Genomic DNA, 72,089 nt, shown 5'->3' with positions numbered 1-72,089 from the left:
AACGTTTGTGCCTTTAAATCCAAGCAAAATCTCTCAAATATCAACCAAAAACCTATGTATCAACATCTAGAAGACATTATATTGTGTGGTAGGAAAAAGTACTGGAAATCATGGGAGGAGAGAGGCAAAGGGAGATGAGACGTCCTCTCCTCTGAAGCGTCACATGAATACGTCAGCTGTTTGGGCGGAGTTAGCAACTCTTTCAGCTGCACAGCTTCAAGGAAAGCTGCTCTCTGTATCCTCGCCTATAGCTCATCGATGCTCGCTCCTCAATGCTCGCTCCTCGGGGCAGAAATAAGAGCTTTGGCCTTCACCGAGGAGGGATGGAACAACTTCCGCTTTGACCAAGGACATAGAAGTCGAGGAGCTATCAAATAAGAGCCATGAGATGCACCTCCTGTTGAGTGAGAACACAATAATAAACCCTGATTGGTTGGGTCCATTCACAGTGTTTCCTGTTTTAGGAAGGTGAAGTTAATGTCCACCTTCAGACAAACAACCAAATCAGACAAAATTACACTGCAAGACCAAAACTTGTATCTTCTGTTTGACACATTAAAAGGAAAGGGAAACAAACTACCATCATCTTTAATTTGGTTCATTATTACGTTTTCAGAGTTTTGAAAAAACGAAGTATTTGTTAATAAAGTATTTTCTTCAAAAGTGTGTTTTAATCATTTATATTCCTGCGTGTTTTTCAGAGAAAATCTGGAACACTTCCGGACTTTAATTTTGAAGCTCAGCAACTAATCTACACCGGAAGGTGTAGTCTTTAACTTCACACTTTGAACAAGATGGCATCTAGCAGAAACGTGTGTTAGCAGAGTGTCTTTGTTGTGTTGAGAAAGAGGTAAAATGCTGAGAGCGTTGGTGAAGCAGCGACTAATTGCGGCAGCTGAAGAGGTATTTGGGCTTTTTTATATGGTGAGTGGATTGTGTCATTCACTATGGCGAGTGGATTGTGTCATTCAAAGGATAACTGGGAGAAGGATAAGGAGCAGGCTACCCGTCGTCGCCAAACCGTGTGGAATTTTGAATTGATTTAATAGGGAGTGCAGACGAGAGACCAGCGGCGACTAGGCGATGAGTGCATGTAGAAACACTTTCCGGTGGCGACTGCGTATGTTTAGAATTCCCATCAAATTTACGCCCACTAAAGACGTCTAAACTAAATACGTCGCCTTACAAACGTGTGAAACACACGCCTTCACTATCTAAAGACATCTGAACTATGTAGCTACATCGTCATTGTGACTTTTCCCCTAATATTGATAACTAGAGTACAGTATATTGTCATTGTTTAGATTCACATTTTGTTAGTGTTCTTTTGCTTACTTTCTGGTGCTTATGTGTTACACATAATGTGTTGCTAATATTATAATATCATTATAAAATAAGTATTAAACTGCTGAATGAACACTCGGAATGTCTCCATGGCAACAAGAGACAGATGCTGCCAGCATTAGCTACCTTAGCTGAGCCATCTGAACAACAATCATTAAATAAAATAGCAATTTGGCATATTTAACCGAAAGCAACAACAATCATCAACTGTCTTACGCCTTAGGACCTTAACGAAGTTATCGTCACAAGATATATGATCAAAATCATAAAAATAACAGCTTATATAGCTGGGGAGCTTGCTAGCCTTAGTGATAGTTGCGTCCACTTGTTACCCAAAATGAACGTCAATTCACTCAAAAAACTACAAACAAATCAACTATTAAGGGTATTCTCTTAACGTTAAAACAAATATGAAGGTGCTTGAGTGACATTTACCCATTACAGAATAAATAAGTCAGTGATTTGGCTGGACTTCATAGCTTTGCTGGGGTTATTGCCAACTAGCTAAAGAACAGAGCGCCAGCCCACACAGTGAGATCGTGGTGCCCTTGACTCAGATCTGATTTTTTTTAATTGGGGGTATCTGCAAAGATACTTAATAAATAATGAACTTATATTTAGGATTTTTATCAGAAACTGCTCTATTGGCCAAGTAAGTGTAAACACAAGGGAATTTGAATCCGGCTTTGTGTTGCTTTCAACACAGAAACAGACATAGCATTACAGCTAAAAACAGATGAACAAGGTAACGTTTCACTGCTATCTACAGATAGATATAAGTTGTATATAATAAAGTGTATACATGCATATACAGTACACATACGTACATAAAGTTACATGTAAACAGATCTATGAAGCTTCTAAACAGTAAGGTAATTAGTGCAAATGATCCAGTAGATGGCGCCAATCTTCAATCAATGTTAGAGTATCAATGTATTCTTCCAACAGTGCCGGTCACATAAGCTGATGATGTACTATAATTTCATTTATAATTTTTTTTTTTTTATACTGTCAGTACTTTTAGAACTGTTATAATGGATAAAGGTCCTGGAACATGTATATGTTGAATGAATTGAAAGACATCTTAACCTATAGGCTATAACATAGGCCTTACTGTATATTGATTGACTTGAATTCACTCAGTACACCGAGAGGAAGTTTACAGAAACGCATTAGAATCCACACAGGAAAAAAACCTTTCAGCTGCTCAATTTGTAAGAAATCTTTTACACAGAGAGAAAGTTTAGGGTCACACATGACAGTCCACACAGGAGAGAAAAGATTGAGCTGCAGCGTTTGTAACAAAAGATTTGCCTGGCGTTCTGATGTCAAAACACATAAATGTGTTGGTCCGATGGAAACAGAAGCTGATGGAGAGGACTGTGGAGGACCAGAACCAGCCAGGAACTCACATCCACATCCACTTTTACAACCAGAGACTGAAGACCAGTCTGGAGACTCTCCTGAACCTGAGACTGGTGACATGGAATAATGTTTGTGCATTTAAGTCCGAGCAAAACTTCTCAATTATCAAACAATAATCTTTATGTATCAACATCTAGATAGAAGACATTATATTGTGTGGTAGGAAAAAAGTACACTCTTATTTTAAATATTTTATTAGATATTGTTTTGTAATGTCTGTCATATAATCAATTATAATCAAGAAATCAGACAAATGTAACCATCCGATATTTTATAGGGTCAAACATATATTCACTTCTTTCTAAGTAACGTATGTTTAGCAAGATTCACTATTAATCATGTATCAAAATGGGAGTTTATTCAATACACATTGTGTTCATGTTTTAATTTTGTGTATCATGTTTAAGCACAATTTAGGCCCAGCAGTCTCTGAGAGGAGACTTTTCTCTCTGTGTCAGGGAGACAGGAAGTGCAGGTTGAAAGCTATCTTTAGTTTAAACAAGGGAGATGTGAAGGAGGTAGCATAGGGAAGTTAGCCTAGCAAGGTGTTTCCTGTCAGGGAGCGGAGGAGTTTTCTCTTTGAAGCAACGCTGAAATGGACATATTATGATCTGTATAAAACTATAAAAACTCACTTGTGCATTGCTATGGTCCAAAGTAATATGATCAGTGAGACCAACATGATTAAGGTCTTTTGACATGTATAGTGTCTCCTATGCCACTAATTAGGCCATGGTAAAGGTAATAAAGTAAAGAAATATAATGGTTTGATATGACTGGTGTGGTACACCAGGACATGCTGAGTACCCACCAGGATGAAATAATTTGAAGTAAACCATCTGTTGACTAGCATGTACATTAGTTGTTATTGTCTGGGTTACAACGACCTAGGTGTACTTCCGAAAAGGACTGTCCTTTTGTCTTTCAAAGCGACAGTAGAACTTATTCAGGTCATTGGCTAGGCGTCGGTCGTTGAAGGAGGAGTGGGGGGCTTTGGGCTTGTAGCTGGTGATCTGTTTGAGCCCTCTCCAGACAGACACAGAGTCGCTGTTGATGTAGAAACAGATTCCTCCACCTTTAGTTTTGCTGGAGAGATCCGTGTCTCTGTCTGCTCTGTAGAGTTGGAAGCCTGCCAGCTGCAGTGCAGAGTCCGGTATTTATCCACAGAGCCGCAACAATCCCTGTTTCTCGCCAACAGCAGTTGTAACTCCTCCAGTTTGTTGGGCAGTGAACGCACGTTAGAGAGAAATATTCCTGTTAATGGTGTGCGTAATCCTCGCTGGCGGAGACGTACAAGTGCATCAGCCCCTTTCCCTCACCTCCGGCGTCTCACTACGTGAGCAAAGGTGAGCGCACCTTTGATCAGAATGTCCTAAATTTCCAGTGAAGGGAGAAGAAAAGTGGGAAATAAGTCCGCTGGTGTTGTTCCCCTGATGTTCACAAGCTCTTCACTGGTGAATGAGATCCGGGAACCGTCACAAAAACAGAGTTAAAACACAAAACAAAACAATGCACAAATCCAATTTTTTTACTCCATCATTTCCTTAATGGAAATAATGTGTTCATGTATTTGTTCTGTTACTGATATTTTAACTAGATATCTGATTCTAGCAGCGTTACCGCTGTAACATTATTTATTTAAATGTTTAAGTGTAAGGTATTTTAATGTGTTACCTCTCAGTTGAAGGTTAACCCTTGTGTTGTCCTCCTTCTGTTTTGTCTGTAAAGTATAAATGATCACCCCACTCTGTGTTACATCTTCTTAGACAACTTCATTCCAACCTATTACCACTAGTGTTACACTTATTTCTGGAATCCATGGTCAATAAACCTCATTAATATTAACTCATACCTACTTTCTGAGTTTAAAAAAAAGCACAAATTATGAATTATTTTGACTAACAATTAAAATCAGAGAATGTGGAGTGGATCACAGACTGATATATATATATATATATATATATATATATATATATATATATATATATATATATATATATATATAAATATATTGTTTGTTTGTTTACTCGTCTGTTCATTTCGTGTTTTGTTTGTGGAAGTAAAAGCAACAATGTTTTGTTTTGTATGTTGCTTGTTATCAGTGCATTGACTGTTGTGAGTTACAGATGGCTGAAAAAATAAACAATAAATACATAAATAAATGAATAAATAATTCACCTTCAGACAACCAACAAAATACGGTAAAATGAAATTACAATGCAAGACCAAAACTTGTATCTTCTGTTTGGCACATCAAAAGGAAAGGGAAACAAACTACCATCATCTTTAATTTGGGTTCATTATTTTCTCAGAGCTCTGAAAATGTAATAAAGTATTTGTCTTTCTTCAAAAGTGTGTTTTAATCATTTATATTACTGCATGTTTTTCAGAGGAAATCAGGAATACTTCCGGACTTTTATTTTGAAGCTCAGCAACTGGCCTACACCGGAAGCTATAGTATTTACTAACTAAGTTAGCGGCTAACTGTCAACTAACAAGATGGCGTCTAGCAGAAACGTGTGTTAGCAGAAAGAGGTAAAATGTGTAAAATCCAGATGCTGAGAGCGTTGGTGGAGCAGCGACTAACTGCGGCTGCTGAAGAGATATTTGGGCTGTTTGAAAGAACGATAGCAGAGTACGAGGAGGAACTTTGTCGTTCAAAAGAGGAGAACGAGCGACAACGGGAGCTACTGGACGCTGTTTACAACCCTCAGCTTCGGCTACACAGAGCAGGTTTGGTCATTAAACCTTCAGTTGATCTTTCTCTCCTTCCTGGGATCTCTTCTCTCAGCGACGATATGACGATAGGACGTATGGAAATAATCATTTGTTCATAAGATCTATTGTAATCTAAGCTCTTTAACAGGTCTAAGCCAAACCCACCAGACTCCATGTAAATAATCAGGACTTTTATCATCGTAAAACACACTGCATTCAAAGTGGACAGAAACTAAATAAAACTACCAAAATCCGTCTTGGTTCATCTTTCCACTGTTCCAACAATCACCACTCTGGTTTGGTTGAAATAAACCCTTACCCAGCTAACAATTTATTTAAAATGTGTTATTGGCCATATAAACACATACTGTACAATAGAGACAACAATATACATATAGGCACATATCAACGCACTATACAAAAAATACAACTATACAAATAAGACCTAATATCAATAAAAGTACACATGGAGTGGGATGTAGAGTGCAAAGTAATAGTGCAAATGTATTGTGCCAGATGCATATTGGAATGATAAAGTATGTAATGTGTAGGTGAATGGCCAAAGTGGGGATGACCCCACTTATCAGCAGTTCAGGTTGATGTTGGACTCCCACTTCAGGTCCTGGGAAATGATGGAGCCCAGAAACTTGAATGAGTCCACCTTTGACACTGGGCTGTTGGATATTGTGGGGGGGGGGCAGCACTGTGGGGTCCTCCACGTCGACAGCAGTCAGCGCGGGGAAGTTTTTCTGGGATGCCACTAGAGTAGAAGTCAAAATGAAGCAAAGTTACAAATCAAATTAAAACCTCTTATCAGCCAAGCTAAGCATAATACTGATGAGAACAATAAAAGAACACCTGCCTCTCATTTCCGTCTCCATGGCCTCTGGGTGATGAGTTCTGCTGTTTACAACAACAAAAAAGTTAAAGGTATTGTGGATGATTTTCTTTTTCCTGGTGGATCATCAAGACTATTGGTCCTCCTAGCTGTCAATCATTCTGGTGCTATGTTTACGTAAGGCAGTTTTTCAGGTCAGGTAGTTTTCGCTTTCTGCGCATTAATACTTTCAGGTGTATATGTGTGGTGAGCTACGAGTGTCTACGAAAGATACGACAAGAAGAGAAAGGCCTCTGAAGAAAGAAACAAGACCGGAGTGTTTTTGGGAGAATGTTTCACACGCTGGCGTGCGCTAAAAGCACAGGTTGGGCTCTCCACTGATGCCTCAGTCGCCAAGTTTCTACTCGACAGGTAAAGTTTGGCGTGCTATTTGGAGAAATCCATTTAAAATCACTGCTAGTGAAAGTTGATGTAAGCTATGATTAGCGATGCTAGCCCTGGCACAGGTCACGCACCGCGCACACACGGTAAACATCTCAATTTGTGAAAAAGTGCAAATCTCCTTTCTGAAAGTAGCTCGTATGAGCCATGCCGACAGCAACTTGTAAACAGTGCACTCTCGTGCACACGTTTAATAGGCGTTCCCTCTCGGGAGCAGGTAGAGTGTTGCGCATGTGCATTTTTTTCAAAAAGTGGAGAGGGAAAATCGGGAAAATCCTCCACAATACCTTTTTAAGTTACTCTCAAGTTCCTTGTCGTGAAATTGTATTGAATTGGAAATGGAAAAATCAAAGCCACTGTACCTTCAACCGGGTCCCAAGATGAAGTGGCAGGCCGAGCTTGCGTTACAACAGACCCATCCAGCTCTGGGCGACCGGCTGGTTTCCTGTGTGGTGTTGACTCATCTAAAAAGAAAGTAGATATGAATATGGGTCAGTTCATTTATGGAAGGTTTCTTGCATTATTAAATAGGTATGCCCTTAGGACTGTATAGGTGCTTGTTACATAGTAGAGATGTTCACCTTGGAACACAACAGCACAGTATTGTAACCACTGAGGGGTGTGTGTCTCTTTGTGTGTGTGTGTGTGTGTGTGTGTGTGTGTGTGTGTGTGTGTGTGTGTGTGTGTGTGTGTGTGTGTGTGTGCGATCAAGTGTAGCTGAGTTGAGAAACATATCAGAACATCTGCACCCAAATTTGTCCTTGCATCGCCGTTAACGCCGCAATTTCAATGTCCCCTTTTTATCACGCTCCATATACATTCATACATATTATGTAAATGACAAGAAATAAGGTGTAGGTAAATACTTTTTATTTATTTATTTGAAGCACAATTATACTTTATATATATATATATATATATATATATATATATATATATATATATATATATATTTAATTAAATAAAAAAAAAAAAAAAAATTAAATACAATTATTTATTTATTTTTTAAAGTGCTTCACTGAGCTGCCAAACAAAAATCGTATCGCTGTATTTTTTGGCTGAATACACAATATATTCTGTGTTTTTTTACAAAGTGGGCTAAATGTTCAGTTTTAAGTCAAAGTACACTTTTCACAGTGGAGCTGCTCAGTGGCCAGCAGATCAGACTGTGGTTGTACTGGGCAGCTTCCAGGTATGAATGTGGAACTGTGCGAATGTGACAGGTCGTCGTTGCAAATGACAAATTATTCTCAATCGACTTACCTGGATAAATAATTTATATATATATATATATATATATATATATATATATATATATATATATATATTTTTTTTTTTTTTTTTTTATTCTAACAAATTGAATAGGTATTCACTTAGGACTGTATAGGTGATGGTTACATACAGTATAAGGATGTACTGCTTGGGGAAAGAAATAACACTGTCCATTAAGTTGCAAAAACTGACATCCACGACATCCATGTCATGTACATAGGAGAATGTCAACATTGTCCAACTACAACAGTCTTACTAGAAATATAAAGGTACAGCTAAACTATAATTAGGAAGCCATATGGTGATTAGATTAGCTCTGTATCAACAAAAGTCTCACCAAATCACAGTGAAAGACTCAAATAATGTCCAGATCAGACAAAATGTACTATTTAAAAAAAAAAAAAAAAAAGTGATTCTGACAAGTCTCTTGTTATGCGTCTTAATGTGGCTACATGTAACTTTCAGTTTGTGTTGATTCTAGTTGCCACTTTGGACACAAGTGGTAGTGTTTTTACCACATCTGCTGTCGTAAAGGTCTTTTCTTCACGGGGCTTTATTGCCCACTGTATTACTGAGTTAGCGTTACCAGGAGGTCGTATAGTTGTGATGAATGTTTTGCCCAGAGAGAAAATCATATTCATTTACAATAAGAGAATACGTTACAGATGCATTGTTGCATTTCAAGTGTTACTTACGGTAACTTAGCCTACTTACCTGAGGGCCTATTTGGGGTAGGTTTGGAATCCTATACAATCCTGTAATTGTCTCCATCTGTTGAAAGCCCCACTGAAGTTGACTTGCGTTTTCGCCTGTCGTCACGTTCCCTTTTATTAGGGCCCGAGCATCGACTGCAGCGAAGGCCCTATTGAAACTGAAGGTGTTATTCCTTCTTTCTTTCTTTCTTTCTTTCTTTCTTCCGGGAAATTACAGTTTTTCACGATCGCTATGACAATTTTTTCAATACTTTTAACAACTTTCCTAAACTCTTAACGCACCAACACACCTACAACACACGATTGGCAAAACAGTTAATTTCATGCTCAAAATCACACTTTGTAAACTAAACTCCAACACTGATTTTCAAAATACAATAATTCACTAACACAATACACTATGTTTACCAAAACAATACAATCATGTCTCAAAATCAAATACTTCTTCCACAACACTAACACATGTTCTCTCCCAACAGGAACATTTAGTCAATCATAGCACAATGTCATACAAAACACTAACATCAGATGGAATTACAGAAACTGCATTATTTTATGTGTCAGTCAGGTCTGCCCTTATACAACAGACACAAGTGATTGTATTGATCATATATTGTGTTTTGCACTGCAGTTTCTGTTGAAGCCTCTCTACATTTTTGTTTTGTTGGGTTTAGTACTTTTTTTTTGAAGATTATTTTTTGGGCTTTTCCGCCTTTTATTTGACAGGACTGCTAGTTGAGAAAGGGGAGAGAGAGAGACGGAAGACATGCAGGAAATCGTCACAAGTCAGATTTGAACTCTGGACCTCTGCGTCGAGGCACAAACCTCCAAGTATATGTGCGCCTGCTCTACCCGCTCACCAATTTGTTTCTTTTGCTGCAGAGATTCAATACAAAAAATGATTGACTCATCTCAGAGTAGCTTTATAGAATGTACGGTTTATGAAAAAAAGGAGACAGAGGCAGAATTGTCCTGGTACTCCTCTTCCTCTCCCTTGTGAAGGCATTTTTCTTATTTTCTGTGTTCATCTACAGTATATTGTTCAAATAGGTCCTCATTACTGTACTACCATATGATCATGCGATTGAAAGAACCTCAACACCTGATTGTGTTTCCTGGGAATCAGCTGTGATTGATCTATAACTTCAATTAGCTGTTTCTCAATAAATGCATGTATAAAATGCAGGGGATATATTTGTGTTTCAATTTACAATATGATCAGCTGTTCACTTTGACTTTAGCCTATAAGTTAGGTTTAGAACATGATGTTATCTGTTCTGACATACAGTGTGAAAGCATTTGGAAATTTGGCAGTAAAGATCCATTGTTTTGGTTTTGGTGGAGCTTGTGTGTAAAAGAAATTTAAGCATTTTAAATTAGTGTTAACTGTATGCATTTTGTGTCAAAGCAACACGAAATGTGTTAATTGTATAGCCTACACAGACGGATGTTGTGCTAACTGTGTTAAGAGTTTAGGAAAGTTGTTAAAAGTATTGAAAAAAGTGTCATAGCGATCGTAAAAAAACGTAATTGCCTTTTGAGGTGCTTAACATACTCAAAAACTCACCAAAAATAGCAGTTGCATCTATCCGCTGAAGATGAAAATTTATTAAAAGAAAAACTTTTTGTCATAGGCTGTGGCGGGGCGGCCATTTTGTGCGTTTCGCCATCGAAACAGGAAGTGGGTGTAACTTTATTGTACATTGACCAACTGGCTCGAAACTTTTCAGGATTCATAAGAGTCCGACCCTGAGGACAAATAAAGGCCGATATTTACTTAAAGTCATAGCGCCCCCCTAGTGGCAACAGGAAGTAGGCCTAAGAGTCAAGGTGCTATACTTTAACGAACTCCTCCTGGAGATTTCATCCGATGGACTTCAAACTTGGTCTGGACCATCCCAACACCTTAACGATGAAAAGTTATTAAAAGAAAAACTTTTCATCCAACGGTGTGGGCATGGCGGCCATTCTCAACATTTATCGATGAATAAAGAAATTGTTGTAACTTTAGTGGACATTGTCCAATTTGGCCGAAATTTCTCACGATGGACAAGGGTCCAGGCCGGAGGACACCTGCAGGCCAGAATTTACTTTTGGTGATAGCGCCCCCCGCTGGCAACAGGAAATCTGCCTTATATGACAAACATCATCCGATTTACACGAAACTTAGAATGTGTGGTCTACATGTGATACTGAGCCACCCTCTATACTTTAACCACGCCCACGTACTCAGGCCACGCCCACTTTCATAACATTTTAACCATTTAAGGTGGAGTCTTGTGTGAGGTGTCATTGAACTCAGCAGAGAGTTCCTTCTTCATTGTTGATGGTTTGGCCAGTCCCCTATGCTTAAGCCACGCCCATTCATAACATTTGACCTGTTTTATAGACCCTTGTGTGAGGTATCATTGAACTCAGCAGAGAGTTTCTTTTTGAGTGGTGATGGTTTGACCCGCCCCCTCTGCTGTAGCCCCGCCCCCTTTCATAACTGGTGACCCGTTTAAGGTATATGCTGTGTTCATGCCACCTGGGAATATCTTACCCTAACCATAACCAATCCCACTCCTCTTGCCTAAACATAACCAATCCAACCAGAGCAGGCAGCGAGTACTAGCCATTCAGAGGGAGAGTATGGTAGGTTCTTCCCCTACCACCCTGCAAAAAAATATTTTGCGAAGTCGGGATCGGATGCATGTTCTTCTTCTGTTATATTGGCGTTTGGCATAACAACTTGTTGCGTGACTGCCACCAACTGTTGGGCGTAGCCTAGAGCATCAGGCTGCAATAACAAAGATTTGCTGCCATTTTCTTATTCGAGCATAGAAACAGCACATGGACAGGCATTTGTGTTATCTACAGGACAACGACCTGAAAGGAAAAGGATAAGGTGTTTTTTTTATACATAGGCCTATTTATGAATAATTTGAAACATGTTATGTCTGTGTATGTTTCTTGGCAGAGGTGTTTGTCCACAATACACAGTTTATGGTCATTGAAATATTTTCAGTGAACCAAAGTCGCTTACATCAAACGTCAGTTGTCAACAACGCGTCACCAACTGGGAAACTGTTAGCAAAATCTAGCCCGAGTTTCCCACCTCTGATTCCCACAAGAAGTGACGTGAATGATGACGTTTTCACTGGGAAAATATTTGAGGTCTTATGTGAGGTATCAGTGAACTCAGCAGAGACTTCCTTTTTTATCGGTAAAGGTTTGCCCTGACCCCTATGCTTTGGCCACGCCCCATTTCACAGCTAACGAACTGTATGACGTAGAGTCTTGTGTGAGGTATCATTGAACTCAGCAGTGAGTTCCCTTTTCATTGGTGAAGTACAGTGCCGGGCAGATGCACCGTCGCAAGGAGCGGCGTCCGCCAGTAACCCCCGACGCTCGTAGAGGCGCGAGGGCCCGTCCAACGCTGCTTGCAGCTTTAATCTTTTAGTTGTTCTTCACTTAATCACCTTCTTTTCTGTGATGGTCTTGCCCCAGTATCAGCCATAACTACAGCAGATAACTTCTGAATAGTGCTGTCAAACGATTAAAATATTTAATCGCGATTAATCGCATTAATGTCATAGTTAACTGGCAATTAATCGCAAATTTTTATCTATTTTAAATGTCCCTTGATTTCTTTTTGTCCCATTATTTTTTTTTCTCATTTTAATGCTCTTATCAACATGATACGATACTTTTAAAACGGTGCCTGAACATGAAAGATGTGTATGTGTGTGTGTGTGTGTGTGTGTGTGTGTGTATATATATATATATATATATATATATATATATATAGTAGCACCTTGTTCAATTGTATTTGTCTGTTCTGTATGTTCAAAAATATAAAACAATAAAAAGTTGATCTAAAAAAGGACAACCCCTGGATGGGAAAAGGGTATTTTACAATTACAGTGAATGCACCACGAGGCTGGCGAAGTGAGTAACATAACATCATGACTGTGTTTTTCAGACAACGGCAGCTACAGTCCGGTGTTGGAGTCCTCTCCAGTGAAATACAGACACACTTTACACCGTTTAGCTGTAAACATTTTAACCGTGTTTAATCCAGCTGCTAGCTAACGGTAGGCTAACGTTACCTGCTGCTAAGTGTAGTGTTGACTGGCCTCCTGTGCGGCAATGTTTCAGTTCCCTCTAACGTCCGTTTTTGGAGCATCAGAGAGAAGCGCAGGCATTTCAGTGGCACCTAAATAAGGCACCGAAATCCGCGTTGCTGTTCAGTCCGGTAGATAACGGTCGTTAAGGCACCGGTGCCGTATTAGCACTGGGTCTCGGACCCCATTCAAAACAGCAATTTTCGTCGAAAAGCGACTAGTTTGCAGGTATGTACTACTCTTTAGCTGGCTCGCAAACAAGTGTGTGCAGCGTGCATGTTGTTTTGTTTCTGGTCTAGCTAGATCCGGTGTGGTGTTGTAGTTTTTCTAACGTTACTAGTTGTTGCAACAGCATGTGAAAAAAAACTACAAAGTTTGGTGGGCCAAAAAGAATTATCTCGCGATAAACAAATTGACGCCGTTAAAATGGGTTTGCGTTAATAACGCGTTTAACTGACAGCACTACTTCTGAAATAACATGAAAATACAACTACGCCTAGCCTATAAAAATAAATCTTCTGCTACCTTTCACCTGGCTGGATACGCTAACACAGGCTTTTCCGTGACCCTTCAGAATGTATTACTGTTGCCCCGTCTACCTGCCATAAATCATTCTATGACTACGATGGAAAAATCAAACCCGAGCAACGGCACTAATAAAAACTACCTAAAAATAGCGTTGTTTTCACGGTTAGTCTCGTTTGCTGTTACAGCTCATTTAAGATTATAATAGGAAAAATGACAGTTACGGAAACACTAAAAGTTGCATGTAGTCACTATAATTACCGACTGCGCCACTTTGTGCTCAACAGCGCAGTTGAATTATTTCACTACAATAGGGCCCTAATATGTCAGTCAACAGCCTTTCCAACAGTTTTCGCAGGCTGAAATGGAAGACTAGTAGTGTAGATGTAACCTAAGTAACTGACTGAACAACCAGTATATCTTTTATAACAATTACATTCCAGGTGATAAAATACAGTTCTACAACATTTCCCTGTATGTGTTTCCTGCAGATGTTGAGCAGCTGTCGGTGGTTAAAGGAAAGGTTCCCCCTGAGCAGCAGGAGTGTAGCTCCAGTGTGGACCAGCAGGAGCCAGAGCCCCCCCCACACATTAAAGACAAACAGGAGGAACTGTGGTGCAGCCGGGAGGGAGATCAGCTTCAAGGGCTGGAGGAGGCTGATATCACCAAGTTCCCATTCACTCCTGTCCCTGTGAAGAGTGAAGATGATGAAGAGGAAGCTCAGTCCTCACAGCTTCATCAGAGACAAACTCAACACATGGAAACAGAAGCTGATGGAGAGGACTGTGGAGGACCAGAACCAGCCAGGAACTCACATCCACTTCTACAACCAGAGACTGAAGACCAGACTGGAGACTCATCTGAACCTGAGAATGATGACAGTGCTGATTGGAAGGAGACCAGAGAACCTCAGTCAGCTTTAAACTCTCTGAAACATGATTCAAGATGTAAGAAAACATTCAGCTGCTCTGAGTGTGGTAAAGCTTTTACTGAAGGGGGACACCTGAAGAGACACATGATAACTCACACAGGAGAGAAGCCTTTTAGCTTCTCAGATTTTACTAAATATTTTAGACCGAGAGGAAGTTTACAAAAACACATGAAAATCTACACAGGAGAAAAACCTTTTATCTGCTCAGTTTGTAAAAAAATGTTTATACACAGTGGAGCTTTATGGTCACACATGAGAATCCACACAGGAGAGAAACCTGTCAGCTGCTCAGTCTGTAAAAAATCTTTTATGCACAATGGAGCTTTACGGTCACACCTGAGAATCCACATAGGAGAGAAACGATTCAGCTGCAGTGTTTGTAACAAAAGATTTGCCCAGAGTTCTGATGTCAGCACACATAAATGTGTTGGTCCGATGGAAACAGAAGCTGATGGAGAGGACTGTGGAGGACCAGAACCAGCCAGGAACTCACATCCACTTTAACAACCAGAGACTGAAGACCAGACTGGAGGCTCTTCTGAACCTGAGACTGGTGAAATGGAATAACGTTTGTGCCTTTTAAGTAGGGTTGGGTGTATATATATATATATATATATATATATATATATATATATATATATATATATATATATATAGTGCCACTTCATCGTGTTTATTTATCTTGATTATTATATTTTACTATTTAACCCTTGTGTTGTCTTCCCGTCGCCCATGCAACTTGTCCTCCCAGGTAAAAACGTATTACCACTAGTTTTACACTTTTTTTTGGAATTGCTAATCAATAAACCTGAATTATATGCAATGATACCTAATTTTTGAGTTTAAAAAAGCTGAAATCATGAATTATTTTGACAAATACTGTTTTGAAACCATTACATTTTTTTCCAAATGCTATAAAAGATTTTAATATAACAACCAAATTCCTGATCCTTAACTTTACTTGCAAAAGCGTCTGTGTCATATTTGGGCAATTTTCTTGAAAGAAACCCAATTTTCTGATGTAGAAACTTTGACTTTCAAATTTGACCCAAGGACAACATGAGGGTTACATTTTATATTTCTGTTTGTCTGTGATGTAACTGTCATTATTGAGAGCTGCTAAACTGTGTTTCGTTGTTGAAAACAATGACAATAAAGATCTATTCTATTACGAACCTGTGTTCACGTTCACTATTATGAGCGATCCTTTCACCCCCGTAGTCATCAAAGTAAATATCGGAGCCGTTCTTCAACAAGCCACATGTCTCCAGAACATTCTGACACTAAAATAAATTATTAAAATATATTTTCATCCATCTGCACGATGTTCACTACACGTTCGAACGAGGCCACGCCCCTTTAGGAGACAGGAAGTGTGTACAGTTTCATACCGTTGGCACTGCTTGAAATTCACTATACTACTATATTTAGAGGATCTTTGCTTTTACATCTTTAATTACAATTATCAAAATGTTGTCAATCTGTCGTTTCTCAATATGCAACCTTACAACCCTACAGCAGAAAACACTGTCAAAATCAATCAATGGATCAAGTTACTATTCCATCATTTCCTTAATGAAATAATGTGTTCATGTATTCATTCTGTTACTGATATTTTAACTAGATATCTGATTCTAGCAGCGTTACAGCTGTAACATTATTTATTTAAATGTTTAAGTGTAAGGTATTGCAATAGGTCAATAAACCTCATTAATATTAACTTATACCTACTTTCTGAGGTTAAAAAAGCACAAATTATGAATTACTTTGACTAACAATTGAAATCAGAGCATGTGGAGTGGATCACAGACTGGTATATTGACATTTATTTATTGAAGAGGAATAACCCCTTGAGATGAACCATCTCGTTTTCGAGGGGGTCCTCGAGTCCGGGTACAGAAATTGACTTTGACCTTACAGCGGCAGTCAAACAGAGAAAAAAAAAACAACAATAAAAAACAACAACTTACTTTACGATAATGGTAAGTGCCTCAACAAAGTAAACACATGAAATATATATGTACCGAAACACACATCTAGACACCAGTAAACACGTATGCACACATAAATGTAAGGGATAAATGTACCATGTTTAAAATAGGTTTCAATTAGTCCCGTTTAAGGGTATCAACTCTATCAGTGGTAACCACTGTAAAGCAGTAATGAAGTAGTGGCCACCAATAACGCTCCAGCATATGTCAACGTTTGGTCAGGAAACTGTTTTGAAACCATTTTAATTTATTTTCAAATGCTATAAAGTTGAATAAAATCCCTACAATTCAATGAATAATGATAAATCCTTAATGTTATTTGCAAAAAGCATTGTATGGAATCATCCATGAATCATCCAGAAACTTTGAAAACGGGTAAAATTTGACCCGAGGACAACAGGAGGGTTAAGAGGAAATTACAATAAACCGTAGAGCTTTTATTGTGAAAAGCGGAAGTGGATAAAGTGTAGTATTGCCTGTGTTGTGGTTGAATAAAGTGAGTGTTAGTACCGGCTTTGGACGCCCGTGTTTCTTTATTTTAGTCAAACCTGAGTCTAGGCAACAGAAGAAACCCTCGGTTAGTAAACAAACATATGACCGGAAGTTGTTGGTACGACCCGTAATACCGTCCGTCCCCGGAACTAACGTTAACCGTTTGTGTGACACATCGTGGTGAGGACGGCGGAGCAAAAGGCGTCAGTGTTTAGTTTCTTAAGAAGAAAGAAAGGTCCCAAACTGCTGGATGTGGTTTTAAAAGCTGAAACGAAGCTACACCGAGCGGGTTTGTTTTCTTTTTTAATGTCGCAGGGAGTCGGTGCTAAAGCTAAGGTTAGCCGCTAGCAGCTAGCTCCTGCTAAGCTAACGTGTTGTTGTATTTCCTGAAACAGGTCGGGGAGAAGAGGAGCAGAGCCGCGAGGAACTTTAACATGAAGTCTGAGAGGAAGCTGTCAGCGGACCAGGGGACAGGTGGGACACATTTACATCTGAAATATATATACAAGCTATGTGTCTATACATGGATATAGAAGCTATGTGTGTATACATGGATATAGAAGCTATGTGTGTACATGTATATAGAAGCTATGTGTGTACATGTATATGGAAGCTATGTGTGTACATGTATATAGAAGCTATGTGTGTACATGTATATAGAAGCTATGTGTGTATACATGTATATAGAAGCTGTTTCCATTGCTGGTAAAAGTGAATATTCCACTGATGCAATGTATGTCTTTTGCAACAAAAATGTGTGTGCGTGCGTGCGCAGGGCACCAGACTAACTGTTTTTTACTAGGAGCGTTGTAGCCCCTAACTAAAATTTTTAGGGGCACAGGCAGAAAATGTGGCAGTGTTTCCCATACATTGATATATTTGTGGTGGCCCGCCACACAATCAATGTTGGCCGCCACACATACTGTCGTATATGCTCTCACTCACTCACTCACTCACTTGCTCACATAGACACACACACACACACACACACACAAAAACACAACAGACCCTACTCCTCCTTGCAGATTAATTAATGCCACTGATTATTCTACACACTCCAATACAGTAATGTAGGTGGTGGTATGAGCCTTAAAGGTCCCATGGCATAAAAATGTCACTTTATGAGTTTTTTTAACATTAATATGAGTTCCCCCAGCCTGCCTATGGTCCCCCAGTGGCTAGAAATGGTGATAGGTGTAAACTGAGCCCTGGGTATCCTGCTCTGCCTTAGAGAAAATGAAAGCTCAGATGAGCCGTTTTGGAATCTGCTTGTTATGAGGTCATAACAAGCAAGGTTACCTCCCCTTTCTCTGCTTTGCCCGCCCAGAGAATTTGGCCCACCCATGAGAGAGAGGCATCATGGCTTTCAAACGAGCAAAGTGGCAGTTGGTCAAGGCCACACCCCCACCCTCCACCTTGCCACTCTCACTCTCCTCCTCAATAGCTTCAGACACAGAAATGGCACATACTAAGCTCATTGTAGGACTGGCTCTAGTGGCTGTAGTTCTGCACCAAAGCTGAATTTCGGGAAAGAGACTTCAGATACAGTATTAGGGGACCACTAAGGTCTATATAAAAGAGACTTCAGATACAGTATTAGGGGACCACTAAGGCCTATATAAAAGAGACTTCAGATACAGTATTAGGGGACCACTAAGGCCTATATAAAAGAGACTTCAGATACAGTATTAGGGGACCACTAAGGTCTATATAAAAGAGACTCCAGATACAGTATTAGAGGACCACTAAGGCCTATATAAAAGAGACTCCAGATACAGTATTAGGGGACCACTAAGGCCTATATAAAAGAGACTTCAGATACAGTATTAGGGGACCACTAAGGCCTATATAAAAGAGACTTCAGATACAGTATTAGGGGACCACTAAGGCCTATATAAAAGCATCCAAAGAGCACCATGTCATGGGACCTTTAAACTTGGTTTGCGATCCACTAATTAACACACAGAAGATGTTGCTTTTTCCGACATCAATCTTTTCCCCTGCAGAGAAGACGGCCAGAGTTTAATGGTTAGTATTATGAAGTTATTACCGGTATTTATTCAGGGTGTATCCTGCATAGAGAAAGATTAGGCGGCCCCTAAAGAGGTTTTAGCCAGAGCCAGAGGAATATTACAGGTGCCAAAACGTCTGATTTTTCAGCTACCAGCGTTTGCAGAGTCAGACTGTATCGGACTCTCCAGGTGACCATGCTGCTCTGGGGACCGGTGACCGGCCGGCGCTCCGGCTGCTGTCGCACCTGCGCGGCCGCGCTGCCGTCTATCAGTATTTAATTGACTAATTGAAATTCACCTGTAAAAAATAAAAACGTCTCATATGTCACGTTAAATACTTTTCCCCGTCTTTTGGTACAGTTCATTTTAACACCTGATGCGAGCCATCTGAGAGTAGCCTACACATGAAACTCAAAGTTTTGCGTGCATAGTGGCATTGCCCTGACATCCTGAATATGTAGAAACGTCGTCTCGCTCCGCCTCTCTGCTGAGGCCTGGTCACGTAACAGCAGCAGTTAAACTGTATTTCACACTATGATGGTTACATTTGCAACAATCTGCGGTTCATGCCTGCCGAACTGAAGGGGCAGTCTGTTACTTTACATCAACGACAATTTATTTATCAAATTTTCAAAGTACAAAACATTACACTTCATAATGTTTTTGTATTCATAACACTATTGTATTTTTGTACAAATAAGCTACAACAGTAATAACACCTTACGTAAGTCAATCCTAAATCCTCCTAAATCTTTCAACTGAGGAGCAAAACGTGCTCCTTGGGAAAAAGATACGGTTGTGCCCTGTTCATATTAATCAAATGAACCTGACTTTGTTGTTAAGTGTAGTCAGATGCAAAAGCCCCCTTCCCTTACTGCATTATACCATTCCATTTAAAATTTTGAATTGTTACCTGCAGAATTTTGTATAAAAATATTTGCAGTACAATTAATATAAGAAGTCTGCACCTCTTTCCACATGTGCACCCCCCACCCCGGGTCAGCTACCACCACAAATACAATCTAATTCTGTGGGAAACACTGTTTAGGGGCAACTTATATCAACCTGCAAAGCAATTTTTCACATTTCCCCCATTTTAATGACAAATGCTTTGGTAATAAATACAGAAACTACAATGTGCTGTTTTATTTTAGTTCACAGTCACATTTTAATTGAATGGTGCTTAACAAATGCACATTCAGAAATGTAAACAAAGTATTATTATTGTCAGTGTACTGTATTATTGCCTCATACAGGCTCTCCCTTTCTCCTATGTCTCTTTTCTGAATCATCATCCGACTGTGACACTGTCGACTCTGGCACTAGCACACCAGCCGCAGGTCGGAAGAACGAGTCAATAGTTTGCTTGTTCATTGTTCACTGGTTGCACATGTGCGACTGGATTTAAAATTCAGTCACACTCTCTCGAATTTTGGTCGCAAAATGTCTGGAACCCTGGTGTGTGTCTGTGTGTCTGTGTGTGAGACACTGTTTCTGCCGCTGTGTACGTGAACTATCACGCGGCACGTGTGTGCCAAAGACAAAGAGTGGACGTCTGTCCCGTGCGTCGGTTCCCTGGATGTAGAATAATAACGGTCTGATCATTGTCCAGATGCCCTCCCATTGTTTTTACGTTCATATGCGTAGGCGTTGCGCAAAAACAGTTGGGCGCTGCGCCTAAGCAATGAATTAAATTTGAGGAACCGTATTCTTAAAATTGTTGCTGAATAATTTTCAGTGTTGGATTTTGCCACGTTTAATGGAATTGTAGATATTAGTGTACAAATATTCACACTGTCTGTGTTTCAGCTTTACCTCCAGATGTTCTGGAAGTGATTGTTGGTGAAGAGGAGCAGCAGGAGTGTAGCTCCAGTGTGGACCAGCAGGAGCCAGAGTCCCCCCCACACATTAAAGAGGAACAGGAGGAACTGTGGAGCAGTCAGGAGGGAGAGCAGCTTCAAGGGCTGGAGGAGGCTGATATCACCAAGTTCCCATTCATTCCTGTCCCTGTGAAGAGTGAAGATGATGAAGAGGAAGCTCAGTCCTCACAGCTTCATCAGAGACAAACTCAACACATGGAAACAGAAGCTGATGGAGAGGACTGTGGAGGACCAGAACCAGCCAGGAACTCACATCTGCATCCACTTTTACAACCAGAGACTGAAGACAAGTCTGGAATCTTCTCTGAACCTGAGACTGATGACAGTGCTGATTGGAAGGAGACCAGAGAACCTCAGTCAGCTTTAAACTCTCTGAAACATGATTCAAGACATAAGAAAACATTCAGCTGCTCGGAGTGTGGGAGGAGATTTGGCCAAACTGGAAATCTGAAGAGACACATGAGAACTCATACAGGTGAAAAACCTTTTAGCTGCTTATTCTGTAAGAAATATTTTACACAGAGTGGACATTTACAAAAACACATGAGAATCCACACAGGAGAGAAGCCTTTTAGCTGCTCTGAGTGTGGTAAAGCTTTCAATGATAGTGGAACCCTGAAGAACCACATGAGAACTCACACAGGAGAAAAACCTTTCAGCTGCTCGGTCTGTAAGAAATCTTTTACACAGAGAGAAAGTTTACGGTCACACATGACAGCCCACACAGGAGAGAAAAGATTCAGCTGCAGTGTTTGTAACAAAAGATTTGCCTGGCGTTCTGATGTCAAAACACATAAATGTGTTGGTCCAATGGAAACAGAAGCTGATGGAGAGGACCGTGGAGGACCAGAACCAGCCAGGAACTCACATCCACTTTTACAACCAGAAACTGAAGACCAGACTGGAGACTCTTCTGAACCTGAGACTGGTGACATGGAATAATGTTTGTGCCGTTAAATTTTTTGTTATAAAAGAACGTTGAAAACAGTGACAAAAACGTAGGGAAAAGCTCGAAAAAAGTTGGGGAAAGCGACAAAAGAGTGTTCAACAATTAGGGTTGCCCGATGGCCCGGGACAAGCAAAACGTCACATTGGGCAAGTAACTACAGTGCCTTGCGAAAGTATTCGGCCCCCTTGAACTTTTCGACCTTTTGCCACATTTCAGGCCTCAAACATAAAGATATAAAACTGTAATTTTTTGTGAAGAATCAACAACAAGTGGGACACAATCATGAAGTGGAACAAAATTTATTGGATATTTCAAACCTTTTAAACAAATAAAAAACTGAAATATTGGGCGGCAAAATTATTCAGCCCCCTTAAGTTAATACTTTGTAGCGCCACCTTTTGCTGCGATTACAGCTGTAAGTCGCTTGGGGTATGTCTCTATCAGTTTTCACATCGAGAGACTGACATCTTTGCCCATTCCTCCTTGCAAAACAGCTCGAGCTCAGTGAGGTTGGATGGAGAGCGTTTGTGAACAGCAGTTTTCAGTTCTTTCCACAGATTCTCGATTGGATTCAGGTCTGGACTTTGACTTGGCCATTCTAACACCTGGATATGTTTATTTGTGAACCATTCCATTGTAGATTTTGCTTTATGTTTTGGATCATTGTCTTGTTGGAAGACAAATCTCCGTCCCAGTCTCAGGTCTTTTGCAGACTCCATCAGGTTTTCTTCCAGAATGGTCCTGTATTTGGCTCCATCCATCTTCCCATCAATTTTAACCATCTTCCCTGTCCCTGCTGAAGAAAAGCAGGCCCAAACCATGATGCTGCCACCACCATGTTTGACAGTGAGGATGGTGTGTTCAGGGTGATGAGCTGTGTTGCTTTTACGCCAAACATAACGTTTTGCATTGTTGCCAAAAAGTTCGATTTTGGTTTCATCTGACCACAGCACCTTCTTCCACATGTTTGGTGTGTCTCCCAGGTGGCTTTTGGCAAACTTTAAACGACACTTTTTATGGATATCTTTAAGAAATGGCTTTCTTCTTGCCACTCTTCCATAAAGGCCAGATTTGTGTGTGTATACTTTTAACTGATTGTTGTCCTATGGACAGAGTCTCCCACCTCAGCTGTAGATCTCTGCAGTTCATCCAGAGTGATCATGGGCCTCTTGGCTGCATCTCTGATCAGTCTTCTCATTGTATGAGCTGAAAGTTTAGAGGGACGGCCGGGTCTTCGTAGATTTGTAGTGGTCTGATACTCCTTCCATTTCAATATTATCGCTTGCACAGTGCTCCTTGGGATGTTTAAAGCTTGGGAAATCTTTTTGTATCCAAATCCGGCTTTAAACTTCTCCCACAACAGTATCTCGGACCTGCCTGGTGTGTTCCTTGTTCTTCATGATGCTCTCTGCGCTTACACGGACCTCTGAGAGCATCACAGAGCAGGTGCATTTATACGGAGACTTGATTACACACAGCTGGATTCTATTTATCATCATTAGTCATTTAGGTCAACATTGGATCATTCAGAGATCCTCACTGAACTTCTGGAGAGAGTTTGCTGCACTGAAAGTAAAGGGGCTGAATAATTTTGCACGCCCACTTTTTCAGTTTTTTATTTGTTAAAAAAGTTTGAAATAGCCAATGAATTTCGTTCCACTTCATAATTGGGACCCACTTGTTGTTGATTCTTCACAAAAAATTACAGTTTTATATCTTTATGTTTGAGGCCTGAAATGTGGCAAAAGGTCGAAAAGTTCAAGGGGGCCGAATACTTTTGCAAGGCACTGTATAGCAACATGCTTGCCCGTTCGGGCATCATCGTATTGTAACTAACGTTATCGTTGTCTTGCTACCGTCGGAGAATGCTTGTTGATGATTTGATTTGAATGTGCTTTTGTCAAATAAAAAATGTAGTTGGAGCTTGATGCTTTTTAAGATTTGTACACTTTTAATGCTTTCAATGTTTGACTTTTTTTTAGAATTTATTTTGACATTTTGATTTTTTATGTTTTTTTGCTGGTTTTTTCTTTCCGAAGTTTAACATTTTTGACGATTTTTCCAATGCTTTTTTTGGACAGTTGTTTCCCCTTGGAAAAAAAAATTGTATAGGGGCCAGTAAACATGTACGTAGGGTAAGTAGAATATTTTTTTACTTGCCCAACCGGACAAGTGTAAAAAAATGAAAATATTGAGAAAAATGTCTAAAAATGTTTTAAAAAGCGGAAAACTGTCAAAGTTCTAATTTTAATTTTATGACCCAGAGAAATGAAAAGTTGAGGGTTCTAACCTGGTGGAGTGGGCGCCCATGTATAGTGAGGCATGGGACGGTATGGATTTCTTTCTACCGTGGTTGAAAAGCAAGAAATTCCCGCAGTAGCGCGTATATTGCAACCCCCTTACAAGAGTAGCATAAGTTAGAGTGAGATTGGCAGGGTGCCTTAAGTGTAGGGCTGCTCCCTCTTAGTCGATTAGTCGACTAATCGGCCATTTTGGTGTTAGTCAACTTAGATCTCTTTACTCCATTAGTCATGTCTGATGCTGTTTTCATGCTGAATGACTTATTTCCAAGAAAGGTACGAGCACATCTCTGGTAAACACAAGAATTAAAGTGGTGCTTTTGCACGACTCTTTGTGGAGAAACTCAGATTTACAGATCTGTCGATTAAATCAACTAATCAATTAGTCGAAACAATTGAATGAGTGTTAGTCGACTAAGAATTTCTTCAATGGAGCACAGCCCTACTTAAGTGAGTGACGTCAGGAGAGCGAGTGGTAACGGAGAGTAGCGTATGAATGTCGCTGTGAGGAAAAGAGAAAGGAAAAAGATGATGTAAAGTGAGTTAAGTGAACTATAAAACAAAAAGCTACAAGACACGGTGGCTTTATCTATTACTATTATTACTAATATCTAATGCTGCCGGTAAAGTGACGACCCCCTGATGAAACATCGGCTTAAACCTTACAACAGATGTTGCAAAAACACTTTTATTTTACATTTTTATTTTTATTATTTACCAGTATGAAATAGGCAAACTAATCTGGACCGGAGGTGATAGGAGGGATCATTGTTCTAAAATTGGGCTACTTTCCTCTGGGATCAATAAATGATCAGTTCTGCAAGAATCCAGGTGTTTTTAAACTCCTGCACTTCATCGTACATGGAGTTTGAGGCATTTTTCAGGCAACAGAGGCCCTTTCTACGAATCACGATCAACATGCCCTGGATTTCTTTCAGTTACCCGGCTTCACTAACCCTAACAACCGGGGTCCCGCGTTAGCTGTGTCACGACGGTGGTTATCAACTAGTTCAGTCAACCCAGGGTTTCCCAATCCAGAGGCGCGTGCCTTCACATAAAAGAGGCGGTGTTTGCGCAGCATGACCGATCGCAAACATCTACCAGAGAAGATCAAACTCTAATTCTACATAAATATGAAGAACACAAACACGGTTTACAGGCAAAATGCAGGAAAGAAAGCTGGCAAAAAAAAGCTGACGCTGTTCTGCGTAAATCACAACGCTTAGCCTATCAATATCACTTCCAGTGGTGTAGTCTACGTGATAGTAAGCTCCAGGATTTCCATATACCCACTTAAAAATGCCCATTGACACGTAACAACATACTTTCCATTATATTTTTGATAGATTTTGAATTGTTAACTGTGCTTTTTTTCTTCACAAAAAAAATAATAAGGTAGCCTATTTTCACTGTAAATTGGTGCATAAAAGTCGATGTTTAAATCTTGCCTGGGGGAGGGCACCCAGACCCCCCACTATGATATGCCCCCCTCCTCCCCCAAAGGGAGATCCTGACCAATATACAGTGTAGTACATCCACTACAATACATTAGACTACACTGGTCACTTCCCCATCAGTCAGGCACAAGATCTGACCATAATTACACTTTTGCTTTCCATAAACTGTTGTTGCTTTAGCCTATTATTTCAGTTGCAAACCTGGCAGTGGTACGCGATCGTGATGAAAATAAAAATATATATAAAACCATAATTCAAACCGATGTGCACATTGGCAACACACGGCTCAAGAAGCCGACAAATAACCGATACGTAATTCCCTCCGCTGAAAATCCTATATCTTTCATAAAGATACCCATCAGAGAAACTGATTAATTGTTGTCCAGACCAGGTTAGCAGTTCAGTATAAGTGACCACGGCGATTGAACCCAGTAAAAAGTGATCCACCATCGTGATATCGTAGTACAGGCCTCAGGAAACACAAACAGGATGTGCTGCTTCTGAGAGGAAATTAACGTGCTTATCCGAATTATTGAATATATGATGTTTATTCATTTATTTTAAGTGGTTGCGGTAGTTTGTTTATCTGGTGATAAGTTGACGTTTTGATGGATTGGTCAGATTTTTTTGTCTTTCTTAAAATGTGTATTTTAATCATTTATATTCCTCTGTGTTTTCACAAAGAAGCCTAAAACACTTCCGGGCTTTTATTTTGAAGCTCAGCAACTGATCCCTACTGCTGTAGTTTATCTGGTGAGAAGTTAAAGTTTTGACAGATTAGTATGATTTCATATGACAATAAACTGTCAAATATAAACATGAACATTAACTTCACCTTCAGACAAACAACAAAAACAGAACAACACACAGAGAACAAAACTTCTCTGTCAAGTAGACCCAAATCCATTGGTAAATTGGGTCCAGATAAAAATAAATAAATAAATGAAATTAGCCTAACCTTTAGAACTAGAGTTCTGAAACGTTATAGAGGTCTTGTTTACAAGGTGAGGAAGGTATATGTTGCGTTCTGCTTAGGAGATAGTATGTTTTAGGTATTTATATAAGGTATATTATATACCTTTTTTTTAGACGGGACCAAGATAACTATTTTGAACCATGTTTGAACTACTGCAATGTATGTTGTGTTTTAATCACATGCTAATTAAGCACATTTTCATGAACTTGAAGAATTTAGGTTTCAAATGAAGCCTCATATATGCATTTTGGCCTTGCAGTTCTTCTGTTATAAGCTTTTCCCTTTAGGAAAGGGAAATAGATGAAAATCAAGCAAAAGAGGTGTATTTGAACAGGTTAAAGGAAAGGGAAATAATCTACCATCATCTTTAATAGTTTTTCAGAGCTCTGAAAAATGCAATAAAATATTTATATTATATAGTCATTCTTCAGACGTGTATTTTAATCATTTATCTTGCTGTGTTTTTCTAAAGACGCCTAAAACACTTCCGGAATTTTATTTTGAAGCTCAGCAACTAATCTCCACCGGAAGCTGTAGTATTTACTGCGGCTAACTTCACACTTTGAACAAGATGGCGTATTGCAGAAAGGTGTGTTTAGCAGGGTGTCTTTCTTGAGTTGAGAAAGAGGTAACATGTGTAAAGTCCAGATGCTGAGAGCGTTGGTGGAGCAGCGACTAACTGCGGCTGCTGAAGAGATATTTGGGCTGTTTGAAAGAACGATAGCAGAGTACGAGGAGGAACTTTGTCGTTCAAAAGAGGAGAACGAGCGACAACGGGAGCTACTGGACGCTGTTTACAACCCTCAGCTTCGGCTACACAGAGCAGGTTTGGTCATTAAACCTTCAGTTGGTCTTTCTCTCCTTCCTGGGATCTCTTCTCTCAGCAACGATGTGACGATAGGACGTATGGAAATAAGCATTTGTTCATAAGATCTATTGTAATCTTCGCTCTTTAACAGGCCTTCGCCAAACCCACCAGACTCCATGTAAATAATCAGGACTTTTATCATCGTAAAACACACTTCATTCAAAGTGGACAGAAACGCAATAAAACTATCAAAAGCCGTCTTGGTTCATCTTTCCACTGTTCCAACAATCACCACTCCTGTGTGTGTGTGTGTGTGTGTGTGTGTGTGTGTGTGTGTGTGTGTGTGTGTGTGTGTGTGTGTGTGTGTGTGTGTGTGTGTGTGTGTATAACAAGAAAAAATACAAGATACAAAAACAATGACAATTCAAGTCATCTTAACCGGTAGTAAGACATAGTCATAGTTTAAAATCTCCAGTTAGCTTGTAGCACTTACTTCATGTAGGGCCCTATGGAGTCTTATAGCATTTCCTTCTTTTTACATCCAATATCCAACTTAAAAAAAATGCGATTTAGGTTTTTGGTGTCATCCCTCCACGCCCTACTTTTTCCTTGCAGGTGTTGCATATTGCAAACTTGTCATCTTCTGCACACATGCTGAAAAATTTCCAAACAGTTGACATGTTGCAGGTTAATTCACGAGGTTCCTTACGTGTGCGAGAATAGCGGTCCGAAATTACCATTCACCAGTCGCCAAATGCGGTTACATTTTCCGTTTGGTGAGCATATCTTAGAGGGCTATCGCCACATGGTGAGTAAAGGTTTGTACCAAAATCGTTCTGTTGTTCAGCATTCATTTTGGTAAAGCTGCAGCTAATTTTCTTCTGTTCCTCTGTTGTCTACACATCCGAGCTTGAGTTTTAGGCAAAGGCTCTACCGCCTTAACTTAAGCATCCTTAGGAAGCAGCACAATCGCCAAAAGTTAAAGGGGTGATAGAATGCAAAACCGATTTTACCTGGTCATAGCTGAATAATGACAGTTTGGAGGTTAAATAGGACATACAGTACAGGCCGAAAGTTTGGACACACCTTCTCATTCAATGCGTTTCCTTTTATTTTTTTATGACTGTTTACATTGTAGATTCTCACTGAAGGCATCAAAACTATGAATGAACACATATGGAATTATGTACTTAACAAAAAGGTGTGAAATAACTGAAAACATGTCTTATATTTTAGATTCTTCAAAGTAGCCACCCTTTGCTTTTTATTAATAAGGGAAATAATTCCACTAATGAACCCTGACAAAGCACACCTGTGAAGGTAAAACCATTTCAGGTGACTACCTCATGAAGCTCATTGAGAGAACACCAAGGGGTTTTGCAGAGTTATCAAAAAAAGCAAAGGGTGGCTACTTTGAGGAATCTTAAATATAAGACATGTTTTCAGTTATTTCACACTTTTTTGTTAAGTACATAATTCCATATGTGTTCATTCATAGTTTTGATGCCTTCAGTGAGAATCTACAATGTAAATAGTCATGAAAATAAAGAAACTCATTGAATGAGAAGGTGTGTCCAAACTTTTGGCCTGTACTGTACATAGAACTTCAAAATCCCATTGACACCCCTATCCTCTGCAAATCTCAAAATTTGAAACTGCTACTGAAAATGGGCAAATCTCAACGAACCTCACTGGCTCTAGTCTGTAGTCTTTGTCATGCCCCAACATGTACATAGGCTACACCGCTGACCTGAGGTCAGCTTAGTCTTCTGATTTGTCCGACTGTGTGTCGGAATTCAGCGGCCGGTGCAACCACCTTCACAGACACCGGCCGGCTGTGAGCTAGATGGATCTCCATCACAGCCGGCAGCCCGCGGCGCTGCATACCCGCGCAAAGTCGCCGTTTCTGGATTACTGGACTACCCAAATGCCGAGGCCCTGACGGAGCTCCAGTGCCTGCAGCTCGCTGCTCTCCCTCCCCTCTCCTGCTAAATGGCCGGTGTGTGTGTGTGTGTGTTTGTGAGTGAGAGCAGTTTCCAGTTTATCTTATAATGTGTGTAATTATAATGTGTTGAGTTATTTAAACAAACGATCGGGGAAATAAACGCCTCTTGTCCGCGAGTGAGCTGGAAGCATGGAGCTCTATCAATGAGAGCTAGCTACCCTCCTCCTAACGGGACCTCCTGAAATTGACAAAAATGCATTAAATTGAAATCGGAGCTAAGCTTTGTAAGACCTTAGGGTAGCTGCGATATACATGCCATGACGAAATTCAAACTGTAAATATACTATAGTTATGCCGGCAGCCGGCCAGCTCCGTGGAGCCCCGGTTGTCCTGTAATCCAGAAACAGTGACTTTGCCCTGGGTATGGAGTGCAGCGGACTGCCACTGTCTCGTCAGACTGTGTGGAGCTCCTGAAGTCCGACACATACTTAATAAATTTGCATTTAGCCATACATTTTCCTAAAACGACCCATATTTGAGCATAAAGTCTCAGAAGTGAATTTAGTAATGAAATAACAGACTAACAATGTATAACATTGCAGTGAATATGACTGCTGTCTCTTCTCCAATGTATGTGTATGTGGTTCGTTCAACCAATCAGCGCGCAGCTCATCTAAATATTCATGAGCATGCCATATTTAGAAGAAAAGCTTTTGTTCGAAATAGGGTCACGCCGTAACACGGGCTAAGTGTATTCACATCGTAGCAGAACACTTATTGAAATATGAATAAACGTAGTTAAGGTTTACACAGATAACAAGGCAGTAAAAGCCAAGACAGTTTAGCAAGTTACAGAATAGTTTTAACTTAAGTTATGGGCTATGTACATAACTTCAACAAGTCCGAAAACGGGAAATGGAGTGATGAAGAAAAAAAGTTTGTTGTCCAGCTGCTACGTTCTGTCCCCTTCGTGTGTGTGTGTGTGTGTGTGTGTGTGTGTGTGTGTGTGTGTGTGTGTGTGTGTGTGTGTGTGTGTGTGTGTGTGTGTGTGTGTGTGTGTGTGTGTGTGTGTGTGTGTGTGTGTGTGTGTGTGTGTGTGTGTGTGTGTGTGTGGAGTCGTCCCCCGTACACTTGCTAACGTGCACTAACCACTTACTGCCGTAGCGCCCACTTCGACACTTATGTTAAAGCGCCCATATTCTGCTCATTTTCAGGTTCATAACTGTATTTTAAGGTTGTACCAGAATAGGTTTACATGGTTTAATTTTCAAAAAACACCATATTTTTGTTGTACTGCACAGCTCTCTCTCACTGCTGCAGATCCTCTTTTCACCTGGTTTCTGTTTTAGCTACAGAGTGAGTAGCTAAAACTCACTTCTGTACTATCTTTGATTGCACTTGCACATGCTCAGTAGCTCAGATGTAGAGCATGTCAGCTAGCTAACTCTAGAGACAGTAAAAGAAAGCCTGTTTCTCCAACTTTGGTCAGTTACAAGGCAGGATTAGCTGGGAGACTTCTAAATGAGGGCGCACATGGAAGTAGTTCTTTTGTAGATTATGGTGAACTTGTGTGTGTTGTAGCAGTGCTTTGCTATTGAGAACGAGGTACCATGCTAGTGTTAGCATTAGCGTTAGCATGCTAATGCTAACGCTACGAGCTAACGGTTGCGGTTAGCCAGCTCATTTCGGACTGTGACGTCACAGTCCGAGCCGATTTTGAACAGCTCACCAGGAGACTGAAGGCAGGACACATTCAGAAACCAGATCTCACTCAAAACAGCATGGATGGATGTTTTTCAAAGTTTGTATGTGTGTGGAAGCACCAGAGACACAAAAGAACACCCCATATACCAGAAAAAGTGTTTTTTTTTTCATAATATGGGCACTTTAAAACACTTACTGGAAATGACGAGGGGGATGAGCGTGACGAACGCAGCACATGGCAGTTGATTGGACGAACGCGTCACGTGGGTCTTGCTGCTCCCGAATTTCAAAACGGTCTCTAATGGCGTCTCGTTCTGAATACGATCTCGTATTGTTTCTGAAAACATTTTAAGCGAGAAATAGGCCATACAGTTACAGTCTGTTTGATCGGTTTAACAGTTTAAAAGATTTTCGTCAGATAAGTGGGAGATATGAGGAAGGCTGCTCGGAGCTGGAGGATGCGCCAGAGTCGTATATAGTCTGGTGTGTGGGAACATTTGGTATTTCATGTTACCTATGATGACAGTGGAAATAAAACAATAAATGGAACTGCCACTGTGTGCAATGTATTGTGCAACATGCATTCAATATGCTAATTTCAGCTATATATCATATGCTGAAGTATATTTCGTGAGTGTTAAAGATTAAAAGAAAAAACAACAAGAACCGTACAGAACCGAAAACCGTGATATGAACCGAACCGTGGGTTTTGTGAACCGTACCACCCCTATTAACTACCCATGGAAAAGCATGTGCATCGCTGTGTTGGCGACAGCTGCCACTTACGGTACTTTTCTACACACGGAGAGCCTCGCTTCCCGTAACAAACCCCGTCAGACTAACGTTACGTCACATACACACGCTGCCCACATGGCCACCTGTCTTAAAGGGGAAGGGTCGGCCGCTAACAACGGTGAAAGTTTACTTTTCTATCAAGTAGCTAGAAAGTTTTAGCGTCAACATCCAAACGTCCTGCAATGTGACTATTGCGCATGCGCACGTTGCTGATGGTGATGTATTATAACTAGAGATGCACCGGTTACAACTTTCTAGGCCGATTCCGATTTTCTTTGAGTTAAGCCAGCCGATTCCGATTTCATTTTTTCTAACTACTTTACAGAACACACAAATAATTATTTTCTATCTTTTCTTTAATACAACATTTTTACATTTTGCATAGAACATTTTTTGAATAGATAATCGATCGCTATAAAATAGAACTATATAAATTATTCCTGGTGTGGAAAATTCACACACATCTAAAGTGCAATGTTAGAACCATTTCCTTCTTTTCACATCCAATATTCAACTTAATATAATAAATATAGCCTTGCAGTATAAAGACATTTCTCAAAGCACACACGCAGGCCTGTTTGAACGTCAACAGTAACGTTACCAGAAAAACATAAACGTCACAACTCCTTTTACACACAGTTTAGCAACAAACTAAACGCTGGGTGAAGATTACTCTGTTTTTAATTAAAAATTATTTTGAATACGTTGGTTTTGAGCGGTATGCATCCCCACTAACCTGGAAAGCGTTTTAAACAGTAACGTTAATACAGCGTGTCAGAGGAATACAGTGTCTCTTGTTTTTATTCCCAACGTCTCTTGCAGCCGGACGTCAGAGGGACCGTCAACGCAGCGTTTGCTAACATTACCTTCTCGTCTCATCTGGGGTCTGATAGTAACAGTAAATTCATCAAAGTCAGGGTGCCTAACGCTATTTTCCAATAAACTGTAGCTGTCATATTTCACTGGACCTGCGGTTTTCATGTTCCACTTATTCAGCCTCGAGAGAGAGCGGCTGAGATCAGAGCAGATGGCTCTGCAGAGCCATGTATAATTACGACTTTATAACATTTCATAAACCGCTGATTGAGCGGCGGTGCGCTGATGTTGCGCGATGTTAAAATCATGCGCCGCCCGAGTGCATTTGACCGGCATAAAATTGGGATATGTCAGACTGACCTGCCGGTCGCCGGTAATGGCCGAGCACGTGAAAATCGGCCAATTCCGGTCACTGGCCGGTCAATCGGTGCATCTCTAATTACAACACTTCTGGAGTAAAGTGTTGCTCAGGACAAAAAGTGGTTGGATGGGGTCTTTGTCCACACTGTGTCTGAAGTCTTTGTGTGACACATGATGTGGTGTATTTGGGAGTGGTTGACTGGCTACAGCCCTACAGTTAACTCTGTATTGCTGTTCTGCCTTGTGGTGCCTAAAGTTAATCTGACTCAGACGTTTAGGCTCAAGTTTCTCTGATGTCCCTGTCTTTCCACCAATCACAGCATTCTGCACCTGCAATAATGGCATCAATGTGTCTTTATCTAATCTTTGCACATATTGTACTGACAACAAAGTTTGTTTAGCATCTAACCAGAAGTGTGAAAAAAGCGGAGCGAGTAATGACTCTAGAGGCATAGTGGGAGCAACAAAGTGTCTCCCCTGTGCTATCTGACCACGGTGGGAAATCTGTAGCAGGAAAAGTTAGCCACGGCCATTGCATTTTTTGAGAGGTGCATGCACGTCGCTCGGCGGTGGCTTGGTAGCGTTGCATTTCCCAGACTCTCATTCTCTATAAACAACATAAAATCAAGGAGAGGGTTAACTTTTCCTGCTACAGATTTCCCAACGTGGTCCGAAAGAACAGGGGAGACACTTTGTTTCTCTCAATATGACTCTAAAGTCTCTACTCACTCTGAAGATGATCACTCTCTCACTCTCTCTACCACACACACACACACACACACACGCCGGCCCTGCTATTCTCTTGAAGAGATTGACGCACACACCAACGCACAAGTACAAACTCCCAGCCATTTATGTAGGCTGGAGCCCTGTGTTTCAATTATTTTCCTTGCCCCACACTGATGCAAAAATACATTTGCCAGTGATTATCTTAACTGCATATAACTCCAGTGATGAAATAAATCCATGTCATAGCAATTTTAAGTTTTATGTCAAGTAGCCTTCTTAAGTAAAAATACTGATTCTCCAAAGTTCAGTTAAAAAGATCTTTAGAATAATATGCAAATTAATCGTTAGATTAATCAATGACAAAAATAATCGTTAGGGGAAGCCCTAAATGGTTCCATTTTGTAGCTGGTTTTAGCAAGCTGACCTTAACAAGCTATGCTATGCTACTTGGTATCAGTTTATTTAAATTTGTAAGTTTTCATATCTATGACAATACAAACTACCTCTCATTATTGGTTTGAGTTTAGTTTGAGTGGTGGTCAGTAATGTGTCCGTTTAATTCTGTTTCCTGCAGATGTGCAGCAGCTGTGGGGGGTTAAACAAGAGGTTCCCCCTGAGCAGCATGGCTCCAGTGTGGACCAGCAGGAGCCAGAGCCCCCCCCACACATTAAAGAGGAACAGGAGGAAATGTGGATTAGTCAGGAGGGAGAGCAGCTTCAAGGGCTGGAGGAGGCTGATATCACCAAGTTCCCATTCACTCCTGTCCCTGTGAAGAGGGAAGATGATGAAGAGGAAGCTCAGTCCTCACAGCTTCATCAGAGACAAACTCAACACATGGAAACAGAAGCTGATGGAGAGGACTGTGGAGGACCAGAGCCAGTCAGGAACTCACATCCACTTTTACAACCAGAGACTGAAGACCAGACTGGAGACTCTTCTGATCCTGAGACTGATGACAGTGCTGATTGGAAGGAGACCAGAGAACCTCAGTCAGCTTCAAACTCTCTGAAACATGATTCAAGATGTAAGAAAACATTCAGCTGCTCTGAGTGTGGGAAAAGATTTGGCCGCAAGCACCATCTGAAGAACCACATGAGAACTCACACAGGAGAAAAACCTTTCAGCTGCTCAGTTTGTAAGAAATCTTTTATAGAGAGAGAAAATTTACGGTCACACATGGCCATAGTCCACAGAGGAGAGAAAAGATTCAGCTGCAGTGTTTGTAACAAAAGATTTGCCTGGCGTCTACAGATCAAAACACATAAATGTGTTGGTCCGATAGAAACAGAAGCTGATGGAGAGGACTGTGGAGGACCAGAATCAGCCAGGAACTCACATCCACTTTTACAACCAGAGACTGAAGACCAGACTGGAGACTCTTCTGAACCTGAGACTGATGACAGTGCTGATTGGAAGGAGACCAGAGAACCTCAGTCAGCTTTAAACTCTCTGAAACATGATTCAAGATGTAAGAAAACCTTCAGCTGCTCTGAGTGTGGGAGAAGATTTGATCGCAAGTCAAATCTGAAGAAACATATGAGAACTCACACAGGAGAAAAACCTTTCAGCTGCTCGGTCTGTAAGAAATCTTTTACAGAGAGGGGAAGTTTACGGTCACACATGGCAGTCCACACAGGAGAGAAAAGATTCAGCTGCAGTGTTTGTAGCAAAAGATTTGCCTGGCGTTCTGATGTCAAAACACATAAATGTGTTGGTCCGATGGAAACAGAAGCTGAGGAACTGTGGAGCAGTCAGGAGGGAGAGCCGCTTCAAGGGCTGGAGGAGGCTGATATCACCAAGTTCCCATTCACTCCTGTCCCTGTGAAGAGTGAAGATGATGAAGAGGAAGCTCAGTCCTCACAGCTTCATCAGAGACAAACTCAACACATGGAAACAGAAGCTGATGGAGAGGACTGTGGAGGACCAGAACCATCCAGGAACTCACATCCACTTTTACAACCAGAGACTGAAGACCAGACTGGAGACTCTTCTGATCCTGAGACTGATGACAGTGCTGATTGGAAGGAGACCAGAGAACCTCAGTCAGCTTTAAACTCTCTGAAACATAAATGTAGTGAGTATTAAAATCCTTGAAGGTCTTGGCAAAGTCATGGAATAACTAAAATCCTTAAAAGGTTTTTTTTAAGTCATGAAGTTAGTAAAATCTAGGGCTGCTCCCTCTTAGTCGATTAGTGGACTAATCGGTCGTTTTGGTCTTATTCAACTTAGATTTCTTTAGTCGATTAGTCATGTTTTATGCTTTTTTTCATGCTGAATGACTTATTTCCAGGAAACGTACGAGCACATCTCTGGTAAACACAAGAATTAAAGTGATGCTTTTGCATGACTCTTTGCGGAGAAACTGAGATTTACAGATCTGTCGATTAAATCAACTAATCGATTAGTCGATACAATTGAATGTTAGTCGACTAAGAATTTCTTCAATTGAGCACAACCCTAGTAAAATCTTCAAGTTTTGAGCAAGTTTTCGAAAACTCTTGGAATTACTAAAATCCTTAACCGTTTTGGAAAAGTCATTAACAGTTATTTTGCAGAATCTCTTCATATTATATTATATGGTGATACAAACTACCTCTCATTATCATTGGTTTAAGTTTAGTTTGAGTGGTGGTCAGTAATGTCTCTGTTCTTCATTCTGTTTCCTGCAGATGTTCAACAGCTGTCAGTGGTTAAAGAAGAGGTCCCCCCTGAGCAGCAGGAGTGTAGCTCCAGTGTGGACCAGCAGGAGCAAGAGCCCCCCACACACATTAACGAGGAACAGGAGGAAGTATGGAGCAGTCAGGAGGGAGAGCAGCTTCAAGGGCTGGAGGAGGCTGATATCACCAAGTTCCCATTCACTCCTGTCCCTGTGAAGAGTGAAGATGATGAAGAGGAAGCTCAGTCCTCACAGCTTCATCAGAGACAAACTCAACACATGGAAACAGAAGCTGATGGAGAGGACTGTGGAGGACCAGAACCAGCCAGGAACTCGCATCCACTTTTACAACCAGAGACTGAAGACCAGACTGGAGACTCTTCTGAACCTGAGGCTGATTGGAAGGAGACCAGAGAACCTCAATCAGTTTTAAACTCTCTGAAAAATACTGAAGTCCCGGTATGTCGTACGACTGATACCGCTGGGAAAAAACTGTTAAGGGGCTCTGAGTGTGGGAAAAGACTTGGCTGCAAGACACTTAAGTCTTGCACGGTCAAAAAGAAGATTCTGTTCAGCTGCAGCGTTTGTGACCAAAGTTTCACCTGGTACAAACAGCTCAGGAACCATCAGTGTGTCGGTGGTCAGAGTCAAAGTGAGGAGAACAAAGAGGCAGCAGAAGACATGGAAACAGATGGGGAGGACTGTGGAGGACCAGAACCAGCCAGGAACTCGCATCCACTTTTACAACCAGAGACTGAAGACCAGACTGGAGACTGTTCTGAACCTGAGGCTGGTGACAGTGCTGATTGGAAGGAGACCAGAGAACCTCAGTCAGCTTTAAACTTTCTGAAAAATACTGAAGTCCCGGTAAGTCGTACGACTGATACTGCTGGGAAAAAACTGTTAAGGGGCTCTGAGTGTGGGAAAAGACTTGGCTGCAAGACACTTAAGTCTTGCACGGTCGAAAAGAAAATTCTGTTCAGCTGCAGCGTTTGTGACCAAAGTTTCACCTGGTACAAAGAGCTCAGGAACCATCAGTGTGTCGGTGGTCAGAGTCAAAGTGAGGCGAACATGGAGGCAACTGAACACTTGGAATCAGAAGCTGATGGAGAGGACTGTGGAGGACCAGAACCAGCCAGGAACTCGCATCCACATCCACTTTTACAACCGGAGACTGAAGACCAGACTGGAGACTGTTCTGAACCTGAGGCTGGTGACAGTGCTGATTGGAAGGAGACCACAGAACCTCAGTCAGCTTTAAACTCTCTGAAAAATACTGAAGTCCCGGTAAGTCGTACGACTGATACTGCTGGGAAAAAACTGTTAAGGGGCTCTGAGAGTGGGAAAAGACTTGGCTGCAAGACACTTAAGTCTTGCACGGTCAAAAAGAAAATTCTGTTCAGCTGCAGCGTTTGTGACCAAAGTTTCACCTGGTACAAAGAGCTCAGGAACCATCAGTGTGTCGGTGGTCAGAGTCAAACTGAGGAGAACAAAGAGGCAGCTGAACACTTGGAATCAGAAGCTGATGGAGAGGACAGTGGAGGACCAGAACCACATCCACAGACACTTTCACAACCAGAGACTGAAGACCGGTCTGTCTCTGTCAACAGTATGAAATATGGCTGCTCTCAGTGTGGGAAAGGATTCAACAACAGGGCAAATCTGATGGCGCATATTATCATTCACATGGAGGAGAAGCCGTTCCGCTGCACGCTTTGCGGGAGCCGATATTCGGAGAGGAAAAAGTTATTTTGTCACATGAAATTCCACAAGACCGAAGCCTTAGGGATGTTCAGGTTTTTCAGATCAAGTAAAGATGTTTTTGGGAATACAAAATGGATCTACACTTCTACTTACTAATCTGAGATCGCAAATTTCTTTATATAGCACACATTATTTGGCGCGTGATTAACAGATGCACGTTCTGTGACAAGGGCCATACTGTTTTTCTATTATGTAATTATCTATTCACCTCAGTTATGTTTTGTATTCCCAGAATTCACTTATTATCACCTTAAATTATATATTATTTTGAACATATATTTAACTTCTGTACTATTTACTGGCCTAGATTTTCATTTTTACTATGAATTAGTTTTTGTACATATTTAATAAGCATTGTTGGAGCGAGCCTATGATATAACGACTGCTACTTTGTGATTGTTGTGCAAATGATAATAAATGACTAACAAAAATCTAAATGTATTCCCTGCAGATTATGCGTGTGAAAGCTGAAAATGCTTAAGTCTTGCACGGTCGAAAAGAAGATTCTGTTCAGCTGCAGTGTTTGTGACCAAAGTTTCACCTGGTACAAACAGTTTTAGGATTAGGGTTGGGCATCCAGAACCGATTCCTAGCTGGTTTCAAAAATTACGATCCTAGTGGAATAGTTTTCTTCATTGGAATCGTTTTGGAGGATTTGGTTTCAAATCTGATCATGCGTTCCAAATTTAACATGCACACGTTTTTGTTTCCGTAGAGGCCATGTGCTTGTGTTGCAGCCATGGAGCACAGTAAGCAGCACTCCAGTGTGGCTTTATTTTTTTTTTTCATTGAAAACACTTTCCTCTTATTTGTGAAATAAAGATGTGACCCGTCAACTCCACCCCTCAAAGAATCAGAATTGAGAAATGATGAGGCCTCCTGCACACTGGCTGCGTGGTGTGAGCGTGTCCGTTTTTATTTTGGTTCCCATGGTAACAGGTTAGAACTTGCACACTGTCTGCTTGACCCGCACATTAGGCTCGGATCAAGCTGTCCCGAAAATGCGTGCATGCTAGAAATGGTACAACGCCTATTTTTTCACACGCAAAACAGAATAGGAAAAGATGTTACATGTCATTTTGACACCAATACATTTAATAAATGAAATTTTGATGTTTGAAAGTCAAGAGGGTTTGACATAAATGATAAAATAAAAACAATAATGTGTACTTTATTAACTAAGGAATGGGAATTGAAATATAAAAATATATATACCGAAATATGTGCAAACAAATATTGACAAAATAAATTGAAGAACACGATATTATTTCATTTTATCAATGGGGAACATACATGTGTGCAGACAGTGCTAGCAGCAGCAGCAGTGCTGCATCAGACACGTTTCTGGTATGCAAAGAAAACGCCACGCAACAGAAACGCCACGCAGGCAGCGTGCAGGAGTCCTAAGAACCGGAATCGAAAGTAAGAATGGCAATTGGAATCGGAATCGTTAAAATCCAAACGATGCCCAACCCTACTTAGGAACCATCAATGTGTTGGTGGTCCGAGTCAAACTGAGGAGAACAGAGAGGCAGCTGAAGACACAGAATCAGAAGCTGATGGAGAGGACTGTGGAGGACACATCCACAGACACTTTCACTAAGCAGAGTCTATTTGTGTCTGTAGATTTCTCCTAAATTCACCCAAACATTAGTGTTAGATGATGCCTCATTTACATATTCAAACACGGACATTTCAGAGAACGTTGAATAGAAAATAATTGTTTTGATGTCTGTAATCAGCTGGGGAAGTTTGATGGCGTTGAACGGCTGCTGTGTGTTTTAGAAACCAGCAGGTGTCACTGTGTCTCTGTGTCTGAGCTTCATACGGCTTCGTTCATGAAGCCGTTCATTCATGTATGACCATCCAGGTCGATTAACTAGAAAGGCACAGCTAAACTAGAATCACCACGAGGAAGCCACATGGTGATTAGATTAGCTCTGCATCAACAAAATTCTCACCAAAACACAATGAAAGACTCAGATCAGACAAAAATGGGTCATCAGAGACACACACTTGGACCATTTGAATGCAGTAAAGTCCACTTCGCACTCTGTTATTCTGACGTGTCTCTTGTTATGCCTCTTAATTACTTTCTTACTTTGTGCTTAACAGCGCAGTTGCATTATTCCACCACAGAGGGCCCTAATATGTCAGTCAACAGCCTTTTCAACAGTTTTCAAGGCTGAAAAGGAAGACTAGTAGTGTAGATGTAACCTAAGTAACTGACTGAACAACAAGTATTTCTCACAGTCACAATCCAGGTGATAAGATACAGTTCCATAACATGAACAGGAGGAACTGTGGAGCAGTCAGGAGGGAGAGCAGCTTCAAGGGCTGGAGGAGGCTGATATCACCAAGTTCCCATTCACTCCTGTCCCTGTGAAGAGTGAAGATGATGAAGAGGAAGCTCAGTCCTCACAGCTTCATCAGAGACAAACTCAACACATGGAAACAGAAGCTGATGGAGAGGACTGTGGAGGACCAGAACCAGCCAGGAACTCACATCCACTTTTACAACCAGAAACTGAAGACCAGACTGGAGACTCTTCTGAACCTGAGACTGATGACAGTGCTGATTGGAAGGAGTTTCAGTCAGGAGTTGAATTGAACAGAGAAAACATCATCTTATACGGGCAGCAAAATTATTTTTGGGGCTATTTTACAACTTATTGATGGGATTAAATTGATAAAGTTAATAATGAATTTACTTAACTAAGTTCCTGTGGCTTTCAACGTTCAGTTATTCAATGGTTACGTGAGTACTTAAGTAATCGTAAACACAATTAAAAGTTATCTTTTCACAAAGCAAACAATTTGTCTGGGGTCAATCATAGGCCCTCTTAATAATAATAATAATAATAAGAAGAACAATGTCCCTGGTGGCACCTCATACAAACTCAGTCATTTCCACCAGACGACAATTTGAAACATGGAAAGAAAATGGATTCTGGATCTTTTTATTTAATAGTTTGTAGCTGACTTTACCACATGACTTGGCCGTTGAAACAGGAGACGTCTGTTATGTTCTAAAACCAGCCTCTGGAGACTCCACTAGCTCAGGACACTGGGCTTTATGTTATTGCACTCTGAGTTATTGTTTTGACACAGATGTTATTGCACGTGTGGGGTGCCAATGGTGTTCTTAACCCTTGTGTTGTCTTCCTGTCGACCATGCAACTTTTTGTTTTCCTAGGTCAAAATTTAAAATGATTTTAACATTTTGGTCGACACTTTTGTGGCTTTTCACGATGTTTTTGGCATTTCTTTCTGAGCTTTTGAAGTTTTAGTGGGGTTTTTCAACGTCCTTTTATCATTTAAAAAATAAAAATGATATTAAATTGAATAAAACACCCAAATTCAATGAGAGTAGTGAACTGATCATTTATTTTACTTGTGAAGAGCTTTGTAGGGAACCATCCACGTTCCTTGTTTTTGTTTGAAATTGTTTGGTTGAAAGAAACTCAAATTTGTGATATGGAAACTTTTTGAAAATGGGTGAAATTTGAACCGAGGACAACAGGAGGTGTCATGACTCCAGCATCCTGAGCCTGTTTTGCCAATGTTTTGTTTTCTGCTCTAACCTGAAGTTGGTTTTTTCCTGAGTTTTCCTGAACACATCCCAGCTGATTCACCAACTGCTTTCACCTGCTGCAATCTGCACACCCGGTCCTGATTACCATCCTCTGCACCATAAAAGCCGTGACCAGACATCCATTCCCTGCCGGATTGTTAGCGTTACCTTTCTTCACCTGGATTGTCAGGCTCACCTGCCTGGCTGTCGACTTCGCTGCAGTACATTTGGATCAGCACCAACCCCTGCCACCTTCCAGCCCCAGCCTGTTTCACAAAACCAAGATAAGGGATTAAGCCGGGATTTCCCCGTTATCCTGGATGAGTTTAGCCTTGATTCGGTTTCACGAAAGCGGAGGCGCATAAATCACCATGGAGATTTATTCTGTGCAGCTATCCTGCTCCCGACCAGGCTAACTGCCAGGATTTATTTAATCCTGGTGCCTTTTCTGTTCACTCAGCAGTGACTCTGATCAACGAAACGAATGTGTTCTTTAATAGGCCTAGTTATTCCATGTTTTTATAGGTGATTACGGACGTCGTACGGGTGGAGATGCGCCAAGTTGTACTTTATCGTCACTTTTCAAATACGTTAATTTCACAGTTTACCACAAGTTTGTAGGTCTTATTATTTTCGATACCTTTTTGAGTTAAATAGGAATTTTAGAATCATTTCTGTCAACATATTACTCATTTTTTGGACTATAGCCTAAATTATTAGTTTCAACAATCATCACCACGTCACGTTGACAGATCTATATTCTACATTTGGCGAATAAAGCAATTTCCATCCTGACATTTATAAATGTTCCTGTTATTATTTTAACAACCATTATTACTTTTTATAGGTAGGCCTATTGATATTCATTACTGTTAAACTATAAACTATATTTATGAAGACGTCTGCACTGTGTGTTTTTCGAGGTTTATATAAAGTTGAAATGGCGGCTGAAGTTCCAAGGCTGTTTGCGATAAACTCATTAATAGGCCTATATGAACAATATAAAAAGCTCCCTGGCTGCGTGTGTGTTTCTTGATTTACTATGGCGCCCCCGTTCATTGATGACGTGATGGATGAAGAAGCGCTTCTACTAAGAACGGGCTTTCCGACGAGAAAGAGTTTTTCGGGACCGGTCGGACCCTTTGGCTTTTGACAACAGCCATCTGTATGAGCGACACCGATTTTGTGGAGATGGCATACACTATCTGTGCAGACTGCTGGGTCCGAAAATTCAGCACCGCACATCTCGGAGTCATGCCCTCACCATCCCACAGACGGTGTGTATAGGGCTACGGTTCTTCGCTAGTGGCATGTTTTTATATGCAGTTTGAGATGCCGAAAATTTGAGCAAAGCCACAGTTTGCCGTTCCATTAGACCAATGTATTTAGCACTTAAAGGATTCCTGAACATCTTCATCACCTTTCCCGGACACAAACGAACATGCTTCATTAAGGAGGAATTCTACAAAATTGCAGGTGGGCCTAACATGAATTACAGATTACAGAATCGTGTTACTGTCACAGTAGGCCATTACTTATTTATTTTGTGTTACAGGTTTCCCTAAAGTCTTCCTTAACAAGCCAGGAGTAAAGCTGTTCACCTCTAGCCTACTTTACTCTCTGCACCACCCATCTGCTCCCTCGGCCAAGGGCACGAGACAAGATAAATCGACACAAACAAAACAAGAGGAAGACACAACAAAGTGCGGCAGTGATCTACCACAGCCCCCACCTGAGCAAGGATTTGACCATGGGAGACCAAAGAGCAGAGATGAGAAATCTCAACCCCCCCTTTCACCCGTCCAACACTCCTCAAGCCCCTATAACACCTACGACACCTTTGAGGACGCCTTTGAGGATGCGTTGCTCTCCCCTCTTTCCCCCATCCCCATGTTGGAGTTCACTGACCAGATGAGGGCAGCTGGTGAATGCTGGAACCAAGTATGCCCCCCTTCCTTCTCCCATCGTTCGCCCCCAGCCAGAGGTAAAATGCCTTGAGAACTATGGACTGACTTAGCATGTGACACAGCCCACGCACAATAATTAACGACTGGATGTGCCAGAACTTTCTTAAATTAAATGAAGAAAAAACAGGTGGTTGTTTTTGGAGCAAAAGAGGAACGATTAAAAGTCAGCGCTCAGCTTCAAACGACAATGTTAAAAACAACAGACAAAGCCAGAAATCTTGGTGTAGTCATGGACTCAGACCTAAATTTTAACAGCCACATTAAGACAATTACAAAATCAGCATATTATCACCTTAAAAATATATCAAGGGTTAGAGGACTTATGTCTCAGCAAGATCTGGAAAAACTTGTCCATGCTTTTATCTTCAGTAGACTTGACTACTGTAACGGTGTCTTTACAGGTCTCCCCAAAAAATCAATCAGACAACTGCAGCTGATTCAGAACGCTGCTGCTCGAGTCCTCACTAAGACCAGGAAAGTGGATCACATCACTCCAGTACTGAAGTCTTTACACTGGCTTCCTGTGCCTCAAAGAATTGATTTCAAAATACTTTTACTGGTTTATAAATCACTAAACGGTTTAGGGCCAAAATACATTTCTGATCTGCTACTACATTATGACCCACCCAGACCTCTCAGGTGGTCTGGGACAGGTCTACTTGTTGTTCCCAGAGTCAGAACTAAACAGGGGGAAACAGCGTTCAGTTTCTATGCTCCACATATCTGGAACAAACTCCCAGAAACCTGCAGGTCCGCTGAAACTCTCAGTTCTTTTAAATCCAGGCTGAATACCTTTCTTTCTAATGTTGCTTTTCTTTAAATAATCTATTTTTAACTGCTCTTTCTTTAAAATTCTTATACTGCACTGTACATTTTATTCTTGTCTTTTAATGCACTGAAATTGTTCTGTTTAATGTTTTATGTAAAGCACTTTAAATTGCCTTGTTGCTGAAATGTGCTATACAAATAAAGCTGCCTTGCCTTGCCTTGCCTTAATGTGATAGGTGCACTGGACTGCACTCACATTAGAATAAAACACCCCTCAGGTGTTCATGAGGGAGACTTTGTGAATAGAAAATCCTACCACAGTATCAATGTTCAGGTAAGTAGGCTACTTATGTTGTCTGGCAACTGCATATGCCTAAATTAATTCTGAGCATGACATGACCTTGACACAACCTATTGTTTCAGATGATCTGTGATGCTGACTGCATTTTCAGCAATGTAGAGGCGAAGTGGCCTGGCTCGGTCCATGACTCCAGAGTCTTTAGGGCCTCTACAATTTTCCAGCGACTGTCACAAGGCAAGCCCCAGGCATTTTATTGATAAGCACTTTGGACATCATGATAGTGTCAACAGTTTCACTATACTTCTTGTTGTAACTATTACATTTTGTGTTCTCAGGGGAATATGCTGGTGTTTTGCTTGGAGACAAGTGCTATGCATGTCAGCCATTTCTTCTGACTCCATTTGCAGACCCCCAGACAGCAGCACAGCACACCTATAATCTTGCCCATGCAAGATCAAGGGCCCGCATCGAGATGGCATTTGGCCTTTTGAAGTCCCGTTTCCAGTGCCTTCACCACCTAAGAGTCACCCCAGAGAGGGCCTGTGACATCACTGTTGCATGCACTGCCCTGCACAACATTGCCTGCCTGAGAAAGGAAAGGGCTCCCAGAGCAGCCTTGGATATGGACTGGGACAATGCAGCAATATTTCAAGACAATGTCAATGGCAGACTGGTCATAGACCAATACGTTGCCAATTACTTTTGATTCCTGAATTATGTATGTTTCATTTGGCTTTTGAAGTAGACATTTGTTTTTGGTTTAATTGTATAGAGTAGGCCTGTATATCAAGGAAAAGACACCACAATGTTTTTTGACCTTTTTAGTTTTTAGGAGATGTCTCACTTGTCTGCTGCGAGCTTGGGGAAAGAACAAAAAAAGATTAATACATTGTGTTACTGTCATTCTTAAAGTATGCATTTAAATGATCATTTACTTCTCTCTCCAGTTTCTTTATTTCCAAATCCAGTTTCCTCAAGGTTTTTCTTTTGATTTGCATATCGAGGTCCATTTCCTGCATTTTTCGTTTCTTTAATTGAATTTGTATCTCTGCCAAATGTATTTGTTTCTGTAGGTGTGTTGTGTATAGGGACCTGACCGTTTGGGAACTCTGTAAAACACATATCAGTTATGACTTGGCTGCTGTGAGACTGGTCAGAGACCAATACTTTCTTAAATTCAGCAGGAATTGTGCATGGTGTGAATTTGTTCTTCAGGGTAATACTTACGATGTTGGCAGGCTGAGTGTCGGCCTGCACAGTGTCTGGGTCCTATTAAAAATATATTTGCTATGAGCACCATATCACTATAATCCATTATGTACTAAATAAGTATTTCCACAAGATTGACATGATACTGTACCTCCTGTCTTCTTGAGTCCACGGAAATAGTTTCCTCCTCGTCTTGTGCAGCAGATGTGCCTTCACCCTACACCAGCTTCCACAGAATTGTATTGACAAAGGTTTGACAGGGGCCAGGCCTTGGGGGGGCATTAAGAATTAATACTCACCGGATCTAGGTCATCATAAAGGGGCTCCAGAAGACTGATTGTATTGCCAGACACTGCAAGACAATGTCAGACAGTCCACATTATATCTTGTAGGCTAAATGGTTTATTATTTTTCATATTCAGGCTACTACAGTATAGGAATAATGTAGCCTACCTTGTATGAAGTGGGCGCTTTCTGTGGGTGGGACAGAGTCAGTGGAGGTCCCACCCTGGATTCCTTCAATTATAGGCCTCCCTTTGTTCAGGTCAAGGGCCATCTCCTCTGCTGGGGTTAATTCTGGAGTAGCTGGGCCACCCCCCTGTGCCAGACCTATGTGTCTTTTTTTGTTTACTGCTAAAATCAGTAAAAATAATATTAAATATGAGCAGTCCCCTTACGAGTAACCTATACACCTCATTTATAGTAGACCTACATTGTTTCACTAACATTAAACATTTACCAGTCTGCAAGATGTTCTTGTATTTGATTTTAACTTGCTCCCAGGTCCTTTTTTGGCCAGTCATGTTTGCTCTGTGAACATTAGTAACAGAAATTACATTAAAACCGCCATAACAAGTAACAGCCTTGCACGTTAATAGTTATACTGAGAGAGAGAGAGAGAGAGAGAGAGAGAGTATAATTTGAGCATTTTAATTTAATGTTACTGGGTATACTCTATTTAATCTTCATGCTACATTGACAAGCCAATTAACTTCCGTTGCTGACTTTTACGGATAATGTAATGTACAACTTAATTTCTGCAAATAAAGATTAACTAAATGAATGGTGTTAATATAGCCTAACTGTTTCAGTGCAGTAAATATATATTTTTAGGGTAGTTGGCTTACTTACGCATTCAGGCGGTCCGCGATGGTTTGCCACGCTTTTTCTCGCTGTTTCATGACAGCGGCCGTGTTGCCTTTGTTTATTAATTATTTCTTTGACTTCCTCATTTGTCTCCATAAGAATCTGCTGCTCAGTCTGTGTAAAGAATGCACAACGTGTCTTCTCCATTTTGGCATCAGTAAGTCTGCGATCGACCTCGCGGTCTTTTGAGGAAAGCCGTGAACGCGCATCTATCTGAATGACTTCAGCCTGGCTCGACCTAGTCAGAGCCTGGCTTACCGTGCGTTCATGGACATCGGAAAAACGTTTTTCCGAGTGAAAACGTCACCATTCACGTAACTTCCTGTTGGGAATCAGAGGAGGGAAACTCAGGCTGGATTTAGATACCCGAGTTCCCCAGTTGGTGACTCGTTGTTGACAACTGACGTTTGATGGAGGCGACTTTGGTTCACTGAACATATTTTAATGACAATAAACTGTTTATTGTGGACAAATGCCTCTGCCAAGAAACATGCACAGACATAATATGTTTAAAATTATTCATAAATAGGCCCATGTATAAAAAAATAACCACATTATCCGTGTCTTTTCCCGTACGTTGTCCTGCAGATAACACAAACAAACACCTGGCCATGTGCTGTCTGGATGCTCGCATAAGAAAACAGCAGAAAATCTTCTGATATTGTGGCCTCCATGTTTTCACCACCTGATGCTCTCGGCTACGGTCAACTGGTGGCAGTCATGCAACAAGTTGTTATGCCAAACGCCAATATAACAGAAGAAGAAGAACACGCATCCCGACCATGTGAACGCTGCCAGTCGGAAAAACAACGTAACCACGGGGGGCGGTGCCTGTTATTCCCAGGTGGCATGAACGGACAATGTGACTTTGTGAAACGCACACCAAGCCAGGCTGCGCAGATTAGACTAGGTCAAGCCTCGCTTTATCGGTTATCCTGGATTTATAAATTCTGCTTTTGTGAAACAGGCCCCTGGTCTGTGTTTGGGTTCCTGCACTTGACAAATCCTGACAGGAGGTTTAATTGATTCAATTTCAATTCACAAGGTCCAGATTCAATTACAATCAGGTTAGCGAAATTTCAGTTCCAATACCAGTTTAGCTTGTATATAAAAGAGATTATCAGAGAACTTTTGCTGTAAATTATACAAACAAGAAGCAACCCTCAGATATGTTTTATATTGCACCAGGTTCATGTTTACATTAAGAACTGAGCCCCCAAAAGTTTGTTTTAAAGCACTTTTTACTTCTACGTCCATGGTGACAATTCAAATCTTAAAAGATAAATTTTTCTGGATTTTATTGATTTAATATCAGCCGGCATTAGGTAGTTCTATTTGCTGACTCAGCCCCGGGGTGCAAAGGTCCAAACCTGGAAAGAAACCCTCCGTTTTGTTTGTGTATTCACGGAAGTCACTTATCACTACCACTAATATATTTAATTTAATGTTATGTATGTTGTATTCCAACTTATGTATTATATCAGGGATTTTTTATTTCTACTATGATTTTTTTTCTACACATTTAATAATGTTGGAGGGAGCCTACGACTGCTTCTTTGTGTTTTTGTGCACATGACGCAAATCAAATGAATAAATGAATAACTTGAGAGAGAAGATGTGTGATTTGTATGTTTGTGAGATAGATAGATAGATAGATAGATAGATAGATAGATAGATAGATAGATAGATAGATAGATAGATAGATAGATAGATTATACATTGCACTTAGACTAAGTTTTAGAAACAGTTTTTTCTTTCTTTTTGCTTTTGGTTCTTTGGTCAGTAAAAAAAATATATTTTTAAAAAAGTGGTCTGATTTTATATGATAATAATCGGTCAAATACAAACATAAACATTAATTTCACATATAGACAAACAACAAAAACAGCTTTTTTTTGGAGATTTTTTCTGTTTGACACTTTAAAAGAAAAAAGGAAACAAACTACCATCATCTTCAATTTGGTTGTTTGTTTTCTCAGAGCTCTGAAGATGCATTTAAATATTTGTATTTCTTCAAACATATATTTAAGAAAAATGTATCTTCCTGTGTTTTTTTTTTTTTTCAAATTAGCCTGGAACACTTCCGGACTTTTATTTTGAAGCTCATCAACTAATCTGCACCGGAAGCTATAATCTTACTGCGACTAACTTCACACTTTGAACAAGATGGCGTCTAGCGGAAAGGAGTGTTAGCAGAGTGTCTTTGCTGTGTTGAAAAAGAGGTAAAATGTGTAAAGTCCAGATGCTGAGAGCGTTGGTGGAGCAGCGACTAACTGCGGCTGCTGAAGAGATATTTGGGCTGTTTGAAAGAACGATAGCAGAGTACGAGGAGGAACTTTGTCGTTCAAAAGAGGAGAACGAGCGACAACGGGAGCTACTGGACGCTGTTTACAACCCTCAGCTTCGGCTACACAGAGCAGGTTTGGTCATTAAACCTTCAGTTGATCTTTCTCTCCTTCCTGGGATCTCTTCTCTCAGCAACGATATGACGATAGGACGTATGGAAATAAGAAGATCTGTTTTAATCTTTGCTCTTTAACAGATCTTCCTCAAACCTACCAGACTCCATGTAAATACAGTGCCTTGCGAAAGTATTCGGCCCCCTTGAACTTTTCGACCTTTTGCCACATTTCAGGCCTCAAACATAAAGATATAAAACTGTAATTTTTTGTGAAGAATCAACAACAAGTGGGACACAATCATGAAGTGGAACGAAATTTATTGGATATTTCAAACCATTTAAACAAATAAAAAACTGAAATATTGGGCGTGCAAAATTATTCAGCCCCCTTAAGTTAATACTTTGTAGCGCCACCTTTTGCTGCGATTACAGCTGTAAGTCGCTTGGGGTATGTCTCTATCAGTTTTGCACATCGAGAGACGGACATCTTTTGCCCATTCCTCCTTGCAAAACAGCTCGAGCTCAGTGAGGTTGGATGGAGAGCGTTTGTGAACAGCAGTTTTCAGTTCTTTCCACAGATTCTCGATTGGATTCAGGTCTGGACTTTGACTTGGCCATTCTAACACCTGGATATGTTTATTTGTGAACCATTCCATTGTAGATTTTGCTTTATGTTTTGGATCATTGTCTTGTTGGAAGACAAATCTCCGTCCCAGTCTCAGGTCTTTTGCAGACTCCATCAGGTTTTCTTCCAGAATGGTCCTGTATTTGGCTCCATCCATCTTCCCATCAATTTTAACCATCTTCCCTGTCCCTGCTGAAGAAAAGCAGGCCCAAACCATGATGCTGCCACCACCATGTTTGACAGTGGGGATGGTGTGTTCAGGGTGATGAGCTGTGTTGCTTTTACGCCAAACATAACGTTTTGCATTGTTGCCAAAAGTTGATTTTGGTTTCATCTGACCAGAGCACCTTCTTCCACATGTTTGGTGTGTCTCCCAGGTGGCTTTTTGGCAAACTTTAAACAACACTTTTTATGGATATCTTTAAGAAATGGCTTTCTTCTTGCCACTCTTCCATAAAGGCCAGATTTGTGCAGTATACGACTGATTGTTGTCCTATGGACAGAGTCTCCCGCCTCAGCTGTAGATCTGTGCAGTTCATCCAGAGTGATCATGGGCCTCTTGGCTGCATCTCTGATCAGTCTTCTCATTGTATGAGCTGAAAGTGTAGAGGGCGGCCGGGTCTTCGTAGATTTGTAGTGGTCTGATACTCCTTCCATTTCAATATTATCGCCGCACAGTGCTCCTTGGGATGTTTAAAGCTTGGGAAATCTTTTTGTATCCAAATCCGGCTTTAAACTTCTCCCACAACAGTATCTCGGACCTGCCTGGTGTGTTCCTTGTTCTTCATGATGCTCTCTGGGTTTTAACAGGACCTCTGAGACTATCACAGAGCAGGTGCATTTATACGGAGACTTGATTACACACAGCTGGATTCTATTTATCATCATTAGTCATTTAGGTCAACATTGGATCATTCAGAGATCCTCACTGAACTTCTGGAGAGAGTTTGCTGCACTGAAAGTAAAGGGGCTGAATAATTTTGCACCCACTTTTTCAGTTTTTTATTTGTTAAAAAAGTTTGAAATAGCCAATGAATTTCGTTCCACTTCATAATTGGGACCCACTTGTTGTTGATTCTTCACAAAAAATTACAGTTTTATATCTTTATGTTTGAGGCCTGAAATGTGGCAAAAGGTCGAAACGTTCAAGGGGGCCGAATACTTTCGCAAGGCACTGTAATCAGGACTTTTATCATCGTAAAACACACTGCATTCAAAGTGGACAGAAACAAAACGAAACTATCAAAAGCCGTCTTGGTTCATCTTTCCACTGTTCCAACAATCACCACTCTGGTTTGGTTGAAATTAACCCTTAATTCACCGATTTACATGTGGAAATATGCTGGCTCTATACACGCTAAAAGTCCTGATTATTTACATGGAGTCTGGTGGAAATATGCTGGCTCTGTACACGCTAAAAGTCCTGATTATTTACATGGAGTCTGGTGGAAATATGCTGGCTCTGTACACGCTAAAAGTCCTGATTATTTACATGGAGTCTGGTGGAAATATGCTGGCTCTGTACACGCTAAAAGTCCTGATTATTTACATGGAGTCTGGTGGAGTTTGGTGATGGTGATTTCGGGACTGTTTTCTAGATAAACAAAGGTTCTTATTTAATAATATGAATATTGGTCAGTTCATTTATGGTAGGTTTCTTGCATTATTTAATAGGTATTCCCTTAGGACCGTATATGTGATTGTTAATAGTAGTGACGTTCACCTTGGAACAGCACAGTATTGTAACCACTGAGGCTCTGTGTGTGTGTGTGTGTGTGTGTGTGTGTGTGTGTGTGTGTGTGTGTGTGTGTGTGTGTGTGTGTGTGTGTGTGTGTGTGTGTGTGTGTGTGTGTGTGTGTGTGTGTGCGCGCGCCTGAGTCTCTGTGTGTCCGCGCGCGCATTGGTGTGTGTCTATAACAAGAATAAATACAAGATACAATAGGGTGAGGCTATTTGCACCCCTGGTACAATTAGCAGTATGCTATTTGCACCCCTGTGCATTTACAGTACCTTATATTTACACACAGTTATCCATACTACTAATGTATTACACCTTTTTGGAATATTATCGCCCTGACATTCTTACCCTAACCATAACCATCCCACTCCTCTTGCCTAAACCTAACCAACCCAACCAGAGCAGGCATATTCATGAGTCTTCCCCTACCACCCTGCAAAAAAATAGGGTTCGCGGGTCCTGACCTGCGCAATTGCGGGTCCTGACTTGCGCAATTGCATGCAAATTATCAAATCCAAATTTAAAAAAATAAGATCACCACACAGGGGAATCGAACTCCAAACTCCCATACCAAAGGCAAGCGCACTAACCACTCACCTAGCAGTTCTTTCAGGAAGTTGAACAACTGTTTACCACTTGGTTTCTTCAAGCCTCGGTTGCTAGGTAACCATACTGTATACAAAAAAAATAGGTACTAACTAACAAACTAACGGTTGTATGCTTTCACTGAAGACAGCGCAACTGTAGTATCCATTTTCCGCTAGAAATTCAATTGTCATAAACTTTAGAGACAAAACTTCCCTAATATGCCAGTTTCTGCGGTCATGGAAGATGAACGTCCGCCATGATTTCGGTGCACGCGAGCAACGTTTTTTTGTTGTTAGGTCACAGGGTGTAAATAGCTCAGCTGTGTGGCCGAGGCTATTCGTACCGGGGGTGCAAATAGACACTCCAGATACAATAACATAATGACAAGTCCTCTTAACCGGTACTTAGACATAGTCATTGTAGAGTCTTTTATCAACTCCTACGTTAGGCCGATATGGTGAGATCAGGGGAGAACTTGCTCTGACGCGTGTTCTGCGTGCCAATAATCAATGTCCACAATTTGTCTGCATTTCGGTGCTGTGACCCATTTATTTTCAGTATAACGGCCTGCTTACCGTCGCACAAGTATAAAGTCCATTTCATTTCTGGTTTAGTTTCCTTGTCAAACAACTGAAACACTGCCCAAACTGACACGACTGACACGGTAAAAAGCTGTCTGCTTTCCCCGTTTTCCACACACCTGTGTACCTGTGGCTGATGAGCTTTATGCCTTCCCAAAGGCCATGCTCCACCCAGTGCTCAAACATAAAACTGCACCTTGACATAACCAATATTGAAGCATATACAAACAAAGTGGTGAAATGGCTCCAACAGTCATATTTTAAAATCTCCAGTTAGCTTGTAGCACTGACTTCATGTAGGGCCCTATGGAGTACTGTAGCATTTTTAGATCCTATTCTCACACTGGCCACCGACTGGCCTCAACTTTTCTGGGGGAACCCCTGCAATCTTTAAGCTATAGCTGACATTAACTTCTGTCTGTGTTTCAGCTTTGCCTCCAGACGACAAAAGCCAGATTGTTGTTAAAGAGGAGCAGCAGGAGTGTAGCTCCAGTGTGGACCAGCAGGAGCCAGAGCCCCCCCCACACATTAAAGAGGAACAGGAGGAACTGTGGAGCAGTCAGGAGGGAGAGCAGCTTCAAGGGCTGGAGGAGGCTGATATCACCAAGTTCCCATTCACTCCTGTCCCCGTGAAGAGTGAAGATGACGAAGAGGAAGGTAGGAACAATGTTAACAGAGTTTTTAGGGGAAATAAAGGTGGGAAAATCTGCGGAAGTCAAGATTATTATTGTTATTATTACTGTATTATTTTAGGAGTAGGGTTCCTTTCACACTAGTCTCGCATGTCCAGACCTTCTTCCACAGCGCTGTAGAGGAAGGTTAGATTAGAGAAAGCGCTGGACGGAGCCACAGTGACTCTGCTAAATAGTCTCAGGAAGGAAGGAAGGGTGTGTGTGTGTGTGTGTGTGTGTGTTGGGGAAAAAACATAAAAAAGGGATACAAATGTTTAAAATAATGTTGAGAGAAAACAAAATATCAAAGAAGCGACAAACATTTGAGGGGGGTAAAAGTGACAAGAATGTCGAAGAAAAAGCAAAATACTGTCACTAAAAAGTTAGAGATTATTGATCCAGTCGATCTAAAAACTGCACATAATGTTTGAAGCACACCACCTAACAATAGATAGGAACGTCGTTGAAAGCGACACAAATTTATAAAAGCGACAAACTTGGAAATCACTTCCATCCTGAAAGAAACATTTGTAAAACGAGAACAGCGTTTTTTCTTCCAGATCTCACACGTCTAGAGCTGCAACTATTATTTAAACTGAGCCCGCAGTGGATCGGAGTGTTTCTCTGGAGACAACTACTGCACATTCTCGCTTCATAAATCTCCAATGTTCATGAAAATAAAACCGATGGACCGAGGTATCTCAACGAATCCTAAAGATATCACCGCCACTTTCCAGTCCTTTTATTCAAAGTTGTATGAATCCTCCTGCAATCCGGATTCGACACAGTGCCAACAGTTCCTGAAAGAGCTAAACCTGCCTCATCTCGACCCAGAGGAGGCAGTAGTACTGGGTCATACTGTTACGTTAGAGGAACTCAAATCAGCGTTAAAAACAGCTAAGAAAGGGAAAACACCGGGGTTGGATTGAATTCCATCAGTCCAAAGCAAAATTCACTTTTATGAGGTTTTTTAACATTAATATGCGTTCCCCCAGTCTGCCTATGGTCCCCCAGTGGCTAGAAATGGTGATAGGTGTAAACCGAGCTCTGGGAATCCTGCTCTGCCTTTGAGAAACTGAAAGCTTTCATTTTCTTCCGATCTGGAAATGTTGCCCACCCAGAGAATTTAGCCCACCCATGAGAGAGAGACATCATGGCTTTCAAACGAGCAAAGTGGTAGTTGGTCAAGGCCACACCCCCACCCTCCACCTTGACCCACCCCTCTCTCCTCCTCAATAGCTACAGACACAGAAATGGCACATCCTAAGGAAAGCTCATGGCTCTAGTGGCTGTAATTCTGCACCAAGGCTGAATTACAGATACAGTATTAGGGGACCACTAAGGTCTATATAAAAGAGACTTCAGATACAGTATTAGGGGACCACTAAGGTCTATATAAAAGAGACTTCAGATACAGTATTAGGGGACCACTAAGGTCTATATAAAAGAGACTTCAGATACAGTATTAGGGGACCACTAAGGTCTATATAAAAGAGACTTAAGATACAGTATTAGGAGACCACTAAGGTCTATATAAAAGAGACTTCAGATACAGTATTAGGGGACCACTAAGGTCTATATAAAAGAGACTTCAGATACAGTATTAGAGGACCACTAAGGTCTATATAAAAGAGACTTCGGATACAGTATTAGGGGACCACTAAGGTCTATATAAAAGAGACTTCAGATACAGTATTAGGGGACCACTAAGGTCTATATAAAAGAGACTTCAGATACAGTATTAGGGGACCACTAAGGCCTATATAAAAGAGACTTCGGATACAGTATTAGGGGACCACTAAGGTCTATATAAAAAGAGACTTCAGATACAGTATTAGGGGACCACTAAGGTCTATATAAAAGAGAGACTTCAGATACAGTATTAGGGGACCACTAAGGTCTATATAAAAGAGACTTCAGATACAGTATTAGGGGACCACTAAGGTCTATATAAAAGAGACTTCAGATACAGTATTAGGGGACCACTAAGGTCTATATAAAAGAGACTTCAGATACAGTATTAGGGGACCACTAAGGTCTATATAAAAGCATCCAAAGAGCACCATGTCATGGGACCTTTAAGTACAATGATCTCCTTACCCCCACCAATACATTTCTGGAAGAAACTTGATATCGTAATTCGGGGGTAATTTTGGAATAATAAACAACCTAAGCTAAAATACTCTTCCTTGCAACGTACCACAAACAAGGGAAGCCTGGCCCTCCCCAACCTTAAAATGTACCACAGAGCCTTTCAGCTACTGGCTCTCAGTAGAGTGTGGATGGACCCCTCATCTACAGTCCCATGGAGAGAAATAGAGCAAAACCTCTCTGGAAGTCTAAGACTGCAGGACCTTGCCTTTACAGGTGTGTGTCTACCACCCTATTATCACCAACACATTGACCAACTTTAAGTAGGTGGAGGAGCAGCTATGCCACACCAATAAGTGGCATTTGAACACCCCAATTTGGCACAACATACACTTAATGTCAGGTAATAAACCCTTTGTTTATAACCAGTGACAGATATTTTTACTCTAGACCAGCTATTCAATAAGGGAAGGTATGTTAAGTTTTGAATATCTGATAGCTAGCTTTGAGATCCCTAGAACATCCTTCTTCCTTTTATCTTCACTTAAGGTCAACCCTAAAATGTTATGGAGTGCCATAGGGGAACAGTCTTGAGACGCACCCAATCATTAAATGGCTGTTGATTCTCCTGTGAGAGGATTAGTATCTGGGATTTATGCTAAACTTATGCAAGTATACGTAGGAGAACTCCCAATAGTAAAGAAATGGGAGCAAGCGTTGAGCCCAGAGGGGAACGTAATTAATTGGGAGACAGTTTGGGACAACATTTCCCACTGTTCCAAAAACCCAAATCACCAGCAGATCCACTTCAACATATGCCATAGGACATATTGGACCCCTCAAGAGATGCGTTTCTAAAGCCATTCCCGCTCCCTATTGCACGTTCTGCCAACCTGAACAAACTGGAACTTTCCTGCACATGGTCTGGGAGTGTGTACAGGTGCATGAGTTTTGGAATAAAACATCCTACTGACCCAATTGTTTTGTTACTTAATGATGACTCTAAATTACACCTACTTGGGAGACAGAAAATATTTGGCTAGCCGACTCAACCGCGACCAAGAAAATTATAGCTCAGTGCTGGCTCCCCCCCCCACTCGCTTTGTATGAAACAGTGGTTGGCGTGTTTTCTGGACATAGTTATGCTTGAGCTCTCTACATCAAGGATTGTCCAAATACTACAGTCTTACTATAACTAGAAAGGTACAGCTAACTAGAATTAGCATACGGAAGCCCAATGGTGATTAGATTAGCTCTGCATCAACAAAAGTCTCACCAAACCAGTGAAAGACTCAAGTAATGTCCAGATTAGAAAAATTATTGGTTTTTATCACAGTTCATCAGAGACACAACTTAAACCATTTGAATGCAGTAAAGTCCACAGTGTTATTCCGACATCTCTCTACTAACCCTACCTCTTAAAGTGATGGTTCGGAGTAATTTCACCCTAGGGTCCTTTGCACCATGACCTCGAGCCAAACACCCCCCCAGAAGCTTTTTTCACCTGGGTCTAACATTGGGAGAGTTAGGTTATCAGCTGAATAGCTTAGCGCGGGGCTAATGGATCCATGTTTGTATCTCGTAAGTTACCCCACTAATAATGCCCAAAATGATACCAACCTTCTACACTAGTACAAATAGGTTATGTACTCATAAAACGATGGATTGGAAAGTTTGTAAGTACAGCAGAAGTTAAGCTATGTAAATAACACTTGCCTGTTGGCTTCTCGTCTCTGCTGCTGCACTTTGTGCTCAACAGCGCAGTTGCATTATTTCACCACAAGAGGGCCCTAATATGTCAGTCAACAGCCTTTACAACCGTTTCCCAAGGCTGAAAAGGAAAACAAGTACTACAAGTAGTGCAGATTAGGGATGGGTGATATGGCCTAAAATCCATATTGCGATATACATTGCAGCCTCTTGTGATAACGATATATATTGCGATATATAAATTATAATAGAACCATTTCAGACAGGTTACATAGACCCTAAGGAAAACCTTTTTTTTTTTTTTTTTTTTAAAAAAAAAGTATATTTTTTAGAAAATTTTATATTTATTGTTCAAAACTGTAATTATACAACATAATGTTGCAGATAAATAAAATTCAAGTGCACTAGTTGCAGAGACTTTGACAAAGAAAAAGCTTAAAGTATTGTGTGTCTTCTCTTTAGTGCAAACCATTCTAAAAAGGCCACTACACTTAGTTTAAGTCCTTGGTTCTTAAATACCACCCAAGATGCAGAGAACAGGAAAAAACTGGTGTCTGTTTAGTTAAGGAACAGACACTGTACAAGAAAATACTTCAGTATTAGGCCAAGATGCACAAATACTTTAAATAAACATATTTAAGGTCTCATATCACTCCAGTCTTGTCGGCTCTCCATTGGCTCCCTGTGAAATTCAGAATTGATTTTAAGATTTTAGTACTGACTTTCAGAGCCTTAAACGGTCAGGCCCCACAGTACATTCTGGACCTTTTGAAGCCATATTCCTCTGGCCGACCCTTCCGGTCCGCTGGCCAGAACCTGCTTTTAGTCCCAAAGACCGCTGATAAGACTCGAGGGGACCTGTCTTTTGAGTCTGTTGCTCCCAGACTGTGGAACGCCTTGCCTCTGTCCAGTGCCTGGCAGACTCTGTTGTCTCTTTAAAAAGAATCTGAAAACATGTTTATTTAGGAAAGCTTTTGGTTGATGGGTTTCACTAGTGTCACTTTAATTTTACATATGTATATACATTTTATATTGTTTGTGTTACCTATTCTTTTGTACAGCACTTTGTGATTTTATCTGTGAAAAGCGCTTTATAAATAAATTTTACTTACACTACTTACTTATTCAAACAAAGTTTCTTACCTGCAGCCTAATGTAACGCATTTACACACACACACACACACACGAGAGTTGGGACCGGTGGGCCGGTCTGATAATAGTCATACATTGCAAGTTGTTAGCAACACCATCCGGCGGCCTGGCGCTGCTGCCTGCTGGTCAAACTGTGCAGCCTCTGCTCAATCCGTACCGGGGGGTAAAACTTCCCGGTACATTTTTTGGTCCCATTCCCCCGCTGTACACACACACGCACACACGGCTGTATGTTCAGCGGGGAAGTATGACGTCTGCAAACACCGGCTGCCAAGATTCTAGTCGTCCGTTATACAGCGAATGGTCAGGCTGGTGAAAGGCTCCACGGTACGGCTCGACCACAGCTCCGTTGTAGCGGCTTAAATCCAAACCAAGTCCAAATAATGGATGTTGCACCGGTCTTTTTCACCAGCTCCTTGTTTCGCTTTTAGCCATGTTTACTCAAGATGACGATGACGCGTTGCAGCCGGTTGCAGCTCGTGGCTCTAAACTAGAGAGTTCTATTATTATCTATTATAAGACTACTCGCGGGTAGATTGCGTCATCATCATGAATTATCACGATAGTACAATATAATTGAAATCTCTGTCATATCGTAAAAAATGTTATCGTTTATATTGCATATCGTCTCTATCGCCCATCCCTAGTGCAGATGTAACGTAAGTAAGTGACTGAACAACCAGTATTTCTTTATTACAATCACAATCCAGGTGATAAGATACAGTTCCACAACATTTCTCTCTGTGTTTCCTGCAGATGTTGAGCAGCTGTCGGTGGTTAAAGAAGAGGTTCCCCCTGAGCAGCAGGAGTGTAGCTCCAGTGTGGACCAGCAGGAGCCAGAGCCCCCCCCACACATTAAAGAGGAACAGGAGGAACTGTGGAGTAGTCAGGAGGGAGAGCAGCTTCAAGGGCTGGAGGAGGCTGATATCACCAAGTTCCCATTCACTCCTGTCCCTGTGAAGAGTGAAGATGATGAAGAGGAAGCTCAGTCCTCACAGCTTCATCAGAGACAAACTCAACACATGGAAACAGAAGCTGATGGAGAGGACTGTGGAGGACCAGAACCAGCCAGGAACTCACATCCACTTTTACAACCAGAGACTGAAGACCAGACTGGAGACTCTTCTGATCCTGAGACTGATGACAGTGCTGATTGGAAGGAGACCAGAGAACCTCAGTCAGCTTTAAACTCTCTGAAACATGATTCAAGACGTAAGAAAACATTCAGCTGCTCTGAGTGTGGGAAAAGTTTTTGCTTCAAGACACATCTGAAGAAACACATGATGACTCACACAGGACAGAAGCCTTTCAGCTGCTCCGTCTGTAAGAAATCTTTTACACAGAGAGGAAGTTTACAGAATCACATGAGAATCCACACAGGGGAGAAGCCTTTCAGCTGCTCTGAGTGTGGTAAAGCTTTCATTGAACGTGGAAACCTGAAGAGACACATGATAACTCACACAGGAGAGAAACCTTTTAGCTGCTCAGTTTGTAATAAATCTTTTACACAGAGTGAAAATTTACGGTCACACATGAGAATCCACACAGGAGAAACTCCTTTCAGCTGTTTAGTTTGTAATAAATCTTTTACTTTGAATGGATGTTTACAGAAACACATGAGAACTCACACAGGAAAGAAGCCTTTCAGCTGCTCTGAGTGTGGTAAAGCTTTCACTGTTAGTGGAACCCTGAAGACCCACATGATGACTCATTCTGGAGAAAAACCTTTCAGCTGCTCGGTCTGTAAGAAATCTTTGACACACAGTGGAGCTTTAAAGATGCACATGAGAACTCACACAGGAGAAAAACCTTTCAGCTGCTCAGTCTGTAAGAAATATTTTACACAGAGAGGAAGTTTACAGCAACACATGGTTGTCCACACAGGAGAGAAAAGATTCAGCTGCAGTGTTTGTAACAAAAGATTTTTCCGGCGTTCTGATGTCAAAACACATAAATGTGTTGGTCCGATGGAAACAGAAGCTGATGGAGAGGACTGTGGAGGACCAGAACCAGCCAGGAACTCACATCCACATCCACTTTTACAACCAGAGACTGAAGACCAGACTGGAGACTCTTCTGATCCTGAGACTGATGACATGGAATAATGTTTGTGCATTTACACTACTGGTCAAAAGTTTTACACCCCAATTTTTCCAGGTTTTTATTGAAATTCATGCAGTTCAATGTCTTATTGTACTCTGAAATGAAATAATAGAAGAAATTAACAATTTAAGTTAAAAAATAAATCATGGAATCCATTTATAAACCAAAATGTATTCTAAATTTTTGACTCATCAAAGTATCCCCCTTTGGCAGATATAACCACTGGACACACTCGTAACATTCTTTCTACAATGGAAATCAAATATTCTTCAGAAAGTAATTCCCAAATCTGTTGCAGACTTATGTTTTGGGTCATTATCTTGCTGTAGGATGAACCCCTGACCAACTAGGCGCATACCAGAGGGTACTGCATGGCGCTGCAAAATGCTGTGGTAGCCGTTTTGGTTCAGGGTGTCTTTCACTCTGTACCAATCACCGACCCTGGATCCAGCAAAACAGCCCCAGACCATCACGCTTCCTCCTCCATGTACTCCGCCCTCCAGGCGTACAAAAATCCTGCGTGATGAACCGAAGATTTCAAATTTTTATTCATCAGTCCATAACACCTTCTTCCAGTCTTCAGTAGTCCATTTATGATGTTTCTTGGCCCAGGCAAGCCTCTTTTTCTTATTCTGACGTCTTAGCAATGGCTTTCTTGCTGCAACTCGACCTATCAAACCTGCAGCTCCAAGTCTTCTCTTTCCAGTTGAACCTGAGACTTGTTTATTACGACCACTATTAAGCTGTGCTTGAAGCTGTTGTCCTGTGAGCCGCCTATCACGCAAGCTGTTGACTCTCAGAAACTTGTCTTCTGATTCTGTTGTGGCTTTGGGTCTGCCAGACCTCTTCCTGTCAGAGTTTCCCCCAGTTTCTAAGTGCCTTTTGATAGTGAAGAATACTGTACTCACTGATACCTTGACTTTCTTCGCAATTTCTCTGTGGAAAGACCAACATTCTTAAGTGTTACGATGGTCTGTCTCTCTTCCATTGTTAATTTTCTTTTTCCTGCCATTTTTATAGCAACACACTACTTTCTGCAGTACAATACTGTTCAAATAATGCTCACGAGGGTACGGTACCATAGTGTGTTCCAACAATACTTTTATACAAACAGAGGGGGTTGTAAGTAATCCAGACAAGTTGGAACACCTGTGGGAATTGGTAGCACCAACTCTCAAAGCTTGATCAACCTCCATTCCTGCAGAACAGCTTTACATTGTTAAATCATTTCTTGTTCCCTGAAAAAGGCCTTTTTGTAAAATTCTGAAATGTACATTATTTTTCTGTTTTGGGTAACCTTACTTTTTTTTTAACCTCAAGCAGTTAACTACTTACCTTTGTACCATTTCAAGCTATTCATTGGACTTGAACTGCTAAAATTTCAAGACAAAACAAAAAAGATTGGGGTGTTCTAAAACCTTTGACCGGTGGTGTATATTACAGCACAAATGTCTTATTCTCAGACACATGTCCAGTGTCATTTTATGGGGGTGTCAAAAGAACATTAGAAAGATTTCTAACACATGACAAAGGCCAACAATGTGAGTGTATTAAGAGAGGATGACATTGTTGGATTAGCTTGAGGAAAAAGTACACTCCAAATGCAATTTTGACTATGAGTCATTGTTGTAAACCAAGAAACTTGCCCCATTTGCTGTAAAAACTTAAGAGATGGCTCTGATGTGGTAGAGGTTCATCAGAAAGGAGCTGATGGACAGAAACCACCAACACTAGGCAAAACGATATGAGAAATATGCAATTACTTAAGGGAAATTTTATTATTAAATTGTAATTGTATTTGCCCTTATTTTTTGCATAAATATGCTTGTAACCAATTGCTTTAATATATATAATATTGCTTGTAATCAGTTATTTATCATACAAATATGCTAATTAGAATATTACATGGCCAGAACATGTAGCAGTATTCATGGTGTAATAGGAATACAAAGGAGTAATGGTCTTTTTAAGGACCTGGCGGACGCCATTTTGAAAATGGGACCTTTCTTGAAGTCAAACTTTGGTAAACTTTTAGTATGTTTTTAAGTACATCTGATACTACTGTAAACCACAGAAAAACCTTTTGTTAGAATTTTTTTGGGGTCAAACCATATTTGCAGCTGACTATTGACATAGGTAAGCTCATATACCGTGTTTATTCCTAACTGTTATCCTGTACAAGTTTAAAACTACGATGTTACCGTAGGCTACAGTTGAAATGAGGGAGACCCTACTAGTTCTGAAGGAAGCGTGGGTCTTGTTTTCAATGTCAAAGTATTTACTAAAACTGTTTATAATGTTTATGCATATTATTGGTTAAGATTTACAACTTATGTGGCCAATGTTAAATTATATCTGCCGTGCTGAGTTTAGATTTTTAGCTCATGATGTGCCTGTGTATATTGCTGTAGTCTGATCTAAACGTAATTTAAGATGGCGCAGTACTGGCGCTGTTCATCCTGAAAAGTGATTTATTTTTTATTTTATTTTTTTTATGGTGGTGTCTGAAAACTTTTCCGTTGACATAGTACTGTGGGACTGTGTGGTGGATGGTGAGAGACAGCGCGGGTGTGATGGAGGGGCTGTGTGCTTTTTTTTTTTGACTGAGCTCAAACAGGTACTGGGTTGTGCACAACTAAATTTAAGAGACTATTGTTGCAGCAACACTTAAAAATTGTGGTTTCTGGCCAGAACATATTTTGTTGACAAATGAATTTTGGGGTGGGAAATGGGAGTCTAATATGCATTGTTGATAATTTTCAATAATACTATTTTTTTAAAAGAGTCACTGTGTGTTGGTGTTTTCATTCTCTGTGTGAAGTCAATAATCATCTACAGCCAAAGACAAATTAGTATTAAGCGTCAGTGCATTTGATATCTATCTTATCTTTATCCCTCGAACCAGGACATTACTAAAAAGTATTGAAGTAGTGATCCCAGACCTTGAGTTGTTTATGCAGGTAAATGTTGAAGGCTGATTAGAACCTGGTTACAATAACGAACGGCAAAGACACCTGAGCAAGCGTCTGTATTTGATGCGATGGGATTGAGAATGTGTTGTTATATTATATTGCAGCGAACGCTGTCTGCGTGGCGTATTGAAAAGTGTAACCAGATTTGGGACTGCTTTATTGGTATTTTTGTGACTCGCTGTGACGTGAACAAGCTGCAGAGGCGACGTAGTTTTCTCCATCTGCTCCCCAGCTCTGTGTGTGTGTGTCAGAGCTGAGCCCTGCTATCTGTGAAATATGCTGAGAGGAATAAGGAGATTGCGCTTACGTAGGAGCTCTCAGGTTTAAAAATGTTGACATGTAATCTGGTGTTTTAAAGACATGTTCAAAATCAGCATTCTGTCTCTGGGCCAGTCAGTTGAGAAAATAACTAAGAATAAATAAAATAAGACTAAAGATGGACAACAAGAGCACATCAACAAAACAGTATACAGCACAAATACAAGATTAATACATGAAGAATTCATGAAGGGAACACAATACACATAATTTACTAGTTGTCAGGGAGCTCAGAGGACTCAAAAGCATGATTTAGTGGCAGAGGTAAAGAGGTAATGAAGTTTATTTTACAAAGTACAATCTCAGGCGAAGGTATCAAAAACAGGAGGCAAAAGATGTGGTCATACAACAGGCTATAGGTCTAGAAAACACTGGGATTTGGTCCCCAGTAGTACTGGCCTAATCTGATTCGTACCCTAAAAAGTACAGAGTTTCGGTACCCAACCCCACCCTAAACCCAACAAGGGTTGAAGGCGTTTCAGAGGTACTGCAGTGACTCAAAAGACAACAAAAGCCAGATTGTTATTAAAGAGGAGCAGCAGGAGTGTAGCTCCAGTGTGGACCAGCATGAGCCAGAGCCCCCCCCCCCCCACACATTAAAGAGGAACTGTGGAGCAGTCAGGAGGGAGAGCAGCTTCAAGGGCTGGAGGAGGCTGATATCACCAAGTTCCCATTCATTTCTGTCCCTGTGAAGAGCGAAGATGATGAAGAGGAAGGTGTGTGTGTGTGTGTCTGTGTGTCTGTCTGTCTGTGCATGTGGCTGTGTGTGAGACACTATTTATGCTGCTGTGTACGTGAACTATCATGCCGTGTGTGCCGAAGACAGCGAGTGGACGCCCGTCCCGTTTGTTGGTTCCCTGAATGTAAAATAACGGTCGGCTCATTGTCCAAATGCTCTCCCGTTGTTTTAACCTTCATATGCATAGGCGCTGCGCCTAAGCCGTATAATAGCAGGGAAAACCCTGCATTTAGCTAATAAGCATTCAGCCCACCTATTTCTTCTACCTGCCCACCCTAATATAGCAGGCTAGAACCGGCCCTGGTGTTGAATCTACTCCGAAGCAGCAATGCAGGACGTGTGAATGCAGCCTAAACCAGCCTTAGAAAACTTCAACAGGTTTATGGTGAACCGTGCGCTTCATCTTAGAGCTACGCTTTCTTCGGACCAACAACAGAAGCTTGTTAACTACTTACAAAACCCCAGATATATTTAGTCTACAGTCATTGAAGACAAACAAAATCAACATATCCTTAAATTTGAGGAACCATCTTCTTAAAATTGTTGCTGAATCATTTTCAGTGTTGGATTTTGCCACGTTTGATGGAATTGTAGATGTTAAATTGTACAATTATTCACACTGTGTTTCAGCGTTACCTCAAGATGTTCTGGAAGTGATTGTTGTTGAAGAGGAGCAGCAGGAGTGTAGCTCCAGTGTGGACCAGCAGGAGCCAGAGCCCCCCCCACACATTAAAGAGGAACAGGTGGAACTGTGGAGCAGTCAGGAGGGAGAGCAGCTTCAAGGGCTGGAGGAGGCTGATATCACCACGTTCCTATTCATTCCTGTCCCTGAGAAGAGTGAAGATGATGAAGAGGAAGCTCAGTCATCACAGCTTCATCAGAGACAAACTGAACACATGGAAACAGAAGGTAATTGTGACGTTTTGAAGGAGAGCGGAGAACCTCCGTCAGGTTTGAGAAGTCATGTGACTGTGTGTTGATGTGATGACACAGCAAACAACGCTTATGGACAAATAATCAGTGCAACTGTCTTCTGTTTGCTGAGCCAGTAGAAGCATTTAGATGTTAAACAGAAGAGGCCCCAGAATGGAGACTTGGGGAACTCGGCATTTCATATTTGTCCGCTCAGATGTTTATCTATAGACACAAAGTAGTCCCTGCTCTTTAAAGGTACTCTAAGCGATGTCACACGTTTTTTAGGCTACAAAATTTTTTGTCACATACAGCAAACCTCTCCTCACTATCCGCGAGCTGCCAGTCCCCTAAACACACTGTAAAAAAACGCGGTCTCTGTAGACAGCCTAGGGTCCACACACGCCAAAAAAAACAAAGTGGTCCAACCTGGACCATGTAAACATACACAAACCGTGTTCCAGTGTTCAGCCAATAACAGACAAGAAGAATTTGGGTGTGGTGGGAGGGTGGGGGTTAGTGCACAGAAGGGAGGGAACAGGATGAGGAGGAGGGAGGCGCGAGCTAGTCTTCATTTTGTTTGAAAATACTTTGAATGTCAACAAGAAGTAACGTCACCCAACATTAGGGCTTTGACTCCAAACTTCGTTATTCTAATGTAATTCGAATATTAAAAAAAAATAATGACATTCGAATATTTCTGTTTTTAATATTCGAACCTGTTATGGGCATTATATTTTGTAAATGTGTTTCCTTGTAAACGTTTTCAATTCATATTCCGAGGCTTTCTCACTCCTTTCAAAATGTAACTACGTGTCGCGGCGACGCACGTCACTCGGCCGTGGCTTGCACTTCCCCCCCGACTCATTTCCTGGTTCTCCTTCTCCATAAACAACATGAAATCAAAGAGAGGGTTAACTTTTCCTGCTACAGATGTCTTACCGTGGTCAGAAAGAACAGGGGTCTGACTTTAATAATATTAACAATTTTAATAATTGTGTTTTTCTTCTGAAAACATCGTCTGCCTATTGACATTGACTGATACACTGCCCTCTGGTGGACAGAACCTATACAACTTATACCAATATAGGTCTTACTGAAGGCATTTAATGGTCAAAATATTCAAAATTATGAATAAATATTAATAAACAAACAAACTTCGAATATGATTTTTGGGCAAAAGTCAAAGCCCTACCCAACATCGCTTAGAGCACCTTTAAGTAGGATTCAAGCCAGACTAGAAAATTAAATAAGAATAAGATAAGCCTCAGGTATAATTGTCACCACTCGGGCTGAAAGTCAGAAATACCAGTTTTTTTTACCACGTAAAGAGATTTGAAAAGAGACTCTGTACTGTTGATGCTGTCTCTCTGTGTTTGTGTTAACGTCTCTCTCTCTCTCTGTTTCCTGCTTCCTGCAGATGTGCAGCAGCTGTTGGTGGTTAAAGAAGAGGTCCCCCCTAAGCAGCAGGACCAGCAGGGAGCCAGAGCCCCGACCCATTAAAGAGGAACAGGAGGAACTGTGGAGCAGTCAGGAGGGAGAGCAGCTTCAAGGGCTGGAGGAGGCTGATATCATCAAGTTCCCATTCACTCCTGTCCCTGTGAAGAGTGAAGATGATGAAGAGAAAGCTCAGTCCTCACAGCTTCATCAGAGACAAACTCAACACATGGAAACAGAAGCTGATGGAGAGGACTGTGGAGGACCAGAACCACCCAGGAACTCACATCCACTATTACAACCAGAGACTGAAGACCAGACTGGAGACTCTTCTGATCCTGAGACTGATGACAGTTCTGATTGGAAGGAGACCAGAGAACCTCAGTCAGCTTTAAACTCTCTGAAACATGATTCAAGATGTAAGAAAACATTCAGCTGCTCTGAGTGTGGGAGAAGATTTGGCCACAAGTACAGTCTGAAGAAACACATGAGAACTCACACAGGAGAAACACTTTTCAGCTGCTCTGAGTGTAATAAATCTTTTTCACAGAGTGGATATTTACAAAAACACATGAGAGTCCACACAGGGGAGACACCTTTCAGCTGCTCAGTCTGTAAGAAATCTTTTACACAGAGTGGAAATTTATGGTCACACATGGCCGTAGTCCACACGGGAGAAAGAAGATTCAGCTGCAGTGTTTGTAACAAAAGATTTGCCCAGCGGTCTAAACTCAAAACACATAAATGTGTTGGTCAGATTGAAACAGAAGCTGATGGAGAGGACTGTGGAGGACCAGAACCAGCCAGGAACTCACATCCACTTTTACAACCAGAGACTGAAGACCAGACTGGAGACTCTTCTAAACCGGAGACTGATGACAGTGCTGATTGGAAGGAGACCAGAGAACCTCAGTCAGCTTTAAACTCTCTGAAACATGAATCAAGATGTAAGAAAACATTTAGCTGCTCTGAGTGTGGGAGAAGATTCTGCCGCAATACACACCTGAAGAGAAACATGATAACTCATACAGGAGAGAAAACGTTCAGCTGTTCTGAGTGTGGAAGAAGATTTGGACGCAAGCAACATCTGCAGACACACATGAGAAGTCATACAGGAGAGAAACCTTTCAGCTGCTCGGTCTGTAAGAAATCTTTTAGACTGAGTAGCCATTTAAAATATCACATGAAACAACACAAAGGAGAGGAACGTCTACTTCCTGTGTTAGTGACATCAGAAAGCAGCAGAAGTGGAGCTCCAGTGTGGACCAGGAGCAGTCAGATAATCTTAGCCAGGTTGAAACTCTCTGAACCATAGAAATAAAATGGATAGAAAGGCCATTTCCGTTTAAATCAAGGTAGCATAATGGTCAGAGTGGATGCCATTTTTATGTGTACCATTGCCATGGCAACGTATAAACCTCAGCATAAGCGGACTTCCAGTGAGTCGCGGAGCTGAGGCTAAATGAGTCAAATTAACTTCATGCTTCCTCCATACAAAGCACACTGCTATCACCACGAGTAACTGCTTTATTCGGCTATTTTTCTGTGAACAATGTGGTGAGTTGGTGACATTAAGGCAGAGTTAGCAAGCTAATGTTAGCCAAATAACAATATAAATATAATAATAACATAAAGTTGTTCTCCGACTGGCTGGTTCCGCCGTGCTGTCATGCCAGCCTGGGTCTGACGTTAGCGGTCCGCTGACCCGTAGTCACTGGGTCTGGGTCTGTCCCTCCTCACTCCCTGCAACTCCCAGAACATCTGCATTGGGCGGCTCTCCTCCCAGCGAGCTGCAACACAGTTTACGGCCTACGCGTATTGTCACCATGACAGCTTACAACAATCGCCATTTTGTTGTGTACCAATCAAATGACCACAAGAAACAGTTCAATGGCCTTTCTATCCTTTTTCATCTATGCTCTGAATGCTGTAATCTGTAAACTGTGGACACTCAATTTCTGGATTCTAAAGATAATTGGCGTGTATTAGTATAAACTGAACACATAGTAACAGAAGCTGATGGAGAGGACTGTGTAGGACCAGAACCAGACAGGAACTCGCATCCAATTGTACAACAAGAGACTGAAAACTAGTCTGTGGAGGGTTTCGAGTGAAAACATTGCAACAGTATGTATTTCAGGGAACACTTTACAATTAAAGCTGCAAGCAGCGATTGACGAGCCTTGCACCTCCCCGTGTGACAAGGTATGAGACTGGACGCCGGTCGACATGGCTGTGCATTGGTGTATGCTATATACAATTTAGACTTTTTTTCTATACCAGGGGTCTCCAACTCTTATTTAATCTAAGGCCTACTTTAAAAAAACAAAAGTGGCTACACATTGCCTACATTTATTTACACAATAAACATGAAGCTAATGTTTGTACACAAATAAAAATTGCAATTCCCAAATCTTATGAAGTCTTCAAGCCACATCAAGGTTCATGACTATTTTACACTTCTTTTAGCCCAAATAGTTAGCTACATCACTAAAAATATTCCCATCAGGGTCCAAGAAAACATTACTACTTGCACTTCTATGCTCACAAAGCTAGCTACCTCACTTTTAATATCGTAGTCATTTAGTGTCTACGTTTGTCAACCTATTGGCAAGCTGCTGAGAAGAAGAAAAAAAAAAAAAAGCTAACGGTAGCTTGCAAGCTACTTTTTGGATACCCCTGGTGTATACTGTACACAACTTGGACTTTATTTCCTGCGTGGAATTAGTGCCCAAAATGGCCGCCACTGCAGTATCATTCAATGAAAACTCAAGCGTTTAATAACTTTGTCTTTAAGGTCTTTAGATTGTACTGGTTTATTTTCATCTCTTAATCTCTAGGAGGAGTTCTTTAAAGTACAGCACAACTTCACCTCCTTCTTTAAAACAACAACCCAGTTTAGCGTTTCAGCTTTTCAGCATTCACTCCCATTTTCTAGTTCAGGTACGTTTTGGGGCCAAATTAACTGGGTTTCATTTACATGAAAGTTTATAACAGACTCTCTAAATGCAGAAAGGAAAATATTTTCATATAAATATGAAGCTTATTTCTCAATTTCAGTACATTTGTCCTCCAATTGTTCAATTGCAAGATTGCTAGAAGATTTTGGTTTGGTACAGTAATGTAAATATTTGCTTCAGCCTATGAAGTAACTGTGAACTAACATTCCTTAATTGATGTTCCAATTAGTTGGAACTTATCACATAAAGTCAGTGACTTGATCATTTCCTAATTGTAAGCAACATGAATTCATCATACATTTTGAATTAATTTATTTAACTGTCAGGATTCTTGCATTAGTAAAACATAACTATTTGACTTAATGTAAAATGTTTCCGGATTTCACAGAAACCTTCGTTCACATACAGCTATTTTACAACTTATTGATGAGATTACCTTCAGCCTTGGATCACAATGATTTTTTTCTGGATTTATCAAAAGCTTTGCATTTAGTTAATGACATTTTACTCACCAAACTAAGTTCCTTTGGCTTTTAATGTTAAGTACTTCAATGAGTAGTTCCGTAAGTACTTAAAAAATAGCAAACTCAATCAAAAGTGCTTTTTCGCAAAGGAAACTTCTTTAGCATGGTCCCACAGGGATCAATCCTTGGCCCTCTTCTTTTTCTGATAAACTACCTACCCTCTGTCTCCCAAACTGTTGACAAACCATGATTGGTTGGCTCCATTCACAGTGTTTCCTGCTTTACTAAACTGCTTCTCTTCTTTTTGCATAGGAGATACCTTAGTGATACATGTATATAGTACTTCAGCTTTTATGCCTCTCCTTGTATTTAATCTGGGCTGTCAATGCTTTTACGTGTGACGACACAAAACTAACTTGTGCCGTAATGGAAATGTTAGCAGTCACTTATGTTTTTATTTATTAATAAAGGACAATGTACTTGTAAGAACCAGGTTTAGTTCTATTATTTTGAAAGGTAATTTACGGTAATTATAGCACCTGGAGGAGGAAGTAAAGTAATACCTGTTCACTTGTTTGGTGAAGGAGAGAGGGTGTGACGAGGCAAGTCTTATTTATGCTGAACGCTGTTTTTTACATTTTTCTAATGTTATTTATGACTTTTGGACTCCATTTTATGTGCCAGTTATACAGTTATGGGATGTATTGGATGCAGAACCTTGTTTGTGTTAGTGCAAATAAATATACAAAACACAGTTGGATCCGCGATCATTACCAGCAAGCGTGTCTGGCAGATTAGTTAATCCCTTACTCAGCCTCTGGGCGGCCATAAAAGTGATTTTCAGATTGTCTCCTACATGTGTAGGAAGTGATAATGAACATAACCCACTATTAGAGATTGAATAAGGTTGCTGTTTATTTTTCACACAATAATTAAGGTGAAGTAAAGTATACTATGCTGTTCTGTACAGATTCGTTTAAAAAAATCCATACAGTAGGGCTGAACAATTTCTGAAAATATAATTGTGATTTTATTTTATTTTTTTCAAAAATATTGCGATTTAATATACGATTGTTTTTTAAACTCTTTGTCTTCTGTATTATTCAACAAAGACAAACAATAAATCATTGTATAGTATGAACAACACAAGATTGGATAGATTAAACAAACTGTTCTTTCCTGCAGGCCAGGCCTGTATTTGATGATGAAATTACGTGATGCATGCATTTATATGAATGACATCTTTTATTTAACTACAGTCACAGTAGTATATTGAGCACTGACCAAGCCTGGTGTAAACCTTCATATGAAAGTCAGAAACAAATCACACAAACGTGCAAAAGTGCAGATTGCAGAAATATAAAAACAAATGTGGCTTTACCACACTTAGTATTACTTACTTAATATTTAGATTATTTAAGTATTTACTGTAATAAACATAATTTATGTAAACGTGGATTGCACTTTTTAAACACTGTCTTTGAACTTTACTAGACAGTTAAATAAGTAAAAATATAGTATATACAATGGTGTATTTTTTTTTTTTTAGGAAATGGCATTTAAACATATCACGATATTATTGCAAATGCAATTAATTGTTCCGCCCTACCATACAGGAGAGAGAGCTTTCATTTGCTCAGTGTGCAGTAAAGGTTTTGTAAAGAAGGGAGATCTGAAAAGCCACATGACAGTCCACACAGGAGAGAAACGATTCA

General features: G+C 40.8%; 2 protein-coding genes and 1 long non-coding RNA gene across 4 annotated transcripts; all 3 read left to right on the top strand.

Moving 5' to 3' along the window:
* Nucleotides 1–5,465: 5,465 nt before the first annotated feature.
* Nucleotides 5,466–20,754, top strand: LOC120571084. 2 transcript variants are annotated; one of them, XR_005641175.1, is made up of 3 exons: nucleotides 5,466–5,502; nucleotides 17,192–17,270; nucleotides 20,618–20,754. It is a non-coding gene; the product is annotated as an uncharacterized LOC120571084 (long non-coding RNA). The 2 variants fall into 2 exon arrangements; XR_005641174.1 differs by lacking the exon at nucleotides 5,466–5,502 and adding an exon at nucleotides 16,815–17,085.
* A 23,710-nt stretch (nucleotides 20,755–44,464) lies between these two features.
* On the top strand, nucleotides 44,465–46,355 carry LOC120571075 (putative nuclease HARBI1; the record flags this gene model as incomplete). The annotated part of the gene is made up of 3 exons (XM_039819779.1): nucleotides 44,465–44,590; nucleotides 44,680–44,791; nucleotides 44,893–46,355. Coding segments are annotated over 3 exons (609 nt in total), but the record flags the coding sequence as incomplete, so codon positions are not given.
* A 12,361-nt stretch (nucleotides 46,356–58,716) lies between these two features.
* On the top strand, nucleotides 58,717–67,016 carry LOC120570997 (gastrula zinc finger protein XlCGF17.1-like). The gene is made up of 3 exons (XM_039819680.1): nucleotides 58,717–58,772; nucleotides 59,596–60,467; nucleotides 66,934–67,016. Exons 1-3 carry the CDS (start codon nucleotides 58,717–58,719, stop codon nucleotides 67,014–67,016), a joined length of 1,011 nt encoding a protein of 336 aa, XP_039675614.1.
* Nucleotides 67,017–72,089: the final 5,073 nt, after the last annotated feature.

The sequence above is a fragment of the Perca fluviatilis genome, chromosome 13 (assembly GCF_010015445.1).
Source record: "Perca fluviatilis chromosome 13, GENO_Pfluv_1.0, whole genome shotgun sequence".
In the NCBI taxonomy this organism is placed as follows: Eukaryota; Metazoa; Chordata; class Actinopteri; order Perciformes; family Percidae; genus Perca; species Perca fluviatilis.
Note: the sequence above shows the minus strand (reverse complement) of the source record. Positions and strands in the feature narration are given on the sequence as shown.

What these genes read in the sequence shown, in the direction of transcription:
- LOC120570997 (XM_039819680.1), top strand. Translation starts at nt 58,717, where the DNA reads ATGACGTCTGCAAACACCGGCTGCCAAGATTCTAGTCGTCCGTTATAC. An exon ending in CGTCCGTTATACAGCGAATG is followed by an intron (nt 58,773 to 59,595) that starts GTCAGGCTGGTG and finishes TGGAGACTCTTC; the next exon opens with TGATCCTGAGACTGATGACA. An exon ending in AGCTGATGGAGAGGACTGTG is followed by an intron (nt 60,468 to 66,933) that starts GAGGACCAGAAC and finishes TGCTTCCTGCAG; the next exon opens with ATGTGCAGCAGCTGTTGGTG.